Here is a 72,089-nt window from a genome sequence, read left to right on the forward strand (position 1 = left end):
TATCCATTGAATTTCATTGTATCATCTATTAAAATATCAAATATTATTCTGGGTACTTTTAATCCTTATCCGTCGAATTGCTCTCAATCTTAGCCGTTAATTCTAGGCATTATCCGTCGAATTTACTTACAGCCTGTAAGTATACTTCGATGGATAATCATTAGAATTTTGACAGTTTTGTTTATTTTTAAATGGCTATTTTGGGCTAATTTGATTGGTTACTTTATTTTTGCTTTTACTTTTTAACCATTTATTTTTGAGAAAGTATAAAAGCCTATTTCATTTTCATTTCTACTTTTATCTTTCTCAAGCAATTTCTCTAACTCTCTTCGTCTTCAAAGCAAAAAACCCCTTTATGCAACTACTTTCAATCACAGCAGTGGCACCAGTAGTCAAAATCATGTCTCAAACTAGGTACCTCTATGAAAAGAACAACTTCCTAGCTTTGGTGAACAAGCAAATTCCTGCATCTAAAGACTATCACAAAATGATGGACTTCATTCAAAGCTGCAAACTGAGTTATGCAATGCTTAAGTCTCCAATCATCTACTGTGAGGTTGTTGAGGAGGTTTGGACTACTGATGTGTTCAACTCCAAAGATAAAACCATTACCTTCTCTCTCAAAGGTAAGGAACACTGCATAGGCTATGATGCTATTGAAAAATGCTTTAAATTGCCTGAAAATAACACTCTGGCTCAACAAACAGACACGGATGTGAGTAACATGCTTATCTCCATGGGTTACGCTCTTACTGCCACCAAGTTAGGTGAGGTTAGGAGAATAGGCTTTAGAAAAGAATAGAGCTTTCTATGTGATTCTTTTATTAAAGTGTTTTCTGGTAAAGTTAACAATTTTGATGTTGTAACTTACTTACTTATTAACATGCTTTATATGCTTCTTAGTGATAAGTATTTTAATTTTAGCACCTCTGTGATGTATGAATTAGGGAGTAAATTAGGGGACATTAAGAATAGGTCTAAGAACATATATTATGCTAGATTCTTTATGATGATAGCTAATTTTGTTTCCGAGAATCTCTCAATTGAGAACTTAACAAACAAGTTAGATTGTTGGGTCCAAGAGAGAAGAGTTATTGCTGATGTTAACAGGGCCAATCACCATAAGGAGGTTCCCCTCATGTACATGCCAATTATGGAGCAGCCTCAGGTAAGTGAGTTAAACACTTATGTCCCTGCTACTTCTCCACCACAAATTTCTTTGCCATCAACTGTGGCTATGACATCTGTGACAGTGACCAAACAGGTGTCTACCCAAGCCACAAAATCAAGAATTTCCAAATCCAAGTCAAAGAAAACCCATTCTAGTTTCTCTCAAAAGAAACTAGTTTTAAAATCTACTAAAAAACAAGAGGGGGTGTGAAGGGAAGTGATCCTGGTGAGGGACAGGGTGAAAATCAAAGAAATCCTAAGAATAAGGAGGGAGAGGTGTGTGTAGCCAAGCCTAGACACACTGCAGTTTCCCAACAAACTGTAGTGCTTAATAAGGATTCTAGCTCTTTACTAGTTTCATCCTCCCCAAAGGATGTCACTATTGAAACAAGCTCTCAACCAAGAGCACAGGCCAAGAGGGTTGGGGACACAGACTCACCTCAAACTTACACAAGAAAAAGGAAATGTAAAACACTTGGGGATACACAGGGTGCATACACTGTGCAAACTGCAGTCAAAGACTCAGTTACATCACCTTATCAAAGTCAGTTTAATGTGGCTCCTTTAAGTGTGGAGTCACAGCCAAAATCTCTTACAATAAAAGCACCTCACACACAAAACTCACCCACAAATTCTTTGGATGTGGATATGATTCATACATCAATTCCTGATTCTCCATCTTTAACTCTCATAGAGAAGCCAAAATCTCATGCAAGTGAGCATCATCTTCTGGATGATTTATTTGCTCACTTGCCATTTCTTTCTGATTCTACTGAAAAGTCTGTGCAAAATCTCAAATTAATCACTACAGATTCTATAGTAGTTTCCACTCCAAACTCTGTCATTTCTACTATCTCGATGGATATTTTTCATCTGTTGACTAGTGATTGTATCTCTATGGATGTGCTTGACAGCAATCATCCGTTGACACTCTCAACTACTACCTCGATGGATGTTTCTCATCCGTTGAATATCACTGTACCACTTGAAATTTCAACTATTATTACAAGTGCAGATGATTTAGTAGTTGTAAAATCACTTCGAGAATTGAGGGAAGGGAGTGAACAGAGTGAGAGGCTGAGTTGATCTCAGGAAAAAGGAGAGGAAATGAGTGAAAAACTGTAAGCTATTTCTTTCATCTTGGCAAAAGTGAGTGAGAGGAGTCTCACCTTAGAAGTTAAAGGTGAGGGTATGAGGGTGGGAAGCCAAGGGGAGCCCTTGATGCAAGAAAAGAGAGAAAATAAGAGAAAGGCAGGTACTGGAGAATGGGAAGAGCCCATTGTTAATGAGTTAAGGGATGTTAATGAGGCTGAAAAGAAACGGCTATTTCGGCAAGATTATCAAGCTGTCTTAGACTACGTTTCTTATACAGTTGAGTCATTTACTCACCATGTTCTAGATTATTAAGTTTTGGCTGAGCAGGATAATATGGTTGCTGAGAAAATTCTCAACCTGGTGCACACAACAGCTTCCATGCAAAAGGCTAAGGATGCAATCACTGTCATGCCCTCCATAGCTGGTGATAATTTTGAATATCCAACAAGTGGTTCTGAAGACAATTTTGGAGATGAAGGTGAGGATGATGAAGGAGATTTCATGGACAAAGGGGAGAGGCATGCCCTAGCTCAAGCACAAACACTCCATCATGGATGTTTAGCAAAGACTGCAAAAAGCACCACTTTAAATCAACTCTCTTCAACATCATCCATCAGACTCAAACAACTCTTAAAGATATTGCAGATGCCAACACCAAGAGTCTTCTCCAAGCACACCTTGAGTCTCTTCACTTGCACAAAATCCAATTTCTCAAGCAAAATCAAGATGTGTCTGAGATCAGGACTTAAATTGGACAAGTCAAGAAGGACATCAATAAAATATTGGAATACCTTCTTCCTGACTCTACAATGAGATATGTATAGAGGCAACTCAGGAAGTAATCTGATCTCAGTATCAAGGTTGATTCTTTGGACACAAGGCTTAAAGTCCTAGAAACTTCTATCACCAAAATCCAACTCCATCAAGCTCAACAGATTCTGCTTCTTCAAAAATTGGTGGCTGCACAAACCTCAACCTCCACTCAGCTTGATGCTAACAAAAAGGGGGAGAAAGAATCTATCATTCCAGTTAGTCAAGGGGGTCATTTAATGAGGGGGAGAAAGTGCTCAACATTAATGTCAGCAAGGTAATAGTTCCAGCAACTACCTTCACAAAGCCACCAATGCTAGACAATATTGACTTGATCAAGATAACAACAGCTAAATTGAAGTTGAATGAAAAATGGAAGAAGCTTGATGAGAACATTGAAAAGAAGTTTGGTCCAATTGAGAAGCAAGACAAAGATGTGAAAAAATTCTCTCACTTCTCTCAATTGAGACCAATTTTAATCAATAAAATGAGCTTATGGAGTTGGAAAGGGGTCAACCCTCAGCAATAAAATCCCCAAAGCCCAATGTGATTTTTCAACCAAAGAGAAACTATCCAAAGAAATCAAATAAAAATCCATTGGACCTAATCTATGAGACTCCCAAGCCTGATGAGAAGAAGCTACTTGGTAGATCAATTGCCTATCTCAAGGATCCCATAGACTCAGTCTTAGAGAAAAGAATTTCTAAAATCTACAGGAATGGCAAATTGATCTGTGTGGTGGCTGGACATCCACAGTTTGCAGAAGCTAAGAAAGAATAAAAGGTGAGGCTCAAACAACAACAAAAGCAAGCTGCTTTAGATGCCAAGAACCAAGATAAGAAGCCTACAACTACAGAATTTGTAATGCCTACTGTGACAGTTGAGACTCTGATTGAAGAGAAGCAAAAAGAATGAAAGCAGATAAAGAAACTAAGATACAAATGCATACCAAAAAGGAAGATGGATTTTAATAAAGATAAGGAAGAATTTATGCCTACCCAATCTATTACTTCAAGTCAACCAGCTATGCCCACAATGGAGCAGGCAGAGTTCAAGGTTTATTCTGACACAAACTTCCATGGTGAACCCATAATTCCCAAGGACGAACCTATAGATTGGGAAAGCCTACCCCTTCCTGATCTAAACATTCCAATCAAAACCAAGCCAAGGAAAACAAAGAAGAAAGCAATCAAAAAGTCCAAGCCTGTCAAACTTCAATCCAAGGCCTTAGCCAAACCCAAACCAACTGTCAACAAGGGAGATCAACTCTTCATTTGTGACATCAAAGAATTTTCAGACATAAATCTCTATCTGGATGAGCTAGAAGAAGTAAGGGCTATTGATGCTTACAAGCATCTTTCAGAGAGATTGGTCTTCAGGTACAAGGGTGGAAAAGAGCTAACTTGGCCTCTTCACAAAATTCTCAATGAAGGTTATTCTGTTCTGGTGAAAATTTTCTCTTTAGATTCAACATTGTTGCCAAGAAGATGGTACTGAATAAAACTGAGGAGATAAGGAATAGTTGGAGAGGACCAAATGCACTCCCAAGAGTCCTAATAATTCCATACACAGGAAATAGAGTGCATTTGAGGCCTTACTGGTTGATGGAGTTCAAGGATAAAAAATACACCTGAAAATTCTTCAGACTGGAAGATCAGCTAAAAATTTCAAGCAATGAAACTCTTATAGAGATGTAAGAAATGTTGGATCAGACAAATGAAGATGAATCTGAATTCTACAGGCAAATTCAGCACCAGATTGAAGAAAATAATGAGAAATTGGGAAAGAAGTTTATACAGTCAAGGAAATAAGCTAAATTTGCTCAGTCTAGAGGAGCACCTTGAAAATGGCTTGTGAGATTCTCTATAAACCTTCCTCTACATAATTTTCAATAAATTATAGCACTTCTTAATCTTATCTACTAGTAATCAGTCTATATTCATAGGGTGTTTTGTTATCATCAAGTTTCTCTTAATTTATGCCTACAATTCCAGTAGACATAAATTGGGGAAAATTGTTAGGAATATGTTCTGTACTTGATGATAAGTTAAACAAAACACCTTAGTAGATTTAATTTAGTGATTTTATAGCTTTCAACGGATGATCATTTTAACATCCGTTGAAAGAGTAGCTTATGCATTAATAAGTTTAGTAGCACTTTTCTGCATAATGTAATGCCTTAGAGAACTAGATGTTGAGCAAGATTGAAGTTGTATGTATAACTCAACAATACTGGTTTGGATAACCCAACATAGAACAAGGACTTTGAAATAATCTATGTTCCACTAGAATCAGTAAAGATTATTTATTGGGCATATACACAAAGATTTTGGTAGATGCAGTGAAGAAGACGTCAACAGTGATCCGTATGAAGTTTATTAATATGTTCAAGCATCGGAGGAATAAGATTGGAGTCATTCGAAGTAGTTATCAGGATCAGTGTGAAGACCTCAAGGATTCCTAATGAAGTTTGTTATGTTTGGTAGAAGACTTAACAGTGGTTTGTACGGGTATAATACGAAGGCCTGAGAGCGGAACTAGTCATCTGTGAACCAGACCCTTGCACTAGACGTCAGTGATCCGTGAAAGGAAATGGAGTATTATTTTTAGAAATGTTGTTAAGTGGTTTTTGTACTCGAGAAGACTGGAAATATTTTAAGGTACAAAATCCCGGATATTGGAATACTTGAAGATACAAAGGAGTACAGCTCGAGGATTTACAGAATTTATTTTAATCAATGGCTGAATTTTTATTAAATGAATAAATGAGAATCAATTCATTTATTTATTTAATTTAACATCAACATTTGATTTTGGAAAAATAAATTAATATTTGATTTTATAATTAAATAAATAAATGAAAATCTAATTCATTTATTTATTTATTTATTTATTATTCAAATGTTTTATTTATTTCTTTTGCTGCCAGCCAGATTACAACCTTGCATGCATGCGTACGTGAGGAAAAGAAGTAGTATGGTAGCCTGTCTTTGTTCAGAATTAAAAACGAATTGACAAAGGATCACAGGAATAATTATATATCAAATGGAAGGTTCACTTGGCTGATTATCAAACAAAAGAAATGAATCAAGAATTGGCAGGGTCGTTTCTTGGGACCCTGGTGGAAATCAAAGCAAAAGAACACACAAACAAATCTCAAACAAATAATCAAATGGCAGGTACATTTGTGTCTTATTTTGTGGTCATGCCACTTGCGCGTGGGTTCAACTCCCTACCTTTCCTTGATTGTTTCTTCCGCGTAGCACATCAACATCCCTCATGGCTGTGCTTGTTTTGTTCGAATTGAAAGGAAAAGAAACAACAAGCATTTGTTCTACTACAACTGAGGTCGCAGGTTGAGTGAGACTTAGAAATATTTGCAAGCCTCTACTACTACTCCGTTTTGGTTTCAAGTTGCAGCTTAGTAAGATAATAAATTGTCAAAGGCATACACTCAGGTCGCAGGTTGGATATGTATAGTCGCAGGTTAATCAAATAATCAAAAGAACATCAAGTCTACTACTACAACATCCAAGTCGCAGGTTATTCCCTCCGTCCCAATAGATTCTATACGTTCACTATTTACACGCAATTTGAGGTTTCCATAAGGTATAGTTTCATAATATTTTTTTAAATTTTTTTTTTGAATAAAAGTTTAAACATAAAACTTTTATTCAGAAAAAAAAATTCAAAAAAATATTATGGAGTTATGCTTTAAAGGAGCATTGAAAAGCGTGCCAAAAAGTAATATATAGAATTTAATGGGATAGAGGGAGTAACAAATACAATAAATAAACTAAGTGCTGCACTGGAAGAAATAGGGTCGCAGGTTGGTATATATTCCAAGGTCGCAACTTAGATGTCAAGATAAGTAGTAAGGTCGCGGGTTAGAAAATATTCAACTCGCGGGATACAATTTTTGCAAGCTGTCAATTCAAAATGCATGGACATAAATCAGCCACGTAGTCTCCTTCTCTCCCAGCCTACAAATCTATATAATCAATTGCAGCAAATTAGATCTATATCTCTCCATGTTTACAAAGTGCGAAACTCTTGAAAAATTATCTTAGCACACTTTGAAAGCTTGATTTGACAAGTGGAGGTCATGTCCAATTTGTTCCACACCATGTAAAGTCTTACAAACTTGTAACACTCATTATTTAAAGCTCTCTTGATTGTATTCAATACCTTTTGATAGGAGCTTTTAATTTTTAGAGTGATAAAAAGAACTCTAGATTTATAGCTTATTGCTTTGGTTCTTTTTATATTTGTTGCTTCAGATCTTTGTATTCGAAGTTGTAAGCAAACCTCCGGGTATTTATACTTTTGAATAAAAAAAATATTTACCCAGAATCTTTTTGTGTGTTTATTTCGTTTTAGTTTTGATATTCCACTGCAATTAATTTTAGAAAACGAAGAACATACATTCACCCCCCTCTGTATGTACCTTTTGGACCTAACACTAGATATTGTAGAATGTTTTAAGTCATGTTGACTATTAAATTGATATGCAAGATTGGTTGGCCAACTGTAAAAATTAGATTCCTTGTAATCTTGTATAAGTGAAATAGAGTTAACTGTTATAAAGATGCTCTCAACGGATGTTCCACAAGGTTTTAACGGATGATCAACTAAAGTTTCAATGGATGTTCAACCAGACTCTCAACGGATGATCCAACAAAGTTTCAATGGATGATCCCACAGAGTTTCAACTGATGATCAAATTCAAAAGCAGTTGATAGTGACTTGACAGTCACATGACAGTCACATGCGTTGATTGTATGCAAATGAAATGTGGCGACCTATTTACAGGTTTTAGAGAACAAATAAACATTTCCATTTTCATGCTAAACTGAAGATATTCAAAAATGCTAGATAGAGAAATGAAGAAGCATGAAATTAGATTAGAAATATTTTATCTTATTTGTTTGTCTTTTTATCATGTAACTTGGTGATATATAAACAAAGGGTAGCAAGTAGAACAGTGATTGCAAATAAGCAATTACCAGAGGAATAGATAAAGTTGTATCTGTAAAGGAATTTCTTTCTTTGTGAGTTCAACTTGTAAGCAGCTGTGTGCAAAATATTGCATCACAGAGTTCTCATATTTATATATATCTCTGGTGGAAAAGTTCAATCCACCAGAAAGTTTTTAAATACTCGTATTTGATTACTTGGTGTTTGATTTCTTCAATACTTTCATTCCGCACTTTAGCTAAATTAAACACAGTTATATATTCAAAGAAGAACAATTCTTAAAATCCAAACCGTAGTCAGAATTACATTCAGCCCCCCTTCTGTAATTCTTTGCTAAATTGTTTGGGAATAAGAAAAAGCATACCGTAATTTAACAATTTTTAACATTTTAGGTTTCGCTAACCCTCTTTAGGGTTTTATAAATATTAGAAAAAAAATGTTACAACAATTTAGGATTTAGGGTTTACGGGCCTAAACCCTAGAGTCTAAACCCTAATTTAATCAGGGGTATGCCCTAAACCCTATGAACCAAAATAGTAAATTTTAAATTAAACAATTTTAAAATTAGGGGTGTAGTTTAATTAAATAATTTATAATATTTTACAGTTCACCAATCCCCTTTTGGCTTTTAGAAATAATTTAGAATATTTTTTTTATTATTATAGAGTTTAACAAATTTTTATTTGGATCTAAAATATTTTTTTTTAAACCAATGTGTAAAACACTAGATGAAATAGTTTTGTGGGGGCAAAACGCCAGATGATTTAGTGTTTTGGTGCCAAAATAGTGCACTATCTCATGTTAACATGGAAAAGGAAAAAGAAAAAAAATTAAAAAGTATTAACACAACTTGATCTCCCATTATGGCAAAAATAAAAGAAAAAAATGGTTCAAATGAATATGTATTAACATGTGTCATCTTTACTCCTCCCTTATATTTATATTGTATTAAGTATTAACAATATAAATATAATTTTGTTAGTGTAATATTTCTAAAGCTTCTTTTGTTTTTTGAAAGAAAAGCCTTTTTTCTTTTTAAAAATTTAATTGATTAAATTTATTTTATTATCACCATGTAACGTGTATATACTTTAAAATATTAAATATGAAATGTTTGTTTTATTATAAAATGTAATAATAATATATATTCGAGTAATTAATTAAATTAAATTTGGTGAAACACTACAAAAACAAATGATAAAGTTTAATGTAAAAAAATTGGAATTTTTTTCATTCAGAATTTTTAATACAATATATCAAACAGATATTACTGATTCAGTTCAGATTAGCTATTCATTTAAAATTATAATGGTTCAGAATATATTGTTCAAATTAACAAATGAGACTTAATTCGTCTAAAACAAAATTAGCTACTCAAACTAGAATTTGTTAAGATATATATGCATCATAGGAAAATTTTGATTTTTTAAAAATATTATCAAAAGCTTTACATATGGTTTTTTTTACATGTGGGATTTGGAGGTCTAGTTATCAAATATATACTCTCTCCGTCTCACTGGATTCTTTATATTGGGGAACGGGGGATTGACACGTATTTTAAGGTTCTCGTAAAGTATGGTTCCCTAAATAATTTTAAATATTTTTTAAATAAAAATATAATATTTAAACTTTTATACAGAAAAAAAATCTAAAAATAAATTATTTAACTATACTTTATAATACCTTAAAATACGTGTCAAACAAACAAAAATATGTAAAAAATTCTCAGAGGGACGGATTATGAAACCATTATGAAACCATTATGAAACCATAGGCAGCCTTTGAACTGCTGCATGCCATGCGTCTGTACTATGGCCATTAGGATCCAGGGGCCCAAAATATTATAGCATAAAATGTGTATATATACGTTACAATCTATTTTCTTAATATATATATTTAAAAATTCTGAAACGAAACCCATAAATTCAAAATATAAATCAAATTTTCTTATTTATTTGGATTGATGAGAAATCCATGTAACTTTGATTTTGTTCATTGTTTAGTTCTCTTTCGTATAACTTTGACTTTGTTCATTATTTAATTCTTGGTGTATGTTCTTGGATACAAGTTTACTTTAGATTATTCTGTTAATATTTAATATTCTCATATTTTTCTCAACTTATGTTATATTTTAAACATGTACATAATGTATTAGTTTAGATTTTATAATTTTCGTTAATTTTCAAATAAAAAAATTTATTTTATTTTTTTAACAAACATAAATATATTTGATGTAAACTTAAAGTATAAGGATGAGCTGCCTCCTAGCATATTACTTAGTTGTGTTAACTTCCAAACTCTTTAAATATTAGTAAATTTTTTTGAAAAAGTTTTGTTTCACGTTTTAATGTACGGTCCCAAAAATTCTTCGAACTGGGCTTGGAAGAATTCAGGATTGGTGCAGTGTCTCAGATCTCTCGGAATGTTCACCACTTACAATGTCAAGAAGTCCAATGAAAAGTTGAAGATACATAGCGTGGTTTGAGAAATCTGAAATAAGTAACTTACAACTTAAAATGAATAAGTGAATTATAAGTGATAAGGAGAAAAATATTTATAAGTTAAATAAGTGTATTGTTTGGATAATTTTACTTATAAGTCAGATTTTTTTTTCTTAAATGAACTAAAATAAATAATTATTAAATATAATTATCTAAATTCATTAATTTGAAGTTAGATTAACATTTAAAAATAAATATTTTAAAATTGAGGTTAATAAATCAGCAAAAAATCAAAATAAGTTGAGAAAAAGTACGTGGTTACTAACATTCAACTTATCAGCTTATAATTTATAAATTCAACTTATAAGTTGGGTCGACAAACACTCGTAGATAAATTGTTACGGGCTTATAAGCCGTAAGTGGCTTATAAGTTATGTGCCAAACAGGCCCATGAAGTACTTAAATCACCCCACTAATATTTTTTTTTATGTAATCTACGTCTACATTCCAAAATTTGCAATGCACAATTTATTCATTTTTTTGTTAAAAACTTAAAGAGGTAATTACATATCCTAGACAATTACATAATTATACCTATAAACTTTTAGTTTAATTTTATTTGTCTCTTTCGACGTACCTAAAAATTTCATTACTAATTAGTAATATAGAAAATCAATACTAATAAATAAATCAACATCTCAAATTTAAATTTACATATATTTTTCTAAAGCGGTAGATAATGTTGCGTGTATTGCATGGGTTATTATGTTAGTTTGAAACTAAAATAAAAACTTAAATATTGAATAAAAAATAATAACTTGGATATATATATATATATCTATATACATATAATGTATAATATGAAAATTATATTGAAAATGTTTTATAATTGATTTTAAGTCATTCGTCACTAATTTAAATAACAAAATTAAAATAGAGGTTTAAAATATAAATATATTAGAAATATATATTTAAAAATAAGAAAATTTAAAAATGTATATGAAAAATATTTTATGCTTTTTTGTCATATACATGAATATTGCGGCATATAATTTATTTATGAGGTTAATATATCAAATCTGTATCCAATAAGATAAAGAAATATTATTATTTTAACAATTAATTGTAATATTTATAAGTAAATATTATATTTTTGGGATAATATTGGGCGGGTCATGGTCACCTATGGCCATTACCTAGCCTCGTCCCTTTCCGGGTCGAGCAGAGAAAGAATGGAGGTTTGATCACTGTTGCACGGGACTTGGGTCGTTCCAGGACGTGGTACGAGTTCGGGTACGTGGGACGTGGATGTGAAGAAATCACATTCGTTAAGTCATGAATCGGGTTCGTGGGTCGATACAAAGAACCCTTTATTTATTTATTTTATTAGATATTTTGTACATCAAAAATGAAAAACATAAATGTATTACCAAATTTTTCCAGCAAACTAGTTGACTTCTTTGACATGCTTTGTATTCTGCCCTTCAACTTATTTATACATAGCAAGAATAGGCTGCAAGTGAGCATCCGCTGATTCACATTAACATTCTGGTAACTTATTAATACAAACTACAGTCTTGTAAACCTGGAGGTCCTGGAAAATATATTATACAGCAGCAAGAATATACAATAACAGTAAATCATGAATCCAAGTAATATTAAACCAAAGCATCTCCAAGTAATATTTAAAATCAAAGCATCAAGTTTAGAGTTTAGACATGACCAAAAACTTAATAAACCACAGCAATGTTCCAAAAATAATAACCAAAACAGAGTCATAGAGATCTCAAATACATCATCAAATCATCAAATATAAAATAAATTTGAACCACCAATTTACTCCAAGTTTGTATCTTCAAGTCTTACAGCAGATTCCTCCAACAGTGAATTCTCCGGATTGACATCCCACTTCTTCGATGGCCCTTTTTTATAGCTTTCCGAACAACGAGACAAAAGACAAGCATTGAAATGAATAAACACGAGTTTATCAGCCCTTGCAGCATTGAGCCTATTCTGTTTTGCACTATGAATGTACGAGTACGTGCTCCAAACCCGTTCAGCGGAAGAACTACTTATTGGCTGTGACAAAATTTTAAAAGCAACTTCAGCCAATTGTGGAGTTTCTGAACCATATGTAGACCACCAGGAAATTGGATTCAGGGACACTGCATCAATTCTAGCTGCGGGAGAGCCAAAAATCCCTTCTTTTGCTTGGAATTTTGAAAGTTGTTCACGTAAAAGTTTTCTTTCACTTGCATCTTCACCAATTTTTTCCAAGGCTGTCATCACCCCTTTAACAACCTCCAAATCATGATTTGGAGGGCGCCTAGGGATACCACATGGAGCTTCAATTCTCAAGTAATTAGCATCATAAAAATGAGGGTTGAGCGAAAATCCCAAACAGTGCATTGGAACACTATCAGCAAATCTCATAAATCCATCAGCATCAGCAAATTTAATCATTAAATATATTGGTTTGGTGATGGATAATATATTATCAACATCTTCCCAAAACTGATCATCCCCAATAGTTGCAGCGATCTCTTCCCCAAGATTTTTCACTCCCACTTCACTATTCCTAACCCACTTCTTCCAAGCCATTAAAACCACTGTCAGAGCAAAAGACTCCCTACACTTTTTTACTCTTCTTAACAAAATGTGATGTGATGCAAATCTAGTTTTAGCCACTTTAATTAATTTAAGATTATAATTTGTTCTAAACATGGCTAGGGCATGTGAGTGATTAATAAAAAACTTAACTAAATCTTTAGCCCTTTTACATATCTCCGGAATCCAACTAAACTCAGCAGCAAAATCTTTAAAGATAAGATTAAGAGTATGTACCACACATGGTGACCAAAAGATATGCTTATGCACATTCTCTATTTCCTTTCCCGCTGCCTTACAATTTGCGGCGTTGTCAGTAATGACTTGTAGTACATTTGAAGGCCCGATATCATCAATCGATTTGAGCAAAAAAGAAGCAATTTTTTTGCCCGTTTTCTCTATCCCCGAAAAAAGAAAAAAAATCAGATTCGTATTAAAGATATAAGATATCATTTATATTCTAAATAAAATGCAAGATTGTAAGTACAATAACATACCTTCGAAAGTTTCAGCGTACAAAAATATTGAGTTGTGACTGTTAGAAGCAATGACATTAATGAGTGGTTTATGCTTTATATTTGTCCATCCATCAGAGATAATAGAAACACCATTAGTGAACCAAGTATCTTTCAGTGGCACCAAGTACTTCTCAATATCTCTTTTACATTCATCAAGTAATGTAGTCCTTGCCTTGTCATATGATGGTAATTTATAATCCTTAAGGAGCATAATTTATGCCTCTCACCATGGCAATAAAGTCTGGACTCCTAAGCACATTAAAGGGAATTCCATTCGCACACAAAGTCTTCTCGACAAGCAAATCAACCGAGTGTCTTTCCATCATGCAAAATGAATCAACAATATTTTTTTCTTTTAGAGAAGTCTTCATTGAATTGTTGATTGTAGTTGATGTCAGGGACGGAGAGATGCCTTTCTCTTCTGCATCTTCAACCATTTTTTGATCCTCAATAGCTCTGTTTTGTTGGTCATCATAACCGGACATCTTTGAATTTGTGCTTTTTTCCCAGGTGGAGCACCAAGAAAGTGATAATGGATCCTTGTGTAAGAACTTGTATAAGATTTCTTGCAATGCTTGCAAACCCATTTTTTCGAGCCTCCGGGATTTTTTCCAGTAGCCTTTGCCTTATTTTCTACCTCAAAGAGTAGTGGTTTAAGGGTTGGATTTGGCTCATCAATATCATCTGTGGGTGTCTCTGTTGGATGTACTTCTTCATCTTGCTGATTAAACTCACCTTTATCTTGGGAGATTTATTCAGAGCACCTTTTACTACCGCTTCCAAAAGCCATTTTTGATTATATGTTTGTATTGTGTAGAGTTTAGTTTGATATCTATATATAACAACAACTATGGGGTTTCATACATTTATACAGGCAAGACACAGAAGTCTAATAGACAAAATTGAATCACATTCTATAATAAAATTAATGTTAATTTCAATACTAGTGAGAAACCGAGGCATAATTTGATTCCCCTTCCTTTTAATTATTTTGTATTTTGGTTAATGAGATGAACAAAAATATGTTTTGTACAATAAAGGAAGTAAATTATTATTTTTTAATTTAAACAAAAAGAATCACATAAAAATAAGTTAGAAATGATTTAACCGAGTTCGAGTAACATAGTATATAACTGGTATGTTAATCTAATATTTACAAACTACTAGTTTAATATCCGTGCGATGCACGGGTACACGTTAATATTTATATATTTTTATTTTTATTTTATATAATTATATTAAAATTAAATACTTAAATTAACAACTATATAATTATAATTTGATTATGTATAACTTTAAGTTAAATTAAATAATATAGTATAAAGTAGTATATGGTTGATGAGATTTGAACCATTAACCTTATTTATAAATAAAAATTAAATATTTGATGTTTGTGTGATTAGTGTATTTTTTTTATAAATATTATATAAATGCTTGTTCTTGACGGGATCTGAACCTGTAAGCTTGGGTGGTATATTTTTTTAGTATTCGGATCTAACGTTATGATCATTTGGTTAAGGATTTGACGGTCATAATCAAAAGAGATAACCAAAAATAGGGGTTAACCAAACTACAAATTATACCCCAGTCCGGTTATTATAGTTTAGTATAAATATCAACGATCTGGTTTACTAACATATATATAAATTATACTCGGTCTAAACCCGTGTCGGACATGGACACTCGGATACTTATAACCAAGTCCGAGTAACATAATATATAAATGGTATGTTAATCTACTATTTACAAACTATATCAACGATCCGGTTTACCTACTAATAAATAATATGTATTCAGAGTCTCAGACTATATCATATGTTTGTAAATTTATCAATGAGCTAGTTTACTGACCTATATATAAAATGTACTCAGTCTAGCTAGGCCATATGTTCGCAAAATCTATTCAGGGATATATATATATATATTAGTATTTTTATCTATTGATTTACAAAATTTATCAACGAGCTAGTTTACTGACCTATATATAAACTGTACTCAGTCTAGACCATATGCTCATAAAATCTATTTTTACATCAAACCGAATTTGAGTTGTACCTATTTCAAACTAAACATCGAACAATGTACCGAATGTGGGATCATATATCAAAAAGTAATCAAATACGATATTTTTTATATTTTAAAAAAATTATTAAAATTCTTTTTACTTACATTTGATTTAGTCTGTGCAGATTGTGAACAACGATCAAGATGATTATAATTATTGATTTTTTAAGTTACATTTATGTATGCCTTTAATTTATATACGTCATAAAATAAATGTGCTAAAAATAATATTTTCCTTTAATTTACGAAGATTTCACAATCAATTTAAGATGAATATAATGTAAAGCTAACATGAATTGAGTAAAAATCAATTTAAAAGTATTTTTTTTTGTTTTAGACAAATATTTTTACATTTATTATGTGTCCCAAAAAATATTTTAAAAATGGTTATAAATATTTAATTGTTGATATCTTATTGATTATTGGCTTTTTAATTATATAGAATCCCCGTACATATGTATTAGTATCACGAATGAAATTATATATTGCATCATTTTAGAATATTTTTTGAAATCATTTTTTGTTAGTAGCACCACTCTTATTTCATTTATTTGTATGCTAAATACAGTAAATTCTCAATAAATGAAGATTTAATAAACGAATCATCTCATCAAATAAGTTTTTTTCGGTTCCAATATAATAAAGATAATGTATTTTTGACCCCGATAAATAAATAATCTCGATTAATGAATAAAATATTCCTATTCTAGTAATATTCATTTATCGAGATTTAAGTGTATATCAATTATAAATTATTTAATTTTTAATTAATTATAAGAAAACACAAAAGTCGTCTTCTTCAAATAAAAGATGCTTATTTATTAGATTTCAAGTTTCAATTTAAACGGTGGAAAAAGAAAAAAGGAAGGAAAAATTACTATTTACTTTTGTACAAATTATAATACAAATATACATTTGTATCTGTCAATTACTCCTCGGTATGCGTCTCTTTCCTTTCTTCTTCTCCGCATAGCCCTCTTCTTGATTAGGTTTCTGCAGAAAAATTGATAAATACATACATATATACATCCAAGTCATCATTTATCACCCATCACTCATCACCCTTATAACCCAAGAAACACTAAACACTTATTTTTTATTCATATCTTTCTCCATTTACAGTCGTCGGAACAGAAACCACGGTTCGCCGGAAAAGACGAACTGGAACGCAATCCCAGTCGATCTGGGTCGACTTCGACCCGTGTTCCGGTACGGGCGAACCAGTTCACGGTTTCAGGGGTCGACCTGCGAATCGGGTAACACTAGTACAAAAAGTACTTTCTGCAACGTAGTTTTAGCGTCGGTTCTTTAAAGAACCGACGCCTAAAGGTACTTCCTGCGTCGGTTGCAAGATTGAACGACGCAAATAGGTATATGTGCACGGCATTTGGTGTCGGTTATTAATTTAACCGACGCTAAAAGTGTTAATAGCGTCGCTTCTGTAGGTAACCGTCGCTTAAAAGTATTTATGGCGTCGTCGTTTACAACCGACGCTAAAAAGTATGCTTTGTGCTACGGGTTTCTAGTTGGCCGACGCTATAAATTTCTGCTTTATGCTACGGGCTTTAATTTAACCGACGCTAAAAGTATTAGAGTAAAAAATTAATTAGACCAGGGATGTCACGACACTGAAGGTGTTCTTTTAATTTTTTTATTTTTGTATAATTATTTTTTAATCACATATTTATCTATTTATCATATGTATCTCATAATTTTTTTTAAGTTGAGTTATGATAAGATTTTGATTAGTGTTTTCATCATTTTGGAAGACGATTTCAACAGAGTAGCGGACGTGGGATTACTCTAAAAGTTCATCGAGCTTTGACACCTATCAACGCTCTCTTGTGACTTGGGATTGGTGGTTTGGTGACTGATTGATTGTGTTACTGCTGGATGAGCTATTAGGCGGTTATCTATAATCAAGATTTCTAACTCTTTGATGACAAGTTCTATTTTTCTATATTAATGCAGTTGGATAGCTTGCTCGTTGCTTCTGTTTTTAGTTTTACAGGAGCACAACTCTTGTTGCATACTTGGTTGTCGACCTGTTTGTGCAAAGATTGGTGTCTATATTGCGGTATTTGTTGCTACTACTTGACTGGCGTGGTGAACCAGTTTTTGGTGTGTTGATTGTTGCTTTGACCTGTGCAGTCTCTTGCTCATTGTTTCACGATCGATTACCAACTGACATGTTCTCCGAACCACACCAGAAACTTGGGCAGAAGATTATGATGAGAGGATGATAAGTTCTTTGAGTGAGATGTTAACTACTTGGGCAGAAAATGATGATGTGAGAATGATAAGTTCTTTGAGTGAGATGTTAACTACAACGGGGGCAGTCTAGGAGCAAGTTAGGTTTTATGAAAGTTTTGTACTCTTTCATCTGCCATATAGATAGATTAGTTTGGGCACGAAACAGTACACAAATCAGGTTAACAAAGTGGTAGACACTTTAAACATACAGAGCAATGAACTTGATTGAAGGCTGGATACAAACATTAATCCTTATTCAATATGGCTTCTGATATACTGTAACTAAGAAGCAAAAGTGATGGGGTACTTGGCTTGTTTATTTGCCTCAAATATCCCCCAGTGCCTTTCCATTTCGCTCCTTTGATTTTCATCAAACAAGTTATATATATAAGTTTCTACAGGCTTCTTTGGTCTTTTTGGAGACCCCTTGCTCTTACTTCGCTTAATTAAATTATTGTTGTAAAGTCTTGCATTATATGCTGTAGCTTGAGGTCCTCCAGCAGTAGGCCATCCTGTTTCCGACACGACGACATCCAATGAAGAAGCATCAGCCTTCTCCAGTGCAGAGTATACCGCATCAACCATTGCATCAAACGTATTTTTGTATCCTAGTTGACCGCCTTTAACCAAAACCGAGGGAGATCTGAAGTATGCATATCGGAGACGTATGTCACCTGAGGTTTGGCTATCTTTGTTTAATTCTAGAGGAATTTCGGGTTTGTTGAATGCATAGCTATAATATGGGTGAATGTTTACAAGAAACGGTGCGTTATTGTTCTTTAACAATTGGATTATGTCCCCAATAAAGTATTTGTCGTCAAATTCGGCATTTGATGGTGGGTGAATTTATTTCAGAATAACTGAATGATCAAGGGCTGTGGAGACTTTGATTTTGTTTTATAGACCGCATGAGGAAACCGCATTTTGAATGTTTTTCATGGCCATGAGCAGAAACTCTCTATACTCGATACTGTGTTGGTCTTGTGTAGGCACACCATTTCCAACAACAATATACCTGAAGTTGATGTCTGGGAAGTTCTGGACGTTGTTTTGGATCCATTGGTTGGCTTTGTCTTGGCCGGAAGCGATGCTTTGAAGTTGATAGTTGGGGACACCAAGGACGACTTCAATACTGGTGTTTTTTAGGGCTTGGAGAACATTAAAATCCGGACCATAAAGTCTTATTCTATTAGCTTGGAGATTTTGGATGAGAGACACGGCTTCTTGTGGGGATGGTAGATTGTCTGCAAAAGTTCCATAGCACACACCTGCTCTATTCAGTTCTGCATGTTGTTGTCCACTTGCTTGCTGAACAGCTGCATTAGAAACAGAGGCATCATATTAAAAATGTGTAAGTGTAACTAGTGCATATTAAAACATTGAAATGTACTGCTACACTAAACCTGCTCTTGATATTGTCTACTGAGAAATGGATAAACCAGAAGCATGCATGAAATAATGAAACATGTAATGCGAGTCTACCTGAAGCATCGTGCAGGAAGGCAAAGAATGAGCATAGTAGGAGCAGCACTGTGCAATATTGCATATTGCTAAAGGATTGCATTAATTAAGTATCTTTGGTGAATATTAATTGTAGATAAAATGAAGTTATACATATAGAGGGTAAGGAAAAGCGGACGAGGATGGAATTGAAGAGATGATTCTAGACATTAAACCGAAGTTTGTAACTATTAGGCATTGTGTTGCGGCACGCTGCATACATGCTTCATTTGGTATTATCTGGAGTTTGTTATGCTTTTTGAAAACCATGTACTATGTGGCTTCTTTAGTTCATCATAATCTTCTGCCCAAGTTTTTGGTGTGTTGATTGTTGCTTTGACCTGTGCAGTCTCTTGCTCATTGTTTCACGATCGATTACCAACTGACATGTTCTCCGAACCACACCAAAAACTTGGGCAGAAGATTATGATGAGAGGATGATAAGTTCTTTGAGTGAGATGTTAACTACTTGGGCAGAAAATGATGATGTGAGAATGATAAGTTCTTTGAGTGAGATGTTAACTACAACGGGGGCAGTCTAGGAGCAAGTTAGGTTTTATGAAAGTTTTGTACTCTTTCATCTGCCATGTGCTTCTTCGCAAGCATCTGTGTTTAGTTGTTGCTCGGCAAACAACAGGAGATTGTATTTTTGAACTGGCTTGCTGAGAAGACTATGACTTGGGTCTTTGGCTCTTCTTTGCCCGTGCGTGGGAACATCGGTGTTTTCCAGTTTCCTATATGTTTAGTTGTGGCTTGCTGAGAAGACTATGATTTTTTTCAACTTTTCTATATCCCAAGTCCCAAATGCTATTTTTTCTGTTTCTTTGCAAGCATTTGCATTGTTTAGTTGTTGCTAGTCAATAGCCGGAGATTGTATTTACAGAAATAATATAAATTGAAGATGTGTGACATGGAATATATTTTGAATACAAAATATATAAATAATTATTTATATTTTTAATATTAACTTTGTATACATAATTAATATGATCTCCACAGAATATATAATTATTTATATATTCTGAATAAATTGAAGATGTGTGAATATATAATATAATCTCCACAGAATAATTATATAATATATAATTATTTATATAATCTCCACACACAATAATTATATAATTATTTATATAAATAATTATATAATTATTTATATAAATAATTATATAATTATTTATATAAATAATTATATAAATTAATATAAATTATTTATATAATCTCCACAGAATTAATATAATCTCCACAGAATAATTATATAATATATAATTATTTATATAAATTATTTATATATTCTGAATAAATTGATCTCAGCCACAGAAATAATATAAATTGAAGATGTGTGACATGGAATATTATATATATCTGAATCTCCACAGAAAAAAGTTGTTATGATGCCTAAGAAAGTTGAAAGTAAAGGTTCGGTAACTCCTGTCAAGAAAAGCCCTGATGATGACACAAACTCAACTGAGCATTGTCGATCTTTACGTTTTTTGCTTAAAAAGCTGTCCACTAATAAAAAAGGTTCGCTCTTTAAGTATGAAGAAAATGGAGAAGATCCAATATACGTTGCACATGAAGATGTTGATCAATTTTTGAAAATGAGCTGGTTAAACATACCCATTCTGGAATTTTTTTTGAAGTAAGACTAGTCTTTACTTCCTAATTTACCTTAGAATCATTATCCAATATACATATTGATTGTGATAAATAACATTGCATGTAGGTACATTGGGAAGCTTTGCAACAAATTGAATAATGATAAATTTGGATTCATGTTGCCATCCAGATTAGCAATACCGCATATCCGTGATTATCAACGTATTCAGGATGCAGCCGAGTACATGGAAAAAAATTTGGTTGCGAATAAAGAGAAGCAGTTTATATTAGCACCTTATATCCAAGAGTGAGGACAAAACCAATTTTATGTTCAGTATTTTTATTAAAAATATAATCTAATTGTGATATATATATATATGTCTATTGGTGTAGTGACCACTGGATGTTGCTCCTATTTTGTCTCCATGAAAGTGTTATCTATGTGTTTGATTCTTTGAAGAAGGAACGGAAAATACGGTTGACAACACCTACACGAACGTAAGTTAAATTTCAATTTAAATTTCAAATAGTCTACAATATATATATATCCTTATTTCTAAGATTTTTGAATTATGTACTGACATATTCCTATTACACAGGGCATTTAAGTTGTATGTACCAGGAGGCGGAAAGAGGAATAACAGAAAAGAATTTCGTTGGATTCATACGGAGGTTGAGGTATAACTTATTTAATTCATATTTTAATTTTGTTGTTGTTATATTTATTTATATATAATCAAACTTAGTGTTTTATGTATAGTGTCCTCAACAAGAAGGAGGCACAGAGTGTGGTTTTTTTGTTATGAAGTACATGCATGACATAGTCATGCTTTGTCAAAAAGATCTTAACACGAACTGGATAGTGGTAAGACAAAAAATATTTGATATTGTTTTACAAACATCTAAACTCAAGATTTGTCTAAATATTTTATCATTTCCATTTGAAAGGGTCTTGGTTCAAGAAGATATACTAAGAAGGAAATCAATGAGATTCGAGAGCTTTGGGCAAAATTTTTTATTGTCGAATGTCTATAATCAGGTACGATAATAACTTTAGACAAATCTAGAAAAATGAGACATACAATCTTATATATGTTGCTAATTATGTACCAAAATATTATATGTGTGACTATATTATGTAGGTGCCGGACTTTGCTGAGATTCTTGAGTGTTGGACCTCCCAAGCTAAATGATGATTTGCTGGATTTTTCAACATCGATATTGCTAATTCGATGATGGAAAATGAACATTAATATTTTTTGGGAACACATTGTCATTTATTACTTTATCAAAAATATTTTGATTCTATTTAAAATTCAATGTATCGTATGAAAAGATAGCTTGAGACCTACTTTAGTTTCAATTTGATTCCTAGTTAATTTTATTATTCAGTTATATTTGTGGGAATGCTGGTATTTGTAAAAAGCAGGTTCAGGATATCAATAAAAATGAAAAGAATATTTATTTTTTTTACAGTACTTTAGGCGTCGGTTTTATTGAACAACCGACGCCTAAAATGTACACATATAGCGTCGGCTTTTTCAACGACCGACGCCTTTAATATTAACATATAGCGTCGGAAATTTTAACAACCGACGCCTTTAATATTAACTTTCAACATCGGTTTTTTGATAAACCGACGCATCTAATTACAAATTCCAGCGTCGGCACTTTATTGGACCGACGCAATTGTCCAAGCAAGAGCGTCGGTTAGTGGAAATTTTGAGTCGGTCATCTAACCGATGCTAGTGTCGCCTAATTACCCGACGCAAAAAAAATATACCTTTAGCGTCCCCTGCATATACCACGCTGAAAAACCGACGCTAAAGGCCTATTTTGACCGTGGCTAAAAGTCATTTTTGTACTAGTGTAACACTGGGTTTGATCATTCAGAAGGCTTCTCCCGATTCCCTGCAACACAATTTTATTGACCTCTTAATGAGTTTGAACAGATAAAAAAACAATATAAATTATTAGATTGCATATAGAAATAATGCCTAAAATACACCACTTTCCAGCTTTAAGTGCCCAGAATACCTACCGACGGAACGAACTGCCCAAAATACCGATAGACTACGCATGCTACAGATGCTTATTCAGATTTTTAAATTTTTATAAAGAATACGCATGTCTGACATGCGTATTCACTGTTACTGTAGCAGGATGACGCATGTTGGCAATGCGTATCTCCTGTTCCTATAGCAGTGAATACGCATATCAGATATGCGTATTTTTTATAAAATATTTAAAAAAGGAATATGCATGTGCGTATTTGGTGGGTAAAATTGGGACTATCTCCCGCCAAATGTTATTTTGGGCAGTAACCCCCAAATGGTGGATATTTTGATTTTTCACCCGTTGAAGATATGAGTATATTCAGGGGTGTATTCGATTCAGATTTTAGAGGATTTATAATAATACATTGATTTTGAATGATTATCGTTGATTTTGATTGATTTTAATTATACGCGGATTTTAGCGGAGTTGTTCAATAAATCTCGTAGAATATTGCTGATTTGAGCTGTGATTTCTACAAATCCATCAAAATCTCTTAAATTTTGCTAAGATTTTTTAAAATAACAAATTCATCAAAAACTACAATTTTATAAAATACAAAAAATCAATGAACTTTTGAATACCATCATATTTTAATTGATTTTTAAAAATTCAATTTGAATACCACCATTTTTAATAAAAATTTTAAAATCTAAATTGAATACACTCAGATTTTAAAAGATTTTTTTCAATCCCTATTCATCAGATTTTTAAGAATTTTTTAGAATTTAAATTAAATATTTTAGGATATTCAAAATCTAAAAAAATTACTTAAAATCTCAATTAAATATACACTCCTATCAATGTCAGTTCAATGACATAGGAACAGGAAATGGTAGAAGAGGCTTAAGGATTAACATGTAAAATTGAATACTTTAAGATTTTCAAAATCCAATTTTTTAAAAAAAATCTCAATTAAATATACCCCTATCAATGTCAGTTCAATGACATGGGAACAGGAAATGGTAGAAGAGGCTTAAGGCTTAGCATGTAAATTTTGCAGGCTATTTATAATTTAACACCGATCATCAATTTCTTTTTGCATTTTAGCTATATTCCGACCTCGTAAAGAAAACATATTGTTTATCATTGTTGTTCGTTATATCTTGATGTAAAGAATTAAGAAGTAGACATCGCAATTTCATATACAAACACACTTGAAGCATGCTCAGATGAGCCTAGTAGTTCAACTATCATTTTCCTCTTGTTGGTGCGGGGCTTGTGTACTACCTACAATATGTGACAACTGTTAGAAAATTAGGATTTTAGAGCTTAATTTAATTATGTCCTTGATGTTAATCCTAAAAATCTAATGATTGGAAATTGTTCAATAATATTTGAACTTAAATTTTCATATATGGTTTTAAGAATTTTCTTAATGAAATTCATATGAAATGAGAGTTGAAAGTAGCTTGCAAAAGCTTGGAAAAATTTGAGAATGTTTGTCCCACATTGAAATAAATAAAGGGGGTTGTGTGCTTTATATGGTATTACCCACATGAGTAGTATACAACTACTAAGGTGTGTGATGGTCCATTGTGTTGTTATGTGCTTCACGCGCCGCCGCCGCCCTGCCACGCCACGCACCGCACCGCACCGGACCGGGTCGGGTCGAAGGGCGATTTGGGCGAATGTCTCGGCGTCTCGCGTACACGAGGTGACCTGGGCGAGGATTTTATTTATTTGAGAATTAATTTTAATTCGAATTTATTTATCAGTGATTGGATTATTATAAATTGTTGGGCTAGGTTTGATACTGAAAGTCACTTTGTTAGTGGGCTTAGTCTAAATACCTTGAACCTGGATAAATAATATAATCTGATCTGTAACTGATGAATAAAATCAGAACTTAACTTAAGTTCTGATATCAGAACTTAACTTAAGTTCTGATATCAGATCAGAAATTAACTTAAGTTCTGATAATAATGTGGGTGTTAATGTGAAAAGCTGTTACAAGTAATTTAAATTCAAAATCTGATCAGTTTTGATTTTTTTATTAATGAAGCAGTTTAATTCAGACATTAAGTGTGTGGACAGTTTCATTTTTTCCTCTCCTATAAATAGAGGTTAAAGTGAATGTATTATATACACTACATTCTCTTCTCTTCTCTTCAACCTCTCTGCATTTCTCTCCCAAAAGTCCTGAAGTGCTGATATTTTCCGGCGACTGAGGTGTTGGTCGAAGTGGAGCTTTTGTTGCTGCTGTTAACATAAACTCCGAGCTGTTTTATCCTGGTGGAGATATTGTGCGCATCCCAAACGCAGCAGGTAGGGGCAATATTCTCTTCAAGAGCAGCCAGGACTTCGAGCAAGGCCTGGTGACTCAGCTGTGATCATTTTTCTTGGCATTTTGTATCTGTGAACCTTTATTTCAGTCACTGTTAAAAGCTATGGTTTCAGGTACATCTTTCTTTCTCTCTTCGTTATTTCAGTTACTGATTTTGTTTATCTGCATGTTTTGTTTTGTTAACTGTGGTCTTGGACTAAACTTGCTAAATTCTTTATACACTTGCTTCTATGTTGCTATATTTGTTAGTGAGATTTACAACATTCTTGAAGAGAATATTGGTTATATAGAATTTAGCATAATGGTTAACGAAAGTGAGGTTATCGTTGGTGGTGGTAGCAGTTCGGGTGCAACTGCTGGGGCCATTGATTGGACCACCTATAGTTTCCCACAGGCTGTTGAACTAACCGGTTTACCGGAGAAATTCAACGGTGGCATTGGCTTTTCTCGCTGGCAGAAAAGGATGAAGTTGTGGCTGACTATAAAGGGTCTGTGGCCGGTTGTGGAATATGAGAAACCAGAAGTGGATCAAGAGAAGGCTGACACAGTTAAGGCTTTTGCGAAGTGGGCTGAGAAGGATGGCGTGGCTAGGGCGGCCATTCTGGCGGCACTAACAAACACTTTGTTTGATGTCTATCCTTCTGATGCCTACTCTGCAAAACTCTTATGGGAGAAGCTGGACCAGACACATAATACTGACTCACAAGGTCTAGAAAAGTATTCTGTGGCAAGGTTCCTCGAGTTCAAGCTGGTGGACAATAAGTCCATGACTGAGCAGGTGCATGAGTTCGAGATGATAGTGCATGCTTTGAAGGAGTCTGGAATGAATCTCCCGGAGAAGTTCAAGGTGATGAGTGTGATTGAAAAACTCCCGAAGTCTTGGGAAGAGTTCTCTCTCTCCCTGAAAAGACAGAAAGGAGAGATCACCTGGACCAACCTTATGCTGGACATCTCGGTGTAAGAACAACACAAGTCCAAACAGGGACATGTGATGCTAACTGAACACGGTACCTTAAAGGTAAACATAGCAACTGTAGGACAGAAGAGGAAGGCTTTTGCTAAGAAAGCTAATAGTAATAAACCTAAGAGTGACAAGGACAAGGCCAAGAAACCCAAGGCAAACAAACCATGCTGGTCTTGTGGGCAGGTTGGGCACTGGAGTAAGGACTGCCCTACGAAGAAAGCGAAGAAAACCGAGGTAGCGCAAGCAAAATGTTGTGCTTGGAACCGCAAGTGGGCCTGTAGTGAACATGGTTGTTGGTGAGGCTACGGCTTCTGAAACTGACATTGACCGGTATGTATCCTACAACCCTGTGATATTTTCTACCTATCTGTCAAATGAATGGTTGATAGATACTGGAGCTAATGTACATATTTGTGCTGATATTAGTTTATTTGTATCTTATCAACAGAGTCATAGCCTGACTGTGAAGATGGGGAATGCTAGTGCTGCTCAAGTACATGGAGTTGGAAACGTGGATCTGAAGTTCCCTTCAGGACATATTCTATCTCTGACGAGAGTGCATCATGTTCCCGACATGCGTAGAAATATAATAAGTGGAAGCTGTTTAGTTTCTAGTGGTTTTGAAATTTCGTTCAACTGTAATAAAGTAGTTCTTATTCATACTGGTACATTCTTTGGCAAGGGTTACTTGCCAAATGGTTTATTTGTTATTAATGCGGATCCCGTTTTGGGAAATTTGAATAATAATGTTATTCCTACTGTTAACTGTATTGAATCCTCAAATATATGGCATGCTAGAATAGGTCATTTAAACTTTGGTGCTCTTAAGAACATGATGAACTTAGAGTTGATTCCAAAATATACCATAGAAAAGAATTCTAAATGTCAAGTATGTGTGTCTGCTAAACAGATAAGGAAACCTTTTCATAACGTTGTTAGGGATTCAGACTTGTTAGATTTAGTACACACTGATATTTGTGAATTTGGTGGTGTGTTGACCAAGGACCAGTTTAGATACTTCATTACTTTTATAGATGATAGTAGTAGATACTGTTATGTTTATTTACTTAGACATAAGGATGAAGCACTTAGTAAATTCATTATATATAAAACTGAAGTAGAAAAACAAACTAGTAAGCTACTTAAAAGATTGAGATCTGATAGAGGTGGTGAGTATACGAGTAATGCTTTTAATGAATTTTGTGTAAACAATGGTATAGTTCATGAAGTTACTCCACCATACACACCTGAGTCTAATGGGGTTGCTGAGCGAAAGAACAGAACATTTAAAGATATGATTAATAGTATGCTTATTAACTCTGGGTTGCCTAAATACATGTGAGGAGAGGCTCTAAATACGGCTTGCCATATTTTGAATAGAGTCCCTCTGAAACACATGGATAAAACACCCTTGGAGTTATGGAAAGGCAGGATGACTAGTCTTAAGTATCTTCGTGTGTGGGGGTGCCTTGCTAAGGTGCTTGTTCCTAAAGACAAGAGAAAGAAACTAGGTCGAAAGACTGTTGACTGTATCTTTCTGGGCTATCTTGAAACCACTACAGCTATGAGATTTTTAGTGTTAAAATCTGACATAGATGGTATAGTGGCAAACACGATAGTTGAATTTCGAGATGCGACATTCTTTGAGGATGTCTACCCTATGAAGACTGGAATACCTGAAACGACTTCTGAGGAAGATCCTACTCACATATCAAGTTCTATTCCTGATCATGTGGAAAAGATGACAAATGTGGGGGCGGAACCTAGTAGTAGCTCTAGTCCTAAGGAACTAGAGGAACCAAGGAGAAGTAAGCGTGAAAAGGTAGTCAAGGATTTTGGAGGTGATTTCATCATTTACAATATCGAGGACGAACCTTTAACTTTCCGGCAAGCTATGGATTCTTCTGAGTCAAGGCACTGGAAGGGCGCTGTCAAGAGTGAAATTGACTCTATTGTTTCTAATGGAACATGGGAGTTGGTTGATCTCCCTCCTGGGTGTTCTACTATTGGGTGCAAATGGGTCTTTAAAAGGAAGTTGAACCCTGACGGCTCAATAGATAAGTACAAAGCTAGACTGGTAGCTAAGGGTTTTAAGCAAAAGGAAGGAATTGATTATTTTGATACATACTCTCCGGTTGCAAGAATGGTAACAATCCGAATGCTTATAGCATTGGCTTCAGTCCATGGTCTTATCATCCATCAGATGGATGTAAAGACGGCTTTTCTTCATGGTGAACTTGAGGAAGAGATTTATATGGATCAGCCTGATGGATTTGTTGCATCAGGCAATGAAAGGAAAGTATATAAGTTGATCAAGTCCATCTATGGCTTGAAACAAGCTCCCAGAGATTGGCATAAAAAGTTTGATGAAACTATATTGCCTTTCAGTTATAAGATTAATGAAAGTGATAAGTGTGTCTACACTAAAGTTAAAGGTATTGAGTGTTATTTTGTGCCTATATGTGGATGACATTTTACTGTTTGGAACCAATATTGAGATTATTAATGAGACTAAAGAATTCTTGAAAAGGCATTTTGAAATGAAGGATATGGGTGAGGCAAGTGTGATTCTTGGAATCAAACTGATTCATTCCACTGAAGGAATAACCTTGACTCAATCTCATTATATAGAGAAATCTATACTTGAGAAATATGGTTATTCACAGTGTAGAATCGCTAGTACACCTTATGATTCGAAAGTTGCCCTTGTCAAGAATACTTCAGGAGTGCCTGTGTCTCAGTTAAGGTATTCTCAGATTATTGGGAGCTTGCAGTATCTTGCTAACTGTACTAGACCAGATATTTCATATTCTGTGTCTAAATTGGCTAGATATACAAGCTGTCCAAACAGAACTCATTGGGATGCTCTTGATAGAGTACTTAGATATCTAAAAGGCACAATGTACCTTAGTTTACACTACAGGAGATTTCTTGGTGTGCTTGAAGGGTACAGTGATGCAAGTTGGATAGCTAAGAAGTCTGGTTCCAATGGAGTGACTGGATACGTGTTCACCTTGGCTGGTGGAGCAATATCCTGGAAGTCAAGCAGACAGACTATTGTTACTCGGTCTACTTTTGAGGCTGAGTTGTGTGCACTTGATGCCACAGGGACGGAGGCTGAATGGTTACATGGACTTATGTCTGCAATACCTGTAGTAAGCAGACCGCTTCCTGCTATTGCTATTCACTGTGATAGTCGAACAACTATCGAAAAGATTAACAGTAAAAAGCATAATGCTAAAACTAAGAGACACATCCAAGTTAGACTCAAGTCTATAAGGGGTTTAGTGACTGATAGGATCATAGCTATAGAGTTCATAGGAACTCAGAATAATATAGCTGATCCTCTTACTAAAGGACTGGAACCTGCAGTGGTCCTTAAGTCAAGGTTGGGGATGGGACTGTCAACCCATCATAATTCATCAACAGTGGGAACCCAATACACATGAGAGGAGATCCCTCGAAGTGTATTCAATGGGTAATAACAAGCTGTAAGGATGAATTGGAAGTACCTTTGCTACATAGATGATACTATAGTATCTGAGTCTATCCCCTGTAAACCTAGAAGGTACTGACACTGCCAGAAAAGCAAGAGTGTTAAAACTCTGAATGGGATCAAGTCATTTGACGAGATAGAGGCAGTATATCTCTAGAGATGCCCAGCTAAGCGAATGTAATTGTGTGGTCGCAATTAGAGGATAGGGTTAATCCTTGAAGCATTCGATGAACAGGATAGAGACATGACCATTAATGTCTCAAAGCCGTAGATTGGCACCATAACCTTTGACTTGTCGTCGTCTATGGAATATGGTTATACTAAACAGATTCAGATTCAAGGTAAAACATTCCATCTGAGTTCGATAGCCATTGAAGTAGAGGAATTAGGAGGGTTCAAACCCGGAAGGGTACCGACTCTGAAAAACAAGTCATGATGGGAAATTGATCGCATTTATGTATGGATTTGTGGGGGATTGTTAGAAAATTAGGATTTTAGAGCTTAATTTAATTATGTTCTTGATGTTAATCCTAAAAATCTAATGATTGGAAATTGTTCAATAATATTTAAACTTAAATTTTCATGTATGGTTTTAAGAATTTTCTTAATGAAATCCATATGAAATGAGAGTTGAAAGTAGCTTGGAAAAGCTTGGAAAAATTTGAGAATGTTTGTCCCACATTGAAATAAATAAAGGGGGTTGTGTGCTTTATATGGTATTACCCACATGAGTAGTATACAACTACTAAGGTGTGTGATGGTCCATTGTGTTGTTATGTGCTTCACGCGCGCGCACACACACGCGCCGCCGCCGCCCCGCCACGCCACGCACCGGACCGGGTCGGGTCGAAGGGCGATTTGGGCGAATGTCTCGGCGTCTCGCGTACGTGAGGCGACCTGGGCGAGGATTTTATTTATTTAAGAATTAATTTTAATTCGAATTTATTTATCAGTGATTGGATTATTATAAAATGTTGGGCTGGGTTTGATACTGAAAGTCACTTTGTTAGTGGGCTTAGTATAAATACCTTGAACCTGGACAAATAATATAATCTGATCTGTAACTGATGAATATAATCAGAACTTAACTTAAGTTCTGATATCAGATCAGAAATTAACTTAAGTTCTGATAATAATGTGGGTGTTAATGTGAAAAACTGTTACAAGTAATTTAAATTCAAAATCTGATCAGTTTTGATTTTTTTATTAATGAAGCAGTTTAATTCAGACATTAAGTGTGTGGACAGTTTCATTTTTTCCTCTCCTATAAATAGAGGTTAAAGTGAATGTATTATATACACTACATTCTCTTCTCTTCTCTTCAACCTCTCTGCATTTCTCTCCCAAAAGTCCTGAAGTGCTGATATTTTCCGGCGACTGAGGTGCTGGTCGAAGTGGAGTTTTTGTTGCTGCTGTTAACATAAACTCCGAGCTGTTTTATCCTGGTGGAGATATTGTGCGCATCCCAAATGCAGCAATGACTAAACACATCAACATCAGGTACCATTTCATAAGGGAACATGTGAAAGCACGTACAATGGAATTGGTCTGATTCTAGTAGATCAACAAGTAGCAGATATATTCACCAAGACTCTCTGTGAAGCTACTTTCACGAGATTGGCGAATTAATTAGGAATGATATCAGGACAATTCTTAAACTCTGATAATTAAGACTGTTGATATTTTTGAAGCATGGTATGTTATTATGTGTCAGTACTTGTTTGATACTGATTATTGTGCTAAATATTGATACCATGATAACATATAATTATGCTAAATGACCTTATGTGAAAACTGCATATTGAACTACTGATTATGCTTACATGCTATGTTATTAGTTAAACTTGCTTTGACTAATAGGTTATGTCAGTAGTTGTTAAATCTGGATATTGGTCAACCCAGTTTTGACTGATAAATCCTGATAGTCGTAATTAAAATATTGATAATGGCTAAATCATGATTGACTGTTATACTTCATTGTTTATTTTGAATTTATTTAAAATAATTTATTAGGCAGTAATTTTAATTAATCAGTGAGTTAGTGGAATATCTATTAATTGCTTAAATGGGTTAGCTACTGATGTAAGTATCTAGTAATACTTGAGTACTTATATTGGGAATAGGAATCTAAAGAGAGAGATTACTTTTTGTTTACCTAGATAAGCGTAATCGTGTATTCGTATTATGGTTAATCAAAGAATCCCTTCAGCTTCTAACTTCTCTGCTATAAATACAACCATCCACTCTCAAAACTTCTCACTGCCTTTTTCATACTCAACTCATCATCTTCTCAATATTTTATTCACTCATCAAAAACGGTTCAACCCTAGTTTTACACACGTAGCGGTGGATGCTTTCTACCTATCTTCAATCCTAATGATGAAAAGATATACTTTGATCCGTATGGACTTAAGGTTCATATTGGTGGTGAAGTTTACCACCCAACTGAAGTTCCAAACTCAGTCTATGATATCTCTCTCGGGATGATCAGTTGGAACTGCATTTCTTTACCGTAGAAGTTCTTCTTCAAGAAGAACTCCGTGTTGAACTGGAGGAACGTGCTCGTCAAGCAGCTCTTGAGCTGCAAGAGAATATCATCTCTCTTGCAGGCACAATGAGTAGGATTTATCATTGCAGGGCGCTGAGGGCGGAGCAAGCAGCAAAGAGGTGGAAGAAGTCCGAGTAGTTAGATTGTATTAGGATTTTATGTTTAAAATTCTATGAAATCTTGTACTCTACTTTTTAATGATTAATGAAAATATTTTTACGTTATTTGATTCTTTAAGTTAATGAATACTTGTTTATTTTCTAGTGTATGCTTTTAACTATTCATATCCAAATCAACACTACATGCTTAAATTTCAGATGTTTTATATAGTGCATGCGAAGGAACTAATCTCTATTTAAGTTCATGTGATCACTACAGTACAGATTGACCACACTACAGGAAGTAACTGATGTTAAAGAAAAAATTTATGAAAGATTTAATTCTTAGCCAATGAGGATTGTTATCTTTCAGTGTACTTGATTATCTAAAATGTCTATTACAGACATTCTTTTGAAACTTTCTTTTTCTCTTCAAGAAAGTTGTTCACACTCATTTTTAAAGCAACACATCTTATATCTTAAAATTCTTCTCATAACTGAAACACTTGAATCCTTTTCTCAAATGTTGCCAAAAAATCAAGTGACGTAAGTTCTAAATTATGCACACCACTCAGAAATAACATTTAGTTGGTTAGAGACTATTTGCTAAGGTAGATCTTAATGATACTAATAGAGGCACAAAGGTTTCATTTGTTTTTACTGAAGACTCTGTGAAAGCTTTCAAGAAACACATTCAAGTGTTAATTCTTTGCAAGAAGAACAAGGTTTGAGATCATGGTACATGACAGTAACCTGATCAAATCCTCTCCAATTCAAATGGAGGTTCTCATTATTGATGAACAAAAACTGTCATAACCACAGTTAACTGTGAGCTTAATTGTGGATTCACAAGGTATAAATAATGTTATTACTTATCAACATTTATTCTAAATACTGATTTAGTCTTTTCAGCATTTATTTGTTTTGATGATATAAATCTTGTTGGTATGATTACTTCTAGACCTTATTTAAGGACTACCTCTAGTTGTATAACCACAGATCACCTTTCTTTAGCCACCTCTTATTTATGTAGGACAATCTTTCTGACCTTTTTATGTGAGATGTGTGAAAAGATTGAGAGAAAAACAAAATTCAAGAGAGGCATGATCCTTCTTGGAAAAAGGAGAGGTATATGAGAGATATGATTTAGTAATCCTTGTGAGGAAGCTCTGACTATTAAAAGTCATGAGATGTGTGGTGTGAGGAGTAGTGAGAATACTTTAAAAGAATAGAGAGACAATTTTTTTTTTGTATATGTGCAGGTGCTCAGAGTACAAAAGAAACAGATGTTGAACAACAGTCTTTTGAACCTCAAGTAAACTCTGATGTACCAAGGGCTATTAATCTCCCTGCAAGTCTAAGTACTGATATTTTCTTATAGTCCATACATTATATTATTCCACCACATGAGACAATACCTGTTTTTGTTGAAAAATAGTCCATACACTCTACTTTACCATCACCTGAGAAAATCCCTGTTGTTGTTAAAGATGTAGTAGCACAACAGTCCATTCATAAAGTTTCATCCATTTCAGAATCACCATAGTATTCTACAGGAACTGAAGTTCTGGAAGTTAATATCGAAGCTCCAATTCATTTATCTATGATACTTGAAGATGTGGAGTTAACCGCTGAAGGTGTGGAAGTTTCTGAAGCTGCTGGATGATATACTGCATAAAATAATTATTCTATTCTACATGCTGAAGCTTGTAATAAAGTTCATAAATTAGTGCAAAATCCAATTGCTATTGAAGAATCTAATGATGGTGAAGAAGCTAAAATTTCTAATGCTATTATAGATCCGGAAGATGATCTTTTCTTCCCTGAAGATATGCCTATGCATGTGAGACAACAGAAAATGAAAGAGTTACATGCTAGAAAGAAGCAAGATTATTTTAATAACCTCTAGAATGCTTATTGGAAAGATGATACATGTATTATTTCCAGATCACAAGCTGTTGCACATCTGGAAACAATAGAACAGAAGATCAAGAATCCTGATAGGCTGTATCATCTAAAAGCATTAACATTAGTTGTCAGATCCTTACATACAGCTCAAGAAGCAACTACTACTCAAATCAATCAGATCAAAGAATCATTGATTGCTTCAAAGATGACTACTCATCAGGAAGTTCAGAAACAAATTGTACCAATAGTTGTTAGGCAAACTGTAATTGAAGCCAGTCAAGCTAGATTGGAAGCTAAACAAGTTCAAATATCTGATCAACTTACAGAAGTACATAATTTAATGGAGCTGATTCTTTCTCTACTGCTTGGTGATGATGCCAAAATGGGGAGAAAATTGTTAAATCTAAATGCAAACAGCTGACATTGACAAATTCTCATGATGAAAATCCTGATGGAGGTAATAAGGGGGGACAGAAGGATAGTGAAAGGAGAAAAGGTGAAGAGCTAGTTGGAGTTAGTGGTTCATCAAAAATAATCACTAGATTTACAAATATGACCAAGATATGCAACAATCATTATAAGTCACAACTGCTGCTGATGAAGACCAAGATATTCTGGAGATAGAAGTTGGTGTTGAAGCAAGTCAATATCATTAAACTTTGAAAGTAAAAGGAAGAAAGACAACTATGTTCTACAAGGATCCATAGATTCAATTATTTGACTCTGAGGTGAGTAGAAGAATATTTGTAAGAGAAAATCCTAGAGTTGATCTTGAACAACTAAGGCAAATGGAGGAAGACTTCAAGAATTCCATGAAGGCAACAAATGCTGATATTGCTGTTATCTCTCAAGTACTTTATGAAGATGATCCTTCTAACAGACCAACCAGAGGTGTAGTTATTAGGGATATCAATCAGACAGAAGATTAAAGATATCTCAGATCTCAAGTTATTGTAAATGTTGACAAGATGCTTAAAGGAAAAGAGAAGATAGGAGAAAAGTCAAAGATTTCAAAGCATAAAGCCAAAGTTGTTGCAAAGAAGAAATTAGTATATGAGGATACTAAATTTAAAATACTGATAGATCCAATCTTACAGTAGTTCAAGCTTATGATACTGAAAAAAATGTGAAGAAGAAATCAACCAAGCTCACCAAAGAAGGAAGATTTATGGAGCTGATTGGGCTGATGAACTGAAGTTAACCTCTGACATTGCTCAAGTTAAAGAAGTAGTTCAGAATGAAGAGTAAAGTCTGATATTCATTGAAGCAAGATTGAATATGCATACTTGATCCTTTCATTTAGATAGTTTTGACATCATCAATTGGAACTTGTCCATATTTCCATAATGAACAAGTTAGGGGAGATTGTTAGGAACAATTGATGATATCAAGCAGAAACTATCAGAAGTTCACATCAGAACTTATATCAATAGATGATGATGATGTCAACGGATAATGATTTCAACGGATGATGATGTCAACATATGATGTAATCAGTATTTGTCACATCAGTTGATCTTCGATAAGGAAAAGGAAACAAGAACTCAAGGTGGTGAAAGACTTTATCTCGGAAGCACTGTATAGGTTTCCTTGTTGTTAATAGAATAAGATTCCTTATACATTGTGTAGCTGTGCTCTATATAAAGCATAGTTTAGGTTCATGCTATAAGCATTGATAAAATTGTTATATCTTTTGCATAACCTAGCACCTCTCAAGGATAATTGTTCATCCTTTTGAGAGAGTATGTTTGTAATCAGTTTTTATCTGTTAATATAAAAACTGTTGATTCTGTTGAAGCTTTGTCGAATTGAATGTATTAACTGTATTCGCCCCCCTCTACAATTTATTAAGGTCCTAACACTTATTTCTCGGATTTCTTGCTAATTCAGTCCCAAACACTCTTTTGTCCCCCATCACTTTTATAGAAGAGCTTAAAGCTGCGATCACAATGCTGAAGCTTGGGAGAGCAGATTAGTTCTTATACCCAAAATTTAAGGGTAAAATTAGTTATTCCGGCAATATTCACTCGGGGTGTTTTTACTAAATTCCTCTTCAAAGACATCTAATCTACCCACCAAACCCGTAAAGAGTCCTGACCTACCTCTTAAGTGCATAAACAACATCCATAGCAGTCACAGTCTTCCTTCTAGCATAAACTGTATAAGTAACTGCGTCACAAATAACATTTTCTAAAAATATCTTAAGCACGCCGCGTGTCTCTTCGTAAATGAGACCTGAAATCCTCTTGACTCCGCCACTTCTAGCAAGTCTTTGAATAACAGGCTTGGTAATGCCCTGGATGTTGTCTCGAAGGACTTTTCGATGCCTCTTGGCTCCGGCTTTGCCCAATCCCCTGCCTTCCTTTCCACGCCCAGACGTCTCTTTTGAAATTAATTTGTTGGCATTGATTTTGAATTGTTTGGTTTTTATGGTGAGGATTTTTGCTTTGGCTTGGCTTTTATAGATCGAGATTTGGGGTTTGGGATTTTAACAAGTGGAGGGGTGTGGTTTTATTCGTTGGATTAGCTTTTCATCAGATGATGCAGAATTGTGATCCGTGTGATGAGCTGAAGATGGATGTGATTGGCTGATTTGAGCGTGTAAAGATAGTTGGTCACTACTACTACTACTACTATTTAACTTCTAATTTTGTTAACATTGGTAAATGAAATGTGACTCTGGCCGCAGGTGAATTTTATTTATTTCATACTTTGTTCTGCTTTCCATTGTTTGATTTTATGAAAATACTAGTTTAGAACTCGTGCGATGCATGGATTTTTCAAAAAATTTAAATATAAATTGAATTGGAGTTTTTAATATTCAAATTTCATTTATTCAAAAAATTTAAATTATATGATTTGATAATAATTATACATATACGCACTTATTTTAATATTTTTATTTAGATCTATTTAAATTTGAAAAAAAAATACCCATCCGTCCCTTCCGATTGTTTACATTTCCGAGATAGTGTCCGACACGCATTTTAAGACGCATATAAAGTATAATTCTGTATTTTTTTAAGCTTTGGGTGTAATGAAAAGCTTCTCGTTGGCACTAGAAGGATGGCTTTAATTATCGAGATATTGGAAGGATGCAAAGGGACTCCGAAAATAATTTTTCCATGAGAAATGACTCAAGTAGTAGTGAAAGTGGATTTGAAGTCGAGATCACTAATGAAATGGTCAAAGATCAAGGGAGATTATTACAGGAGGAAATTAAACTCTTGAGAAGAAAGGTTGGCAAAAAAAAACTAACATTGAAGAGCCTCGTTTGTGGAACAACCAACTGCTGTAATAGGACACTATCTCTAGTTTGACCTATAATGAGTATGAAGAAGGATGCCTGAAGAGGGTTTTTTAGGGAACAGTGCTCTCCTCTGATGAAGTGAAGTTATGGGGCGTGAAGGAAAGATCTCGATGCAAGTTGGATTCCCCCACTGCAGACAGGGAGGAACAGGATTGGAGGAACAACATGGGAAGGTTACAAAAAAGATGATGTATGACGTAGAAAACTCAGGATATGGGAGTTGGCAAATACATATTTTTCCCTACAGATGAGATGGAAGAAGGTGTTAAATGTTGGCCTCTGGAAGCACAAAAGAAGTTGAAACAATATGGCATGTTGCTTATGAGTCAGGAAGTTGTCCCTTAAATGAGCGAAAGGGATAATGTGCATCTCAAAGCAGGCATTGAGATGGGAAATGGTGAGCGGGGTACAGACCCTGGTCCAAAAGAATCTCAGCTAGAGGCCTACGATCGTCCAAAACTTGGTGATGCTCAGTCATTGAACTGAATGGAAACAACAGGAGTGTAGTGTAGTCACGGGAAACGAAGATGAGGAATATGTACCCACTAATGGAAAACAAAACGAGTATATAAGCCAAAAATTGCAAGAAGCATTCGATAAGGCGGAAGCCGAGGTGAATGTGCATCCCAAATAAGCCTATGTACACCTCTTGGAAAGCAAAGGAAAAAAGGAAGGATGGTCAAGCTTTCCTAAAAAAGGAGGAGACCTCAAGTATAAAGACATAACCAATCCGGTCGATTTCCTCAATCGCTTTAACGAAGGAACGAGGGAGCTTCTTGCTACCACTCTTGTTGGTAACGCCCATAGTTTATTCAAACAACTTTCCTCAAGAGCTATCGAGTTTTGGAGAGAAGTGAAGAATTTTTTTCCGAGTCAGTTCCTGGCTCCTCCAGTGTACGAATCTCTCATGAAGTCACTAGATGGTTTAAACCAAGAGAGTGGGGAGACTTTTGAAAGCTATATATGCCCATTTAGAAGTATCGGGGTCGAGTTAAAGAAAATGCATGAACGAATGTTAAAATAACTTATTAGGTCCAAAAGGTACATACAGAGGGGGATGAATGTATGTTCTTCGTTTGTGAATGTATGTTTTTCGTTTTTCGTTAATTAATTGTAGCGGACAAATAATCTCGAAAACAAAATAAACAAACACAAGCAGATTCACGGAATAATTCTTGTTATTAAAAATTAAACCGTAAAGGGTTTCTTAAAACTCCAAATACAAAGATCTGAAGTAAAAAATATAAAAAAACCAAAGCAATGAGCTATAAATCTAGGGTTCTTCTTATCACTCTAAAAATTAAAAACTCCTATCAAAAGGTATTGATTACAATCAAGAGAGTTTTAAATAATGAATGTTAAAAGTTTGTAAGGCTTTAATTGGTGTGGAACAAATTGGACATGATCTCTCTTTGTAAAATCAAGCTTTTAAAGAGTGCTGGGATAAAACTTCAAGAGTTTCGCACTTTGTAAAAATGGAGGAGATACAGATCCATTTGTTGCTGATTGATTTTATAGAATCATAGGTTGGAGAGAGAAGAGGGACACGTGGCTTATTTTAGTCCATATATTTTGAATTTACAGCTTTGTAAATGGTATCCTGCGACCGGGAAAATTAACTTGTGACTCATAAAATAGGTGCAACTGGCGACCAGAAAAATACAACCTGCGACCTTGAATTCTAATTCAACCTGCGACTGACAAGAAATTGAAGGCTGTTTTATTTTTACTGTTTTGAGTGACCAAGAGAAGTACAACAGCCTCCCCCTTTTCTTTTACTTAACTGGCGACGCACAAACAGAATTCACCAACCTGCTTATATTTATTCTTCTTTCTGAATTAACAAACATGCAACTGCGACTTATTTTAGAGAGCTATAACCTGTGACGTATTTGAAAAGATCGGCTGTTTTGTTTTCTTTTGCTTTTGAACTTTGTGTTTGTATAAAAGAAATAACAGAGGTCCTTTATTTAATTTGTACGACATACAACCATGTCAGGGATGTTCACGCGGAAAGCACAACAAAACGGCAGGAGGGAAATGTGCGAAGCACGCGTAGGAAGGGAAACAGGGGTGGATGTCTGTGGCGCCTACACGCGTGATTCGCCGCTCAGTTAAAAACAGAAACCAGGCTGTCCTTTATTTCTTGTACAGTTGAATTGAAATCTTGTTTTGCAGCCGGTTCCCGAGCAGTAGAACCAAACCAGCTCTCCCATTCATTCTTTGTACATAAACTGATTGCTTTATTTTGCAAATAACCCAGAGCTTCTCTCAATTAATTGATCTGTACACTACTACACGTACAAATCAATTCTGTACATATATTTGAAAATCGACTGGAATTTTCTTGATTAAAAAAATAATCATTGATTTTTAATTTAACTAAATAAATAAATGCAATTTGATTTCATTTATTTATTTAATTAAAAACAAACCTCAGTTTATTTTTTCCAAAATTTAAAAGTTGATATTAAATTAAATAAATAAATGTTTTGAGTTTCATTTATTCATTTAATAAAAATCAATATTTAATTTATTTATTTTAAAATCAATTGTGATATAAAATTAAATAAATAAATGAAATAGTTTCCATTTATTCATTTAATCAAAAATTAGTCATTGATTAAAATAAATCCTGTAAATCCTTGAGCTGTACTCCTTTGTATCTGCAGGCCTCCTAATCTCCGTGTCTCTGCAGTTCACAATATTTTCAATCCTCTCGAGTGCAAAAACCACTTAACAGTATTTCTAAAAATAATACTTCGTTTCCTTTCACGGATCACTGACATCTCGTGCACGGGTCTGGTCCACAGACGACTAATTCTGCTCTCAGGCTTTCGTATTATACCCGTACAAACCACTGTTAAGTCTTCTACCAAATATAACCAACTTTACTAGGGATCCTTGAGGTCTTCACACTGATTCTAATAACTGCTTCGAATGACTCCAACCTTATTCCTCCAATGCCTGAGCATATTAATGAACTTTATACGGATCAGTGTTGAAGAAGGTAGAAGAAGAAGAGAAAGTTGAAGAACCAGCTTTAGTAGAGATGGGTGATCAAGCGGAAAATCCGAAGGTTTTGATGGACTATTCTCAGCCTAAAATTAATGACATTCAGTCAAGCATCATCAGACCAGGCATCAGGACTAACACTTTTGAGATCAATTCAAGCACGATTCATATGATACAAAACTCAATTCAGTTTGGGGGTTCTCCTACTGAAGACCCTAACATGCACATCAGAGATTTCATCGAGATCTGCGACACCTTCAAGTTTAATGATGTGACTGAAGATGTTATCAAACTATGCCTCTTCCCATTATCTCTAAGGGTAAAGCTAAGTGTTGGTTACACTCTCTACCAGCAGGGTCTATCACCACTTGGGAGGATCTTGCATAAAAGTTTCTCACTAAATTTTTCCCTATGGCGAAGACTGCTGTAATCAGGAATGCTCTTACTCAGTTTGCTCAGCAAACTGGAGAATCTCTGTGTGAGGCCTGGGATTGATATAAGGAGATGCTAAGGAAGTGCCCACACCATGGCATGCCTGATTGGATGATTATCAACTGTGTCTACAATGGATTGGGTGATACTTCTAGACCCATGCTTGATGCAGCATCAGGAGGAGCCTTGTGGGCTAAAAGCTACGATGAAGCTTATGAACTTATTGAACTGATGGCTGCTAATGAGTACCAGAATCCTTCCAAGAGGCTTACTCAGGGAAAAGTCGTAGAAATTCTGGAGTTGGACGCAGCTACTGCTATCGCAACCCAACTTAAGGCTTTGACGATGAAGATGGACACTTTGGCTAACTATGGAGTTAATCAAATCGCTAGTGTATGTGAGCTTTGTGCTGGTGCCCACGAGACTGATCAGTGCACAATTTCTAGTGAATCAGCTCAGTTTGTGAGCAACTTCCAGCGATCGCAACAACCAGTTCCAGCCACCTATCATCCCAACAACCACAATCATCCTAATTTCAGTTGGAGTAACACTCAGAATGCGGTTCAACAACCCTATCAGCAGTATCCAACTAAGCAGTACAACCCCCTGGTTCTCAGCAACCACAATATGCACCAAGACAACAACTCCAGCTACAACAAGCCAATGAAAAATTTGAAATAGAGGACTTGAAGCTTATGTGCAACTATCAAGTCATTTCTATCAAGACCTTGGAAAATCAAATTGGGCAAATTACTAATGCCTTGCTAAATCGTCAGCCTGTTACACTACCTAGTGATACTGAAGTGCCAGGAAAGAGGGAAGCTAAGGAGCAGGTAAATGCAATCACTTTAAGATCTGGAAAGGTTGTGAATCTCGAACAAACTCAAGTGTTGACTGAAGAAGCTGAGGCTGAGAAAGAAGTAGAGCAGCAGGAAGTAGAAGTGGAACCAAGAGAGACTACTGTTGAGCATACTCCTCTTGAGGGTAATACAGGGGAGAAGCAGATCTATCCTCCACCACCTTTTCCCAAGCGGTTGCAGAAGAAAAAGTTGGACAAGCAATTTGAGAAGTTTCTGGAGGTGTTCAAGAAACTTCATATCAACATACCTTTCGCTGAGGCTCTTGAGCAGATTACTATTTATGCAAAGTTTATGAAATGTATTCTCTCTCGGACAGTGAAGCTAGATGATTTAGAGATAGTCATTCTCACGGAGGAATGCAGTGCTGTGCTGCAACAGAAGTTGCCTCCGAAGCTTAAAGACTCAGGAAGTTTCACTATTCTGTATACTATAGGAAAAGTGTCTTTTGACAGATGCTTATGTGACTTTGGAGCTAGCATCAATCTGAAGCCTTTGTCAATTTTCAAGTAGTCGGACTTACCTGATCCCAAACCAACTTATATGACCTTATAGTTGGCCGACCGTTCTATTACATATCCGTGAGGTATTGTGGAGGATGTCTTGGTCAAGGTTGATAAACTCATCTTCCCTAGTGATTTCGTAATTCTTGATTTTGAGGAGGATAAGAAGATTCCCATAATCTTGGGAAGACCTTTCTTGGCAACTGGCCGAACCTTGATAGATTTACAGAAGGGTGAGCTCATAATGCGAGTTTTGGATCAGGATGTTACTTTTAATGTGTTTAATGCTATGAAATTTCCTACTGATAATGAGGAGTGCTTAAAAGTGAAGTTGGTCAATTCGGTGGTCACATCAAAACTTGATCAATTGCTAAGTTCCGATGCCTTAGAAAAAGCCTTGTCGGGGAATTCAGATAGTGAAGATGTCGGAGGTGAAGAACAATTGCAGTATTTGAATGCTTCTCCCTGGAAGAGGAAGATAGATATGCCTTTTGAATCTCTTGGAATGGAAGAATTGAATAAAGCTCCTAAACGCCTCAAGCCATCTATTGAGGAAGCTCCCACTCTTGAGCTTAAGCCTTTACCTGAGCATTTGAGGTATGCGTTTTTAGGTGATGCATCTACTCTGCCTGTTAATATTGCATCTGACCTTTCAGGTAGTGATGAGGAAAAGCTTTTAAGGATTCTGAGAGAGTTCAAATCGGCAATTGGATGGACTATAGCAGATATTAAGGGAATTAGCCCTTCTTACTGCATGCATAAAATTCTGCTAGAGGAAGGTAGCAAGCTTATGGTCGAGCAGCAAAGAAGACTCAATCCAATCATTAAGGAGGTAGTGAAAAAGGAAATTCTTAAGTGGCTAGATGCAGGGATCATCTACCATATTTCTGACAGTTCATGGGTAAGCCCGGTTCAATATATGCCAAAGAAAGGTGGTATTACTGTGGTAGCAAATGAGAATAATGAGCTTATTCCTACTATAACAGTCACGGGGTGGAGAGTTTGTATGGACTACATGAAGCTGAACAAAGCCACTAGAATGGATCACTTCCCTTTGCCCTTCATTGATCAGATGCTTGACAAGTTGGATGGTCATGAGTACTATTGTCTTCTGGATGGTTATTCAAGTTACAATCATATTTGTATCGCTCTAGAAGATCAGGAGAAAACAACCTTCACTTGTCCATTTGGTACTTTCGCCTTCAGACGAGTTTCTTTTAGTCTGTATGGTGCACCAGCCACATTTCAGATATGCATGATGGCCATCTTTTCTGATATGATTGGCCAGAATGTGAAGGTGTTCATGAATGACTTCTCAGTCTTTGGCGATTCTTTTGATGAATGCTTGCAAAATCTTGGACACGTTCTCAAGAGGTGCGTTGAGACCAATCTGGTTCTCAATCGGGAGAAATGTCACTTTATGGTGCGTCAAGACATTATTCTCGGGCACAAGGTTTCTAGTAAAGGTCTTGAGGTGGATAAGGCCAAGGTGGGGGTCATTGAGAATCTTCCTCCACCTATTTCTGTTAAAGGAATTCGCAGTTTTCTTCATCATGCGGGTTTTTATAGGCATATCATCAAAGACTTCTCTAAGATTTCAAAGCCATTGTGCAGTTTTCTAGAGAAAGATGTTCCTTTCAAGTTTGATGACGAGTGCCTTGCAGCTTTTGAGACATTGAAAAAGAGCTTAATCACGGCACCGATCATAACTGCACCTGATTGGAAAGAACCTTTTGAGATGATGTGCGATGCAAGTGACTACGCAGTTGGAGCAGTTCTTGGGCAGAGGAAGAACAACATATTTTATGTGATCTACTACCCTAGTAAGACCCTAAATGGTGCTCAACTAAATTATACTACTATGGAGAAAGAACTTTTGGCTATTGTCTATGGTTTTGAGAAATTTCGATCTTATCTACTTGGGACTAAGGTGACAGTTTTCACTGATCACGCTGCAATTCGATATCTAGTCTCAAAAAAGGAATCGAAGCCTAGATTGATTAGATGGGTTCTTTTACTTCAAGAATTTGAACTAGAGATCAAGGATAGAAAGGGGACTGAAAATCAAGTCGCTAACCATCTCTCGCGTTTAGAGAATCCTAATGCTACTTCATTGGATAAAACATTGATAAATGAATCTTTTCTTGACGAGCAGCTGTTTGGAGTGTAAGAAGAAGAACTGTGATTCGCAGATATTGTGAACTACCTTGTGAATAATATCATGCCTCCCGACTTATCTTATGCTCAAAGGAAGAAGTTTCTACATGAAGTGAAGTGGTATATGTGGGATGAGCCATTTCTTTTTTGTCAAAGAGCTGACCAAATTATCAGGAGATGTATTCCTTACAGCGAAATGAGGGGATCTTGCAAGATTTTCACTCAACGGCTTATGGAGGAAATTATGGTGGAGAAAAGACAGCAGCTCGTGTTCTTCAAGCAGGTTTCTTTTGGCCGACATTGTTTAAAGATGCTCATTAGTTTGTTTTGAAATGTGATTGATGTCAACGTGTGGGTAATATGTCTAAGAGGGATGACCCTCTTAATGTGCTTCTCGAAGTTGAGTGATAAGTGACATTTTATACCACTTAGAACGTCTTAAAATGGCTTAAATTGGTATCTTGAAATCAAGTATTTTGTGTATTTGATGCGTTTTTCTAGTGTTTATGCATTTCAGGGTATTAGTTGCATTTTGGGGGAGGAATCATCAAGAATAAGCCTTGGCATGTGTTCACCATTGCGAGAGGAAAGGAATGGGCAGATTACGGCGAAGGAACGGAACAAACCTGGATTTTTTCCAGTAGAGGCCTGCGCGCCCGCGCAGCAATGCTGAGCGGCCGCACAGCAACCTGCGCGCCCGCGCAGTTATGCTGAGCGGCCGCGCAGGGTCGGGGAAAAAGATAAATTATTTTAGACTTCTACTTCTGTTTGGCTTCCAACTTCTATATAATCTGAGTTTCATGGGATTATTATATAGGTAGATTTGAGACGTTTTCACGGAGAGTATTAATGGGATTATGTTTTAGATTGTGTTTTACGCAAGAAGCGAAGGAGATAAGGAAGAAGACCGATTTAGCACACCGCAACGAAGAGGGAGCATATTTTCTTGTGATTCTTGTTTCGTTGTAACATTGGATGCTAGTTTTCTTGCTTTGACTTATTTACTCTTGTGACGTACTCTGTTTTAATATAATTAGTTTAGTTATTATTTTCTTGTGTTTGTTTATCATGATTTCATATGAACCCATGATGGCGATAAGTTCTATTATGGGCTAATCGTGATCATGGGGTTGCAACAGATTTATTATGGAATTCTTTAGTTAATTGTTTAATACTTTAGTGTGTGATGATTGCTTGATATCTAGTATTGGTTGTGCGTATTCGTCTTATGTGCGTCGTGAACATATAAGATAGGGTGTTAATCTCTTGTGAAGCGACGGTGGATCTTGAGATTTAGAACTTGCCATGCTAGCATAGGTTCATGCACGTTGAGCATGATTAGTGGATAACTCTAACAGTTTTATTTGCCCTATGTAATCAAAAAGGAATAACTTGTGCTTAAATCGTTGTGTTGTCAATTTCTGTAGACATATAGGAACTCAACATAATTGATGACTATTCAACTTCTATCTTAATTGTGGATGCTTGGTAGAATGGTGTTAGTACAATGAAAGTTGGCTTTTATCAGTTTCGTGTTATTCGATTAATATCATCACTGTCACATGCTAAAGGTAATAACAATGGCTATAGAAGGAAGTAATAATGAAGTTGATCTCATGAGTGTTTTATTATTGATAAATTGAAGTGTTAGTTAAGTGGTTAGTTAAGTAGTTAATTATAGTTAATATTTAATCAACAATTTTAAGTGTTATTATCTTAACATTGAGAAGTAATCATACATTGGTGAGTGAGTTTAATTAGACAATAATTTAGTCTGAGTCTCTGAGGGAACGAACTAGAAAGTATTCTATATTACTTGCGAACGTGTATACTTGCGTGAATATTAGCGCGTGTTTTCGCCCTAACAAGTTTTTGGCGCCGCTGTCGGGGACTCGGCGTATTTGTTTAGTTTATGTACTTACCATCATTGGTCATTAGGACTCAGTGATTAGGACGTAGTAGTTACTTATTTTTTTTTCGGTTGTGTTTCAGGTACTTTAGCAAGCGTTTATGCAAACTCGTTCTCGTGCTCGCAAGAGGACTTTAGATACAGCTGAGGAGACAGACGAAGTTCTTGATATTCCGGAGAAGTTAGATTTTGAGGATTCGGATTCAGGAACTGAGCAGAAAGAACCAGTAAACATGGGAGATCGTATTGTTCAAGCTGATCCAGCTCTTATGGATTTTTCTCGGCCTAAAATTGATGACATTCAGTCAAGCATCCTTCATCCGGCTATTCAAGCTAACACCTTTGAAATCAAGCCGGGCACTATTCAGATGGTGCATAATTCTGTTTCTTTTGGAGGAGCGGCAACTGAAGACCCCAACATGCACATAAGGAATTTTGTCGAGATCTGCAGCACTTTTAAGTATAATGGCGTGACTGATGAGGCTATCAAGTTGAGGCTTTTCCCATTCTCACTAAGGGACAAGGCTAAAGACTGGTTACATTCTGAACAAGCTGGGTCCATCACTACGTGGCAAGATCTTGCGCAAAAGTTTCTGGTGAAGTTTTATCCAATGGCAAAGACTGCTGCTATGAGGAGTGCTCTTACTCAGTTTGCGCAGCAACCTACAGAATCTATGTGCGAGGCTTGGGAACGCTACAAGGAAATGTTGAGAAAATGTCCACATCATGGAATGCCGGATTTGATGGTGATCACTGGTTTCTATAATGATTTGGGGGCCCAATCTCGGCCCATGCTCGATGCAGCAGCTGGAGGCGCCTTATGGGCTAAAAGCTATACTGAGGCGTATAATTTTATCGAGACGATGGCTGCAAATGAGCATCAAAACCCAACTCAGAGTATGACGTCAGGCAAGGTAGCAGGTATTCTGGAAGTTGATGCAGCCACCGCTATTGCAGCCCAGCTCCAAGCGCTATCAATGAAGGTTGATTCTCTGGCTACGTATGGAGTTAATCAAATAGCTATGGTTTGTGAGCTTTGTGCAGGTTCTCATGCTACGGATCAGTGTTCTCTTGTAAACGAATCTGTTCAGTATGTGAATAATTATCAGCGACAACAGCAGCCTGTACCAGCGACCTATCATCCTAACAACAGAAATCATCCAAATTTCAGCTGGGGGAATAGTCAGAATGCTATTCAGCCACCATATCAGCAAGGAGTGAGTAAACAGTTTAACCCACCTGGATTCCAGCAACCACAGCAGTATGCTACAAGGCAATCATATCCTCAACAGGGAAGTGCAGCTGCACCTACTAGTGCTGATTTTGAGGAACTTAAGCTGTTGTGCAAGAGTCAGGCGGTTTCTATCAAGACTTTGGAAAATCAAATTGGTCAATTAGCCAATGCAGTGCTCAATCGTCAACCTGGCACTCTTCCCAGTGACACGGAAGTACCAGGCAGGAAGGAAGCTAAAGAGCAAGTCAAGGCTATTACCTTAAGGTCTGGAAAAGTAGCTGATGCTGAAAAGGCAAAAGAAGTAGAAGCTGAAATTAGAGGTGAAGAATCTAAGCAAAAGGAGAAAGCGGCGGAACCAAGGAAGACTACTGTTGAACACACTCTTCCTGAGGCTAATACAGGGGAGAAACAACTCTATCCTCCACCACCTTTTCCTAAGAGATTGCAGCAACAAAAGCTGGATAGACAGTTCGGGAAGTTTCTGGAGGTGTTCAAGAAACTTCACATCAATATACCTTTCGCTAAGGCTCTGGAACAAATACCTAGTTATGCGAAGTTTATGAAGACTATTCTTTCAAGGAAGGTGAAACTGGATGACCTTGAAACCGTTGCTCTCACGGAAGAATGCAGCGCTGTTCTACAACAAAAGTTACCACCAAAACTGAAAGATCCAGGAAGCTTCACCATTCCTTGCACAATTGGCAATCTGATGTTTGACAAGTGCCTTTGTGATTTGGGAGCAAGCATTAATCTGATGCCGTTGTCGATCTTTAAAAAGCTGGATCTGCCTGATCCAAAACCCACATACATGTCGCTACAATTGGCTGACCGTTCCATTACTTACCCAAGGGGCATAGTTGAGGATGTGTTCGTCAAGGTGGATAAGCTCTTCTTTCCAGCAGATTTTGTTATTTTGGATTTTGAGGAAGATAAGAAGATTCCCATAATCTTGGGGAGGCCTTTCTTGGCTACTGGCCGTACCTTGATAGATGTGCAAAAAGGGGAACTTACTATGCGGGTCCAAGATCAGGATGTGACCTTCAACGTATTCAAAGCAATGAAATTCCCTACAGAAGATGAGGAGTGCTTAAAAGTGGATGTGATTGATTCTGCGGTTACTTCGGAACTCGATCACATGCTAATGTCTGATGCATTGGAAAAGGCCTTAGTGGGGGATTTTGACAGCGATGATGAAGATAGCAACGAGCAATTACAATATCTGAACGCTTCTCCCTGGAAGCGAAAGCTGGACATACCATTTGAATCTCTTGGTACTTCTGACCTCAAGAACGCTGAAGGGAAGCTCAAACCATCAATAGAGGAAGCACCTACCTTGGAGCTCAAACCATTACCTGAACACTTGAGGTATGCTTTTTTAGGTGATTCATCTATGTTACCTGTTATTATTTCATCTGACCTTTCAGGTAGTGAGGAAGACAAGCTCTTAAGGATTTTGAGAGAATTCAAATCGGCTATAGGATGGACCATAGCAGACATCAAGGGGATAAGTCCTTCATATTGTATGCATAAAATTCTGCTAGAGGAAGGTAGTAAGCCAACTGTGGAACAGCAGCGAAGACTGAATCCCATCATGAAGAAGGTGGTGAAGAAAGAAATTCTGAAATGGCTAGATGCAGGCATCATTTATCCTATTTCCGACAGCTCGTGGGTGAGCCCCATACAATGTGTACCTAAGAAGGGAGGTATCAGTGTGGTCGCAAATGAAAAGAATAAGCTCATCCCTACTCGAACAGTTACAGGATGGAGAGTATGCATGGATTATAGAAAATTGAACAAAGCCACAAGGAAGGATCACTTCCCTCTTCCATTTATTGATCAGATGCTTGACAGATTGGCGGGACATGAGTATTTTTGTCTTCTGGATGGTTAATCCGGGTATAATCAGATTTGTATTGCACCAGAGGATCAGGAAAAGACTACCTTCACTTGTCCATTTGGCACATTTTCTTTTCGCAGAGTTTCGTTTGGGTTATGTGGCGCACCGACCACCTTTCAGAGATGTATGATGGCTATATTCTCTGACATGATTGGAAATAACGTCGAAGTGTTCATGGATGACTTCTCCGTCTTTGGACACTCATATGATGAATGTTTGAATAATCTGCGCGCCGTACTCAAAAGATGCGTGGAAACTAATTTGGTGCTTAATTGGGAGAAATGTCATTTTATGGTGCGTGAAGGCATTATCCTTGGGCATAAGGTCTCTAGCAAGGGTTTGGAGGTGGACAAGGCCAAGGTGGGAGTCATTGAAAATCTTCCCCCACCTAATTTTGTGAAAGGAATCCGTAGTTTTCTTGGTCATGCGGGTTTTTATCGGCGATTCATCAAGGACTTTTCAAAGATATCTAAGCCGTTGTGCAATTTGCTTGAGAAAGATGTGCCGTTCAAATTTGATGATGAATGTTTGGCACCATTCGAGACTCTCAAGGAGAGTTTGATCACGGCACCAGTCATTACAGCACCAGATTGGACAGAACCATTTGAGATGATGTGTGATGCGAGTGATTATGCGGTAGGTGCAGTTCTGGGACAGCGCAAGAAAAATCTCTTCCATGTGGTCTACTATGCGAGTAAGACTTTAAATGGTGCCCAATTGAACTACACCACTACTGAGAAGGAGCTTTTGGCTATAGTCTTTGGCTTTGAGAAATTTCGATCTTATCTGCTTGGTACAAAAGTAACAGTATTCACTGATCATGCAGCTATTCGCTATCTGGTTTCTAAGAAGGATTCGAAGCCGAGACTCATTCGTTGGGTGCTTTTACTTCAGGAATTTGAGTTAGAGATCAAAGATAGAAAAGGTACTGAGAATCAAGTAGCTGACCATCTTTCTAGGTTGGAGAATCCCGATTCTACTTCACAAGATAGGACGTTAATTAATGAATCTTTTCCGGATGAGCAGTTGTTTGCAATTCAGGAGGAAGAACCATGGTTTGCAGATATTGTAAACTATCTCGTCAGCAATATAATGCCTCTTAATTTGACATCCGCTCAAAAGAAGAAGTTTCTACATGAGGTGAAGTGGTATATGTGGGATGAACCATATTTGTTTAGACAGGGAGCTGACCAGATCATCTGGAGATGTATCCCGTTCTGTGAGACGGAGGGGATATTACGAGACTGCCATTCCACGATTTATGGTGGACACTATGGAGGTGAGAAGATGGCAGCTCGTATTCTGCAAGCAGGTTTTTTCTGGCCTACTTTGTTCAAGGATGCTCATCAGTTTGTTTTAAGGTGTGATCGTTGCCAAAGAGTGGGAAATTTGTCAAGGAAGGATGAAATGCCATTAAATGTGATGCTTGAAGTCGAGGTCTTTGATGTATGGGGAATCGATTTCATGGGGCCTTTTATCTCGTCTTGCAATAATCAGTACATCTTGCTGGCAGTCGATTATGTCTCAAAATGGGTCGAAGTTAAAGCTTTACCGATAAATGATGCAAAGGCAGTGCTAAATTTTCTTCATAAGCAAATTTTCACAAGGTTTGGAACACCTCGGGTAATCATAAGTGATGAAGGATCGCATTTTTGCAACCGTAAGTTCACTTCTATGATGCAGCGTTATAATGTGAATCATCGAGTAGCTACTGCCTATCATCCGCAAACAAATGGTCAAGCGGAAGTGTCTAACAGAGAGATAAAGCGTATTCTAGAGAAGGTTGTTTGTCCGTCAAGGAAGGATTGGTCTTTAAAGCTCGATGAAGCTGTTTGGGCTTACAGAACAGCATACAAAACTCCACTTGGGATGTCACCGTTTCAGTTGGTGTACGGTAAGGGATGTCATCTACCGGCGGAGCTTGAGCATAAGGCCTACTGGGCATTGAAGAAATTGAACCTGGATTTAGATGCAGCTGGTAAGAAAAGAATGCTTCAGCTTAATGAACTTGATGAATTTCGACTTCAAGCGTACGAGAATAACAAAATGTATAAGGAAAAGGTGAAGAGGTGGCACGATAGGAAGCTACATCCTAAGTTATTTGTGCCAGGGCAACAAGTTCTTTTATTCAACTCTCGGCTCCGACTTTTTCCTGGGAAGTTGAAATCAAGGTGGTCTGGACCTTTTATTGTCAAAACTGTGTTTCCACATGGAGCGGTGGAAATTTTTGAGAATGATTCGGACCAAGCATTCAAGGTTAACGGTCAGCGGTTGAAGCACTACTATGGGGACATGGCAAACCGAGAGGTGGTTAGTGCCATTTTGTTGACTACTTGAGAAAGGTACGGAACGTCAAGCTAATGACGAAAAAGAAGCGCTGCGTGGGAGGCAACCCATGAATTGTTGTTACAGGAACCCTTAGAAGTTAATAACCTATCCAAAAACACAAAAAAATCAGAAAACAGGGGCTGAAATTTTTTTTTCCAGAGACCCTCTGCGCGCCCGCGCAGCAATGCTGAGCGGCCGCGCAGGGGTCGAGTTCCAGAAAATTTTTTACAGTTCAGAAAAAAAAAAAGAAAAAAAAATAAACAAAAACACAAAAACAGTTTTAGCCCATAAACCCACGAATTGTTCCCACTACCCCATCATTTTATCCCTTAATTCCCAAACCCTAATCTAATCCACACCCTATATATACATACACCTATCCTACATATCTCCCACAAAACTTCCTACACTTAAACCCTCTCACAAACATCAAAAATCAGTTCTTACACACTTTTATTCACAAATCAATGGCACCCAAGAGAGCACGCACTATTGACAGCAGCAACACAGTTCCTACTGCTGATTCATCGAGGGGTACTACTGCAAGGCCTCGGTTAACTGACAGAGCTGCGGAGGAGGAGTACACTAGGCTGTTGGGGAAGCCGATTCTGAAGGAGAGGGGGTTTTTACCATCAGGGAGGGATGGTGAGCTGTTGCCCATGATTGCAGAGAAGGGGTGGATAGCTTTTTGTGAGTCACCCGAAATAGTACCGATGAGCGTTGTTCACGAGTTCTACGCGAACGCGAAGGCTGAAAAGAATGGGTTTTCTGTAGTCCGTGGGCTGACGGTTGATTATCATCCTGCGGCGATTCGCCGTGTGATTGGACAGCGAGAGAGGAAGCCCGAGGAGGAGAACTGGAATGAAAAGACTACTGAGGATTTTGACTTGGATTTGATTTGTGCGACTCTCTGTCGACCGGGCACAGTTTGGACCTGCAGTCCAGGCAATAATGAGTATCGTCACTTTCCGGCTATCGCCATGAACAGGTATGCCCGTGCATGGAATGCATTTATTTGTGCTAATATTTTGCCTTCTTCACATGCACACGAGGTCACAGTTGAGAGAGCACAGTTGTTGTGGGGAATTCTGCATGATGAGTACTATGTGGACCTTGGTGAGTTTATCTACCAAGGAATTCTGAAGTTTTTGAGGGGAGCAAAGCATATGAACATCCCTTATGCATCCACGGTTACGAAGCTATGCCGAGCAGTGGGAGTGAACTGGCCGGCTCATGAGCAGTTGCAGTTGCCAGCAGCTCCGATTGATTCTGGCACTTTAAATGGGATGCAGGAGTGGACCGGTGGTGAGCCTGAGGAGCATGGGCTGGGTTATCGTCTTCCAGGAGGGCGTCCAACACGAGGTGCTACTATGGCTAGGCCAGGGCGTGGTGAGGCTGGTTCTTCGAGAGCTCAGGAGGGTGCTGGGATGGGTGATGCCCAGTATAGGAGGCTTTCAAGGCGGATGGATGCCATGTATGAGACGCAGAGCAGGTTTGCTCAGGAGCTCACCCTTGCGTTAGGGACTGCTTTTCGAGGCCTTGGAGCTGATATCCAGTGGCCAGTTTTTGGTGAGGACTCTGCATACCCACCGCCTGATACTCCACCCACTGAGGGTGATGATGATGATGACTCCGAGTAGGTATACCCTGTGTTCCTTTCTACTACTTTCACTGAGGACAGTGAAGATTTTTAGTTTGGGGGTGGTAGTTAAGGAATATTGTGTGTGTGTCATTTAGTTGCATATTAATGATAGTTTAGTTCATATAGTTGCATAATTTATGCCATATAGTTTTTTTTATGAATGTCATGTAGCTCATGCATTTACCATGATCCCTTTTGCAATAAGTTATCGACTGAATTGTGATATTGATGCGAGTGTAGTGATAGCATTAAAGTGATATTAAGTTGTGTAGGTTGATATGCATGCTAGAAACAATTGTAAGTCCACTAAGTCTTAAAGAATGCGTAAGGGCTAGTTTGTTGTTATGATTTGGTTGTTTTCAAGGTCAATCTACTTATTATGCTTAGAATTCGATTATAGGTTCTTAGTGATAAAGACATGAAAAAAGAAAAAATTTTGGAGAAAAAAATATGGAAGTTGTTGCTAGTTGTGGCTAGGCGTCAAATGGCTAGTAGCCGGCTCGCGTATGTTACGAGTAGTCTAGGGTTGAGCAAGATGGAGCGAAACGCACTTGCTCAGAAATTAAAAAAAAAAGAATTTTTTTTTTGGCATAATTGATCAAGAGTGGCCTCTTTGGTATTCGAGTTATTAAGTTCTTAGGGGACTTTGTGCCTAGCGACCTAAGGCTTTTAGAGTCTGGGATCCGCTAACCTAACGCTCGTTACATGGATACCATTGTATAAGTCTTTTGTGGACCTCACTCATTGCACGGTCAAATAAGCATTTGAGTTGTAAATAAAATGCACGATTCCGTAATAAGCTCTAGAGTTCTTGTAGTGTTGTATATCACTTTGTGCCTAGAATTTTTTATTCTTTGTATAATCGTAGGATTGCCTTGAGGATAGTCTAGTCATAGTAATTGGTCTAGTTCCGAAGCATATCTGTTAAGCATTTGCACACACCACGTTTCTGGCTGTATGTCCGTTTGCATGAGTTTATTGATCTTTAGTTGTCTAACTGCATTCGTTGAGATGTGACAATTTGGTTGGTTAATTGTAGTAAGGGGGATCGTTGCATTTTCATATAGATTGCATTCATGCATATTTGTATTCGTTTTTGAGTCTGTGACGCTTGAGGACAAACATCGATTTAAGTTTGGGGGTGTGATAAGTGGCATTTTATACCACTTAGAACGTCTTAAAATGGCTTAAATTAGTGTCTTAAAATCAAGTATTTTGTGTATTTGATGCGTTTTTCTAGTGTTTATGCATTTCAGGGTATTAGTTGCATTTCGGGGGAGGAATCATCAAGAATAAGCCTTGGCATGTGTTCCATTGCGAGAGGAAAGGAATGGGCAGATTACGGCGAAGGAACGGAGCAAACCTGGATTTTTTCCAGTAGAGGCCTGCGCTCCCACGCAGCAATGCTGAGCGGCCGCGCAGCAACCTGCGCGCCCGCGCAGTTATGCTGAGCGGCCGCGCAGGGTCGGGGAAAAAGATAAATTATTTTAGACTTCTACTTCTGTTTGGCTTCCAACTTCTATGTAATCTGAGTTTCATGGGACTATTATATAGGTAGATTTGAGACATTTTCACGGAGAGTATTAAGGGGATTATGTTTTAGATTGTGTTTTACGCAAGAAGCGAAGGAGATAAGGAAGAAGACCGATTTAGCACACCGCAACGAAGAGGGAGCATATTTTCTTGTGATTCTTGTTTCGTTGTAACGTTGGATGCTAGTTCTCTTGCTTTGACTTATTTACTCTTGTGACGTACTCTGTTTTAATATAATTAGTTTAGTTATTATTTTCTTGTGTTTGGTTATCATGATTTCATATGAACCCATGATGGCGATAAGTTCTATTATGGGCTAATCGTGATCATGGGGTTGCAACGGATTTATTATGGAATTCTTTAGTTAATTGTTTAATACTTTAGTGTGTGATGATTGCTTGATATCTAGTATTGGTTGTGCGTATTCGTCTTATGTGCGTCGCGAACATATAAGATAGGGTGTTAATCTCTTGTGAAGTGACGGTGGATCTTGAGATTTAGAACTTGCCATGCTAGCATAGGTTCATGTATGTTGAGCATGATTAGTGGATAACTCTAACAGTTTTATTTGCCCTATGTAATCAAAAAGGAATAACTTGTGCTTAAATCGTTGTGTTGTCAATTTCTGTAGACATATAGGAACTCAACATAATTGATGACTATTCAACTTCTATCTAATTGTGGATGCTTGGTAGAATGGTGTTAGTACAATGAAAGTTGGCTTTTATCAGTTTCGTGTTATTCGATTAATATCATCACTGTCACATGCTAAAGGTAATAACAATGGCTATAGAAGGAAGTAATAATGAAGTTGTGATCTCATGAGTGTTTTATTATTGATAAATTGAAGTGTTAGTTAAGTGGTTAGTTAAGTAGTTAATTATAGTTAATATTTAATCAACAATTTTAAGTGTTATTATCTTAACATTGAGAAGTAATCATACATTGGTGAGTGAGTTTAATTAGACAATAATTTAGTCTGAGTCTCTGAGGGAACGAACTAGAAAGTATTCTATATTACTTGCGAACGCGTATACTTGCGTGAATATTAGCGCGTGTTTTCGCCCTAACATTGAGGTCTTCGATATTTGGGGAATTGACTTCATGGGGCCATTTGTCTCATCTTGTAATAATCAGTATATCTTGTTGGCAGTTGATTACGTGTCGAAATGGGTTGAAGTTAAGGCGTTGCCAACGAACGATGCGAAAGTGGTGCTTAATTTTCTTTATAAGTAGATATTCATAAGGTTTGGAACTCCAAGGGTCATAATCAGTGATGAGGGGTCGCATTTTTGTAATCGCAAGTTCACTGCTATGATGAACAGGTATAATGTGAATTATCGCATTACTACGGCTTATCATCCTTAGACAAATGGTCAAGCTGAGGTGTCTAACAGAGAGATCAAGTGTATTTTAGAGAAGGTTGTGTGTCCATCAAGGAAAGATCGGTCTTTAAAGCTTGATGAAGCAGTATGGGCTTATAGAATAACATATAAGACTCCATTGGGAATGTCGCCATTTCAGTTGGTTTATGGTAAGGGGTGTCATTTGCCTGTGAAGCTCGAGCATAAGGCATGTTGGGATTTAAAGAAGTTGAATCTGGACTTGGATGCGGCTGGAAAGAAGAGGATGCTTCAATTGAATGAACTCGACGAGTTTCGAATTCAAGCTTATGAGAACAACAAAATGTATAAGGAGAAAGTCAAGAGGTGGCACGATCGGGGTTTAGTGCTTAAATCATTTGTGCCGAGGCAATAAGTTCTTTTTTTCAACTCTCGTCTCCGTCTTTTTCCAGGAAAGTTGAAGTCAAGATGGTCAGGGCCGTTTATTGTCAAAACTGTGTTTTCACATGGAGCGGTGGAAATTTTTGAGAATGATCCGGGCCAGGCATTCAAGGTAAATGGTCAAAGGTTGAAGCATTATTATGGTGACACGGCAAACCGCGAGGTGGTTAGTGTCGTTCTATTGTCTGTTTGATCTCGAGATTCTACGTTGAGCTAGCGACGTAAAAGAAGCGCTTCTTGGGAGGCAACCCAAGTTTGCTGTACATTAGTAAGTAGAGGAAGCAAGAAGAAAGGAGAAAATCACAAAAAAATCAAAAAAAGAAAAAATTCAGGGCTCACTTCAGAAGCTTGGTGCGACCACGTTATCCTAGCGCACGGCCGCACTGATTTTATAGAAACATGGTGCACCCGCGCTGTTACAGCGTGCGGCCGCACCGATTTGGCAGAAGTAGCGCGCGCCAGCGCTGTCTCAGCACGCGGCCGCACCGGGTCCCGACTCAGAAAAAAATAAAAAGGCAGTTACAGGGGAAAAAATGGGAATTTTGTTCCAAAATCAATTCCCATCCGAATTTTACTCCACCACATCCCATAATTCCCTCTCCAAATCAAACCCATTACTCCCATTATTCCCATAATTAAATCCCACTTCTATTCCATATATAATTCTCTTTTCACCACCTATATATACATACACCTCATACACAACTTCTTCACCAATTCACAAATTCTCAAACACAAATTTTCTCTCAAACATAACTCTTATTCTCTCTTCTCACTTCCAATGGCACCCAAGAGACAAAGAACTCAAGTCGATAGCAGCACCACCGATTCATCAAGTGGTGTAAGGCCAAGGTTCTCTACTCCCGAGGCTGAAGCGCAGTATACTAGGCTTCTTTCGAAGCCAATCATCAAGGAGCGAGTTTTTCTTCCATCAGGAAAGGATGGTCAGCTGTTGGAGATGATTCTTGAGATGGGATGGGTTCCTATTTGCGAGGAACCCGCTGCTGTGCCCATGAGTGTTGTTCGCGAGTTCTATACGAATGTCAAGTCCGAGAAGAATGGGTTTACAGTGGTTCGAGGGAGGACGGTGGAGCATAATGCAGAGGCTATCAGGACTATGATTGAGCAGCCCGCGATGAAGGTGGGGCAGGACACATGGAACGATAAGACTCTAGAGGACTTTGATTTGGATCTTATTGTTGCTACTCTGTGCCAGGCGGATACCCACTGGAAGATCAAAAGGGGCACGACCGAGTATTCTACGTTCCCGGCTACCAGAATGAACAGGTTTTCCCGTGCATGGAACGCTTTTATATGTGCTAACATCATGCCATCTTCGCATGTGCATGAGATTACCGTGGAGCGTGCACGGTTGTTATAAGGCATTCTTCAGGGTGATTATATAGATTTGGGGATGGTGATTTATTAGGGGATTCTGAAGTTTTTGACGGGGAGTACTACGGGGTCTATTCCATATGCGTCTGTGGTGACGAAGCTATGCGTGGCAGTTGGTGTTCATTGGCCCGCACACGAGCGGTTGCAGATCCCGAGTGCTCCTATTGGCAGCATTACTTTGGCTACGATGCAAGAATGGGATGGAGGCAAGCCCGATTTGAAGGGGATTGGTTATACTTTTGACCACCCACCTGGTGGGAGGCAGCTGCTGGGACGACTCAGGCGAGCAGGACTGCATGGAGATCTCAACTAGGAGATGAGGCAGGGCCATCACAACAGGCGCATGAGGATGAGGAAAGAGCTGATATGGGAGATGGCATGAGTTCGACGCAGTACAGGCGTCTGGCACGGAGGATGGATGCGATGCATGACATCCACAGCGGGTTCATACGTGATCTCACCCAGGCACTTGGGACAACTTTCAGAGCCAGTGGAGTTGATATCCAGTGGCCAGTTTTTGGTGATGATTCTGTGTATCTACCTCCGGACACACCCGACACTCCACCCGCTGAGGGTGAAGATTCCGATTCTGATTAGGTATGCCTGATTCCTTACTATTACCTTCACTGAGGACAGTGAATATTTTAAGTTTGGGGGTAGTAGTTGAAGGAATATGTTTTTGTGTGAGTCTCATATAGTTGCATATTCATGATAGTTTAGTTCATATAGTTTGCATATTTTGTCATATAGTTTTTTTATTTTTATTTATTTTTGGTAGTTTTATGTTATTTTGTTCATATAGTTTTCATGCATTTGCATTATAACATGATCCCCGAGATAATTTTTCTAGTTGACTTGTGATATTGATGCTAGTGTAGTGATGTCGTGTTTAGAGATGTTAAGTCGTATTAAGTTGATTTGCATGCTAGAGACACTTGTATTTCACTAAGTCTTATAGGTTGCTAGAGTGCTAGATCATAGTCATGGTTTGTTGTTCTATCGAGGTTTAATCACTTGTTTATATTTAGAATTTAGGATATTCTCTTAATAATAAAAGACATGGATATTTAAAAATTGGAAGAAATTGGAGTTCATTGCTAGTTGTTTAGATAGGTGTCAAATGGTTGGTAGCCGGCTCATATTTATATGAGTAATCTAGGGTTGGATGAGATGGAGTGAAACGCACTCATTCATAAATTTGTAGAAAAAAATAGAAAAAAGAGAAAAAAGAAAAAAAAGAGAAATATAAAAAAAGAAAAGAATTAATGTTATGTATAATTGATCACGAGTGGGCTCTTTAGTACTCGAGTTATTAAGTTCTTAGGGGACTTTGTGCCTAGTGACCTAAGGCTTTTATAGTCTGGGATCCGCTAACCTAACGCTCGCTACATGGGTACTATTGTATAAGTCTTTTGTGGACCTCACTCATTGTACAATCAAATAAGCATACTTGTGTTGTTTTATTGTGAATAAAAACATGAATCCATGTTAAACTCCGATATAGAATTGAAGTGTTATAAGTTATTTTGAGTCTAGCTTTTATTCTATTTATAAACTTGCGATTGTCTTGATAAGTAGTGAGTCATGATTGTCGATCTAGTTGTGATAATATATCTTTAAGAATGTTGCACTACATTTTCTGTCATTGCAATAGCACTTTGATTATCACAATATATAGGAATAGAAGAATAGTATAACCCATAATCCAGCAGTTGATTCTTCATCCATAGAATCTGAGCACAACAGCTTCCTGCAACAATGTATTCTGCTTCTACAGTTGATGTGGAAATTGACTTTTGTTTCTTGATATACCAAGAAACCAATCTGCCACCAAGAAATTGGCAGATTCCAAAAGTGCTTTTCCTGTCTATTTTACATCTTACAAAATCAGCATCTGAATATCCAATTAGCTTAAAGTCTGAATCTTTAGGATACCATTACCCCAGATTCATGGTGCCTTTGAGATACTTAAAAATTCTTTTTATAGCTAATAGATGAGGTTCTCTAGGATCAGCTTAGAACCTTTCACAGAGATAGGTAGCATACATGATATCAGGTCTACTAGCAATCAGATATAGGAGTGAGCTAATCATACCTCTGTAGTTAGTTATATCTAATGAAGAACCGATATTTAAATCTAACTTGGTTATAGTGGCCATGGGAGTTGATGCAGTTGAGCAACCTTGTATTCTAAATCCTTTGAGTAGATTCCTGGTGTATTTGGATTGATTTATGAAGATCCCTTTATCGTTCTGTTTAACTTGTAACCCCGGAAAGTAACTCAATTCTCCCATCATACTCATTTGATACTTCGATTGCATTAGCTTTGCAAATCTCTCACAAAGTTTATCATTAGTAGATCCAAAAATGATATCATCAACATATATGTGTACTAATAACAAGTCCTTAGCATGGTATTTATAAAAGAGAGTTTTGTCAATTGTACCTATTGTGAAACCACATTCTAGAAGAAATAGAGCTAGTGTTTCATACCAGGCCCTTGGAGCTTGCTTCAGTCCATAAAGTGCTTTATCCAGTAAGTAGATATGATCTGGATACTTTGGATCAGTGAACCCCGGAGGTTGTTCAACATAAACTTCCTCTTCAAGTTCTCCATTTAGAAGTGCACTCTTCACATCCATTTGGAACATTTTAAATTTCTTGTGAGCAGCATAGGCAAGAAAGATTCTAATTGCTTCAAGCCTTGCACCTAGAGCAAATGTTTCATCATAATCAATGCCTTCTTGTTGTAAGTAACCCTTTGTAACCAGTTTTGTTTTATTCCTTGTAATAATGCCCTCACTGTCAGTTTTGTTTCTGAACACCCAATTTGTGCCAACTACAGATTTGTTATTTGTTCTTGGCACAAGAGTCTAGACTTTGTTCCTTTCAAATTCATTGAGCTCCTCTTGCATTACTGTGACCCAATCAGCATCTTGCAGAGCTTCTTCAACCTTCTTAGGTTCAGTTTGAGATAGAAAAGAATGGTAGAGACATTCATTCTGAGTGGCTTTTCTTATTCTTACACCACTGTCCGGGTTTCCAATGATTAAGTCAGGTGTGTGTGACATAGACCATTTTCTTGTTGATGAAAGTTGACTCCTTGAAGATGAATCTCCCCATGATCCATGAACTCTCTATTATTTCTTTGATTAGTACCACTATTATTTCCTGATGCTCCCCCTGAATCAGTGTTCCCATTGTTATCAGTATTTGACTCTTCAGAGTTTGAGGAAGATGAGTCTGATGATCTTTCTACTAATGTTCCTTGAGTTGAATCACTTATAGTAGTCTCTGGATTTGAGTCATGTTGCTTCCCCTCAACAAATGCTTTAGTGTTAGAAGAATTTCCACTAAACTGTGGAACCTCAGAGCTTTGAGTGATATCAGGATTTAGTGTATCAAAGTCAGGATTTAAAAGTTCAGTATAAGGTACTTCATTTTGAAATCTCAATTTGTCATGGTCATCTGCATCTTCTAGACCTGTTATCTTCTTGTCATCAAAAGATACATGTACGGATTCCATGATTGTTCTTATTCTCAGATTGTAAACTTTGAAGGCTTTTGTGGACAATGGATATCCCACAAAAATTCCTTCATCAGCTTTCAGATCAAACTTGGTCAGCTGCTCCGGATGAGTTTTGAGAACAAAACACTTACAACCAAAAATATGAAAGTACTTCAAATTTTGCTTCTTTCCCTTCACCATCTCAAATGGTGTTTTTCCATACTTGTTGATCAATGTTGCATTTTGTGTAAAGCAAGCAGTTTGCACAGCCTCAGCCAAGAAGTAGGTAGGCAATCTTACTTCCTCTAGCATGGTTCTTGCAGCTTCTATAAGAGTTCTATTCTTTCTTACAACAACTCCATTTTGTTGTGGAGTTCCAGGAGGAGAAAACTCATGTTTTATCCCCTTGAGTTTGTAAAACTCTTCTATAGAGCTATTCTTAAATGCAGTTCCATTATCACTTCTGATGATCTTCACCTTGTATGTTGATCCTTTTTTCAGCTCCCTCACATGATCAAGAAGAATGGATGGAGATTCATCTTTGGTGTGCAGAAAATACACCCATGTGTATCTTGTATATTCATCAACAATTACGACTGCATACCTGTTCTTAGAAATTGACATAACATTCACTAAACCAAAGAGATCAATATGAAGTAGATGATATGATTCAACAATGGAGGATTCAGTTTTACTCTTGAAAGATATTTTCCTTTTCTTGGCATTCTGTATGAATCACATAAGCCATCAGGAGTAAACACTGCATAGGGCAATCCTCTCACGGGATCTTTTCTCATAAGTTCATTAATAGTGTTGAAGTTGAGGTGAGAAAGTCTTTTATGTTAGTTCCAGCTGTCTTCCAGAGATGCTCTACTCAGTACATAAAATTCTGAATCATTAATTCTTGTGGATACCCTGGCTTCATATAAACTACCATGTCTTACACCAGTCAATGTAATCTTTTTTTTATCGTAGGTAACCCGCAGCCGCTACCCTTCGGGTGCGTACTGGGTATCAGTCAATGTAATCTTTCCATCAGACTTACTGACAATTTCAGAACGCTCCTCATAAAAATTGACATTGTAACCTCTGTCACGGATTGGACTCATACTGATCAAATTATGCTTGAGTCCTGCAACTAGAGCTACATTTTCAATGATGACATTTCCAATTTTGATTTTTCCATATCCCAAGATTTTTCCTAAGTTTCCATCTCCATAAGAAACGATTGGGCCAGCCTTCTCCTTAAATTCTGATAGCAGGGATTTATAACCAGTCATATGTCCTGAGCATCCACTGTCCAAAACTAGAGCATTCCTCCTGTCACCCTGTAATATATAATTTGAATCAGTTAGTGTTTTTAAGGACTCATACTTGCTTGGATCCTTTGGCCTTTTTAGTTTGTTAACATATACAACAGAAGACTTTTTATCAGAGTTCATTTTAACATCTTTATTATCAGTATTTATACATGCAGAAACATATTTTGCTTTAATTAAAGAGAGTTTCAGTTTATAATAATCATAATATAAACTGTGATACTCTTTACATGTATAAATAGAGTGTCAAACACTACCATAATGAAAACAAGGACTCCATGGTTTATATCTAACTGTTATATTCTTAAACTCTGATTTGGAAGGAACAATATCTATCTTTTTATTCTTCTTGCAAGAATTAGTAAGATGATTAGTGCTACCACAGTTTGAACAGATCTTTCTAGGTACATTAGGAGGAGTTACATAATTTCCATTCTTATTAACACCTACCTTGCCATTCCTATTTTTTCTAGACATTTTCCTCTTGTCTTTCATGTGTGGATCTTTCAGCTTTTGGTTAAGCTGTTTATGAGTCATTGAACCAATATTTACTAATTTTGCGTGAACTTGTTCACTCTTATCAGTAATTAAGTTTGATCTAGGCGTTGAGGTTGTACCTTCCTCATGGATTGACTTAACAGTATTACCACTTGGATTAAACTTAATGGTCTTTATTTGAACCTTTTTCAGTTTGACCTTGCTATCAGGTTTTATTGGTTATGTTTTCTCAGTTTCTTTTCCACTTTTCTTATTAGAATTAGATTTAGCAGAATATCCTAATCCTGATCCCCAATAGCCATTCTCTAAAATTTCCTGGGTTGCCTTTCCTGAGTTAGTCCAAAGTTTAATGACTTCTCTTTCTTTAGCAAACTCATTCTCTAGATAAGCATGCTTTTCTAACAATTTTTCTTTAACATAAACAACATTATCTCTTTCTTTTTAAATTTCTAGCATGGAAAATAACTCAATTTCTAAGTGATCATTTCTTTTCTTTAACACAGATTTTCACTCTTGATTCTGTTATTCTCTAAGGTTTGATCCCTATAACTAATATACAGAGTCTTAAGAAATAATCTCAATTCATAGATATCATCAGTATCAAAAGCAAGAGTAGTATGAGGTACCATTAATTGAGCATTGTTAGCCTCAGCATCAACATTTGTCATGAGAGCATAATTGATCCCATCATCTGAATCTGATGAATCATCTCAATTTCTCTTCTTTAAGATCAAAGCTTGTTTCTTCTCAGCTTTGGGTTTTCTGTAGTCAGCTGCAAAGTGTCCAATTCCATCACAGTTGTAACATCTCTCTTTTGACTTGTCAGGTTTTCCAGATTTAGATTCCTTCCAATCAGTATTTCTTCTATTATTCCTTTATCAGAGTTTGAGGAACTGGAACCTTTTCTGGAAAATCTTCTCCCTTTCTTGAAGTTTTTGTAGACCGTCTTCTTGAATCTTTTAACTAGTAGGGCATCCATTTGATCCATGTCTTCATTGTTGTTATGATCACTGTCAATATCTGATTCATTGTCAGTATTTGAGTCATCATCAAAATTTGATGATTCAATATCTGACTTTGCAATCATGGCTTTCCCTTTGGATTAGCTTTTCCTCCTAACTTTCTTATTTGGCTTCTCTTCAGCTTTGAGTGCAACTGGTCTAGATTAAGATCCTTTCTTCTTGCTTCTTTGTTCCATCTATAGTTCATGATTTTTCAGAACTCCATAGATCTCATCTAGAGGTGTGTTATCAAGTTGATAGTTATCCCTTATTAATGTGACTTTAAAGTCCCACTTTTCAGGGAGAGCAAGTAGGAACTTCAAATTTGAGTCCTCCAAATCATATTATTTATTGACAAAGGATAAGTCATTCAGCAGCTTCTGAAATCTATCATAGATCTCAGTTAAAGACTCATGGTCTCTTGAGTCAAAGTGCTCATATTCTTGAGTAAGTATAGTCCTCTTGTTCTTCTTGATAGCGGTTGTACCTTGACACTTTACTTCTAAAGCATCCCATATCTCTTTTTCTGTGTTACATCCAATGACTCTATTGGACGTAACACTATCAAGACTGCTGTGCAGGATGTTCTGACCTTAGCATCATTCATGATATATGAGATATCTTCAGATGAATAGTCCTTCCTGTCTTTGTGTATCATCTTCTCTGGTTCTCCTACAAGAGAAACAACTACCTTCATTGGTCTATGAGGACCATCATAGATCCTGTTTAGATATTCAGGATCTGTAGCTTCCAAACACATGGCCATCCTGACTTTCCAGATTGGATATTCATGTATCTTCAGGATAGGCACCTTAATTGCTTCATATCTACTCATGTAGCTGCTAATCTGTGATGTGGCTGAGGGTGGTGGTTTTGGAATATGTGTTTCTTATTCTTTTTCTGACATTGTTGATTGATTTTCAGATCTTAAATTATTTGTACATTTACAGCAAGCTCTGATACCAATTGTTAGGCCCTTAATCAATTGTAGAGGGGGTGAATACAGTTAATACAATCAATTCGACAAAGCTTCAACAGAATCAACAGTTTTTATATTAGTAGATAAAAACTGATTACAAACGTACTCTCTCGAAAGGATTAACAATTATCCTTGAGAGCTTCTAGGTTATGCAAAAGATATAACAATGTTCGCAATGCTTATATCATGAACCTAAACTATGCTTTATATAGAGCACAACAACATAATATATAAGGGATCTTATTCTATTAAAAACAAGGAAACCTATACAATGATTCTGAGATAAAGTCCTTCACCGCCTTGAGTTCCTATTCTCTTTCCTTATCGAAGATCAACTGATGTGACAAATAATGATTACATCATCCGTTGACATCATTATTGTGACACCCTCCAAACCCGGGGTCTAGATTTGGGGGTCACTTGCCACTAAACTGTAATAAAATAATCACAGCGGAATAATATAATAAATACGACCCCTTTACCTGCACTGAATCGATCACATGTTATAGTATGGAACATGCACTAATACAAACCATAGTCTAATAGGTCTTACAGATTATTCAAATTTTATTACAAACCTCTAGACTATCCAAGCGTCCCAAAACAGTCTACCTGGAATACACACCACTATTTACAAGCACTCGACTTCTGACCAAACCTAGATCTCAAGCCTGCTCTGGCTTAGCTGAAAGATTAGATTGATAAACAAATATGAGCGAAAGAAATGCTCAGCAAGCAATATAAAATGTACTTGAAATGATAAACCATATTCTGATAATAACTGGACAAAAGGATAAAAGCAGTAATATTTGATCAATAATAAAGCTTCACAAGCTATCAACAATAAACGATAATTTTTAGATTGGAATCTAACTCCGACGGACGTACTATCACATGCTGATCAACCCGTGTGATAGCACAAGGTCATGATTCATAGAAACATGTCCCCAAAATACGAGTACTCAAATAAAAAGGCAATATACCTGTCTGTGGAAAAAATGGTGTCATAATATTTCATACAACACATAGAAATAACCCTCCGCTAGACCGTCCGTCCCGGTCACTTACGCATTCATCCAACCCATAAAACATTTTGATCAAAGGAGCCGAATCAAAGGACATCCTTAACCATATAACTCCCCATTTCTCGTGGTCCAGAGTTATCTCAACAATCGATGGCGAAATAACTTGAACAATTAGTTATTCGCTAATCTCAATTCAATGTTCTACTTTATAGAGTAATTTATAGCGAAATATAAAATGTTTAACTATTCTGAACTTAGAATAGTATGGAAATTGAAAGAATAAAGTTCAGAGTCAATACCAATGGAATGATAAATGAAGATAAAGATACTTGCATAATATAATTCAAAATAACCGTCACTTGAACAATAAGTGAAGTTAGGGGTACTTGCCTGGTATGCTTGATAACTTCTTACTATAACTCAGCTTATAACTGATGGCTACTATCTCCGTCTAATACTTGACTGCACTCCTTGCTACTCGATTCTATAAACAAAAGAACTATCTTAATTGACAGAACCAAACTCAATCGACGTAACTATACGTCTGGACATCTATCCGATCGTTTATAACTATCATGGCATTTTAAAACTGTAAACAGATAGCATGCATATCATGCAACACCTAGTCATGGCATTTATATAACACATAATCACATATTTCATGTAACACATAAGTCAGATCATTAAAAGATACGTTCTAAGGCGTTCAGAATTAAAATCAATTCAATATTAACATTTATCGATCAAATATCGACTCAAACTGATACACAAATCAAATGACATTGCAATACAAAAGAAAGTAAGTCTCAAAAGTATTTTTATTGGAAGCGCAACATTTTTCTGAGTTTGTACGCGTTTGTTTCATATTAAACGGACAAACGGTTGATTTATTATGAATTTTTGAACATTTTTCGGAATAAAACGGGTCTCCGAATCATTTAATAATTAAATAATAAGGCTCGAATACTCGAAAATAATTTTATAAAAATTATCGAGCTTGGAAAATAATTTAAAATAATATTTTAAAGCTCGAATTTATTTTTCGGAATTTTTAAATCAAAAATAAATAATTAAATCTAATTAAATAATCAATTAAAATTAATTAATAACTAATTAAATTAATTAATCAATTAATATTTAAATTAATTGACCAATTAAATAATTAATTATCAACTAAAATTAATTAATTAAGATTTATTTTGTAATTAAAAAAAATTAAAAAAAAATAAATTTTTGAATTTTAAAATAATTAAAATCAGTTTCTGAAAATTTTATAAAAAGAAAATATAATTTTTGAAAATAAACAAAACAGAAATCCTGTTTTTATACAATTCCGAAAGTACAGGGACTGGAATGAAAATATTGCAAAACTCAGGGGACCTACTTGCACTTTGTCCTCGTCCCCGTCACCGGTCGCCGGCGATCGCCATTATGGGCGATCCCGAGCTTTTTCGGCGAGCAAAAACCGACCCAGAAATACACCAAATCAACAGGGATTGTTCACTACATTGCCAGGAACTCATTTACACAGCCAGAATTTTCAATACATCAACGAAACAGCCGGAATCATTGCCTGAAAATTCCGCCGCCGTTTCGACCCGTTTTCCGATCACCACCTTCCCGACATCGTCTGTTAAAACCAGTGGTACCATTCGATTCGTTGCACAACGATCTACTTAACCATGCAATCAATTTAAACAAATACCCCCCACAGCAAAAACGCCTAAATCCAATTAAGAACATTCAAAGCTTCAAAACCTTAATTTTCATATCCGAGAATCAAAGCCACTTTTCTACATGATGCAGAACTCAAAATCTAACATATTATATACCAAATTGACCAGAAAAACATACTCTACAACATGAAAGCATCAAATCACATCAACAACATCAAGAATAAATTTTCATAATTTAATTATCAAATAATTCGAATATAAATAATTAAATAAGAAAATAACTGTGATTTCTGGCAGAAACTGATGATTGATTCAGAAAGAAGATTTCGAGAGCTTCGTTTTGATATGTTGCACGCCCGAATCGGAGTTCGATAACGCCTTCATTCATGTGTTTGATTCTCGGGAACGTATCGGTTTCTCGGGTTTTTCTCTATATTTACGGTATTTTAACTGGTTGTAAATGAATAAACGGAATAAACGAAATAAGAAATAGACTATTTATATTTATGAAATATTGGATCGTTCTGGATCATTTTGGATCGTTAAATTAGTTGCTTAGCCGCTAAGTAACTGTAAAAATGATACAATTCAATACCAGAATTGAATAATTATCAAAACTGGGCTTTTTATAAAACACCATATACGAAAATAATGTAAAGATATCTCGTCTTTTAAGAATACAGGTTTTGTTGATTACCGAAATGATTAGCGTATTGAAAATATTGCGCCGGGCCGCGCACGGGTCAAACCGTAATCCGGATCGAAAAAGTCAAAACACAGAAATTGTCATGAATTACCAGATTAGGTTAGGAAAGAGTTTTCGGAAGAGTTTCGGGTTGCAAAAACGGTTGAAGTTGGAAGATTCCCGGCTTTATAAAATAATTTTATAATTATTCTGAAAATAATTAATAATTCATAAATCATTATAAAATCATATAACACTCCAAAATTTACCAGAAAAATACCACAATTATTTATATTTTATTCTGGACATATAAAAATTCAAATATTCAAATAATGTCACATATAAACATTCAGACATCAATTCCACTTTTCAGATAATTTACCAAAATTCACATAAAATCACATAAACAATTCCGAATAATAATAATAATATTTGAAAATATATGGAATATTACAATCTACCCCCCTTAACAGGATTCTGTCCTCAGAATCAGCCTAGGAAAATAAGTGAGGATACTTGGATCGCATTTCGCTTTCCAATTCCCAAGTCGACTCTTCAGCCTTGGGATTCCTCCACAAGACTCGCACTAAAGATACAGACTTATTCCTAAGTACTCTTTCTTTCTTATCTAAAATCTGCACTGGTTGCTCTACAAAAGATAAATCTGGCTGGATCTCGATTGGCTCGTATTCTATCACATGGTTCGAATCAGGCAAATAACGCTTCAACATTGACACATGGAACACATTGTGAATATGCTGCATGTGAGGTGGTAATGCTAACTCGTACGCAACTTTTCCCACACGCCTCAAAATCTCAAAAGGGCCAACATAACGCGGACTCAGCTTTCCTTTCTTTCCAAATCTTGATAAACCCTTCCAAGGTGAAACCTTCAATAACACTACTTCTCCAATTTCAAATTCCATATCTTTTCTGGTAGGATCTGCATATTTACGTTGACGGTCTTGAGCTGTTGATAATCTTTTCCGAATGAGTTCTATCTTCTCCTTCGTCCGCTGGATCAATTCTGGACCCAAAATCTTTCTCTCACCAACTTCCTCCCAACATATTGGAGATCTGCATCTTCTCCCGTACAAAACTTCATAAGGCGGCATTCCAATACTGGCATGATAACTGTTGTTGTAGGAGAATTCAACTAATGGTAAATGTTCGTCCCAACTACCTTCAAAATCTAGTGCACATACCCTTAGCATATCCTCAATAGTCTGAATCGTCCTTTCACTTTGACCATCCGTCTGCGGATGATACGCGGTACTCATATTCAGCTTTGTTCTGAGATAATCTTGAAAACTTCTCCAAAATCTTGAATTAAATCGAGGATCTCTATCTGAAACTATGGATACTGGAACTCCATGTCGTGTCACAATTTCCTTAAGATATAATCGAACCAATTTATCCATTGAGAATCTTTCGTTGATAGGAAGAAAATGCGCTGACTTCGTCAATCTGTCGATAATAACCCAAATAGCATCATGATTTGCCCTGGTTCTCGGTAATCCAACTACGAAATCCATCGCGATATGTTCCCACTTCCATTCTGGAATGTCCAACGGTTATATCAGTCCACTGGTCCTTTGATGTTCCGCTTTAACTCGCTGGCAAGTATAACATTTACTTACCCATTCTGCAATTTCCTTCTTCATGCTTGGCCACCAATAGTTTTCTCTTAAATCTCAGTACATCTTCGTACTTCCGGGATGAATAGAATATTTGGAGTTGTGAGCGTCTCGAAGAATTTCATCTTTCAGTTCGGCTACGTTGGGTATCCATATTCTGGAAGAAAATCTTAATATCCCTTTATCATCCTTTTGACTCCCTATCTCTTCTCCTGTCAAACTGTCTCGTTCATGGCTCATTACTTCCTCCTGACATCTTCTTATCTTCTCCAATAATTCTGGTTGAAAAGACATTACACACAATACCTCTGTAGACAAACTTGGGATACTAACCTCTATTTCTAGCTTCTCAAATTCCTTGATCAATTCCTCTGATGAAGTTATCACATTTAACCTTTCTTTCCTGCTCAGAGCGCCGGCCACCACATTTGCTTTACCTGGATGATAGTTAATAGTACAGTCGTAATCCTTGATTAGTTCTAACCATCTTCGTTGTCTCATGTTTAATTCCTTCTGGGTAAAAATATATTTCAAACTCTTGTGGTCCGTGTAGATCTTGCACTTTTCCCCATAAAGATAATGCCTCCAAATCTTCAATGCAAACACTATAGCTTCCAATTCAAGATCATGAGTTGGATACTTCTCTTCATATGGTTTCAACTGTCTTGAAGCGTAGGCTATCACCTTGTCATGCTGCATCAAAACACATCCCAATCCTTTGTACGACGCGTCACTATAAATCACAAAATTTCCTTGATCATCTGGCAAGACTAACACTGGAGAAGATACTAATCTATTCTTTAATTCCTGGAAACTCTCTTCACATTTCTCATCCCATTCAAATTTCTGGTTCTTCCTGGTAAGCTTTGTCAATAGCGTAGCTATCTTTTCAAAATCTTGCACAAATCTTCTGTAGTAACCTGCCAATCCCATGAAACTTCTTACTTCCGTTGGTGTTTTTGGCCTCTCCCATTTGATTATGGCTTCAATCTTTGCCGGATCCACTTCCACTCCTTTATTGCTAATCACGTGCCCAAGAAATCGTACTTCTTTTAACCAAAATTCACACTTAGAAAACTTTACGTACAATTTCTCCTATCGTAGTATCTCCAAAACTATCTTCAAATGCTCTGCATGCTCCTCTTCTGTTTTGGAATAGATCAGAATATCGTCTATGAACACGATCACAAATTTATCCAAATACTTCTTAAATACTCGATTCATCAGATCCATGAAAGCTGCTGGTGCGTTGGTTAATCCAAATGCCATCACTAGAAACTCATAATGCCCATATCTGGTTCTAAATGCGGTCTTCGGAATGTCTTCAGGCTTGATCTTCAGTTGATGATATCCGGATCTTAAATCTATTTTAGAAAAC

General features: G+C 36.4%; 2 protein-coding genes, 2 non-coding genes and 1 pseudogene across 4 annotated transcripts; all 5 read right to left on the reverse strand.

The window, feature by feature from the left end:
* Positions 1-12,329: 12,329 nt before the first annotated feature.
* LOC141695443 (uncharacterized) lies at positions 12,330-14,205 on the reverse strand. The gene is made up of 3 exons (XM_074499688.1): positions 13,846-14,205; positions 13,598-13,790; positions 12,330-13,498 (listed from the first exon to the last, which is right to left on the reverse strand). Exons 1-3 carry the CDS (start codon positions 14,203-14,205, stop codon positions 12,330-12,332), a joined length of 1,722 nt encoding a protein of 573 aa, XP_074355789.1.
* A 4,012-nt stretch (positions 14,206-18,217) lies between these two features.
* LOC141695444 (glucan endo-1,3-beta-glucosidase, acidic-like) lies at positions 18,218-18,520 on the reverse strand. The gene has a single exon (XM_074499689.1). The coding sequence runs from the start codon at positions 18,518-18,520 to the stop codon at positions 18,218-18,220; it is 303 nt and encodes a 100-aa protein (XP_074355790.1).
* A 17,935-nt stretch (positions 18,521-36,455) lies between these two features.
* Positions 36,456-37,373, reverse strand: LOC141695445 (histone H4-like; annotated as a pseudogene).
* A 3,765-nt stretch (positions 37,374-41,138) lies between these two features.
* On the reverse strand, positions 41,139-41,245 carry LOC141699262 (small nucleolar RNA R71). Its single transcript, XR_012565737.1, has one exon. It is a non-coding gene; the product is annotated as a small nucleolar RNA R71 (small nucleolar RNA).
* Positions 41,246-47,196: 5,951 nt separating this feature from the next.
* On the reverse strand, positions 47,197-47,303 carry LOC141698839 (small nucleolar RNA R71). Its single transcript, XR_012565339.1, has one exon. It is a non-coding gene; the product is annotated as a small nucleolar RNA R71 (small nucleolar RNA).
* Positions 47,304-72,089: the final 24,786 nt, after the last annotated feature.

The sequence above is a fragment of the Apium graveolens genome, chromosome 11 (assembly GCF_009905375.1).
Source record: "Apium graveolens cultivar Ventura chromosome 11, ASM990537v1, whole genome shotgun sequence".
Lineage (NCBI taxonomy): Eukaryota > Viridiplantae > Streptophyta > Magnoliopsida > Apiales > Apiaceae > Apium > Apium graveolens.

Bases quoted from the DNA above. Each gene is read 5' to 3' on its own strand.
- LOC141695444 (XM_074499689.1), bottom strand. From the start codon at position 18,520: ATGGTTGATGCGGTATACTCTGCACTGGAGAAGGCTGATGCTTCTTCA.
- LOC141695443 (XM_074499688.1), bottom strand. From the start codon at position 14,205: ATGGGTTTGCAAGCATTGCAAGAAATCTTATACAAGTTCTTACACAAG. The intron at 13,791-13,845 runs GTGAGAGGCATA...TCATATGACAAG, and splicing joins GTCCAGACTTTATTGCCATG to GCAAGGACTACATTACTTGA. The intron at 13,499-13,597 runs GTATGTTATTGT...TTTCGGGGATAG, and splicing joins GTACGCTGAAACTTTCGAAG to AGAAAACGGGCAAAAAAATT.